The sequence below is a fragment of the Theropithecus gelada genome, chromosome 16, assembly GCF_003255815.1.
Source record: "Theropithecus gelada isolate Dixy chromosome 16, Tgel_1.0, whole genome shotgun sequence".
NCBI classification, from domain to species: Eukaryota; Metazoa; Chordata; class Mammalia; order Primates; family Cercopithecidae; genus Theropithecus; species Theropithecus gelada.
In genome coordinates this window covers 63,950,478-64,019,070 of record NC_037684.1, presented here as the reverse complement: position 1 = coordinate 64,019,070, position 68,593 = coordinate 63,950,478, and the positions used below count along the sequence as shown (strand labels likewise).

Genomic DNA, 68,593 nt, shown 5'->3' with positions numbered 1-68,593 from the left:
GAGAATTGCCTCAGGGAAATGGACAGGTGGTTAGTGCTAATCTAAGGCAGTGAAAAATCTTTGTTAAAACACCTCGGCTCAGGCCGGGTATGGTGGCTCACACCTGTAATCCCAGCACTTTCGGAGGCCAAGGCAGGTGGATCACCTGAGGTCGGGAGTTCCAGACCAGCCTGACCAACATGGAGAAACCCCATCTCTACTAAAATTACAAAATTAGCCTGGTGTGGCGGTGCATGCCTGTGATCCCAGCTACTTGGGAGGCTGAGGCAGGAGAATCGCTTGAACCTAGAAGGCAGAGATTGCAGTGAACCGAGATGGCACCACTGCACTCCAGCCTGGGCAACAAGAGCAAAATTCTGTCTCAAAAAAAAAAACAAAAAAAAAAACAAAAAAAAACCCACCTAGGCTCCTCTTCTCTCTCTCTCTTTTTTTTTTTCTTTTTTTTTGAGATGGAGGTCTTGCTATGTTGCCCAGGATTGATTCGAACTCCTGGGCTCAAGCGATCCTCTGGCTTCAGCCTCCAAAGTAGCTGGGACTAAATGACTAAAGGCACAGGCCTTTCTCTCTATTAAGATTTGATTACACCCTCTCAAGTTCACTCCATGTAGCTGGGGGAGCACCATTCTTTGACTCGGTGCATGTGTTTTTCACTGGTCACCCACTTTTAAAGTGTATTAGATTAAATTTGTTTACTCTCAGGGGTTGTTTTGGTGTGGTTTTTTTGGGTTTTTTGTTTTTTTTTTAAATAGTTTTACTTTTTGCTCATTTTATCAGGTATTCAAGGGTAATAATTTTTTATGGAAGTTTCAACTGGCTTTTTTTTTTTTTTTTTTTTTTTTTTTGAGACAGGGTCTCACTCTGTCACCCAGGCTGGAGTGCAGTGGAGTGATCACACCTCACTGCAACCTCCACCTCCCAGGCTCAAGTGATCCTCCCACCTCAGCCTCCCAAGTAGCTGGGACTATAGGCGTGCACCATCATGCCTGGCTAATTTTTGTATTTTTTGTAGAGATGGGGTTGTACTGTGTTACCCAGGCTGGTCTCAAACTCCTAGGCTCAAGCAATCAGCCTGCCTCAGCCTCCCGAAGTGCTGGGATGACAGGCACAAGCTACCACGCCCAGCTTCAATTGGCCATCTTAGCTCAGGGGAATACAATTAAGTCTGTTATTGGCCAGGCTGGGTGGCTCACACCTGTAATCCCGGCACTCTGGGAGGCTGAGGCAGGTGGATCACCTGAGGTCAGGAATTCGAGACCAGCCTGGCCAACATGGTGAAACTCCGGCTCTACTAATAATACAAAAATTAGCCAGGCATGGTGGCAGGCACCGGTAATCCCAGCTACTCAGGAGGGTGAGGCAGGAAAATGGCTTGAACCTGGGAAGCAGAGGTTACAGTGGGCCAAATATCATGCCATTGCACTCCAGCCTGGGCAACAAGAGTGAAATTCCATCTCCAAAAAAAAAAAAAAAAAAAAAAAAGAATATATTTCAACATGGTAAATAGACTTTTTAATTGAAAAGCTTCATGTTCCATATGTTTCCCAATTCTATTCGTTGAATAATCCATCCTTCCCCACAGATTTTTAAATGCCATTTTCATAGAAAAAAATGTATCTGTTATATATGTTTCTGTACTTTATATTTTTCATATTTCCTATATTTTCTTTCTTTTTTTTTTTTTTTTGAGACAGAGTTTCACTCTTGTCACCCAGGCTGGAATGCGATGGCATGATCTCAGCTCACTGCAACTTCCGCCTCCTGGGTTCAAGGGACTCTTCTGCCTCAGCCTCTGAGTAGCTGGGATTACAGGCTTGCGCCACCACGCACAGTTAATTTCGTATATTTTTAGTAGAGATGGGGTTTCTCCATGTTGGTCAAGCTGGTCTCGAAGTCCTGACCTCAGGTGATCCGCCCACCCCAGCCTCCCAAAGTGCTGGGATTACAGGTGTGAGCCACCACGCCCGGCCTCGTATTTCCTATATTTCTGTACTGTTGCTTATAAAGCATTTTTGTGCTTTCAATGTTTCTTTATTGTTGCTTATGATGTACATAGTCTTGCCCTACTACAACTCTGTTTTAATTACTGTAGTTTAATGATTTTCATATTTACGAGTCTCCCTATTACTTTCCTTTTTCATCATCATCTTTGCCATTTTCATAATTTTTTTAGAGATATTTTAAAATCCTTTACACAAGGAATTTAGCAACTGTGGCATTTGGGCAGTATGACTAGAATTGCATTAAAATTATACTTTTGTGGGTTTTTTTGTTTTTTTTATTTTTTGAGATGGAGTCTTGCTCTGTTGCCCAGGCTGGAGTGCAATGGCGCGATCTCCACTCACTGCAACATCTGCCTCCTGTGTTCAAGTGATACTCCTGCCTCAGCCTCCCAAGTACCTGAGATTACAGGCGCCTGCCACCATGCCCGGCTAATTTTTGTAGTTTTAGTAGAGATGGGGTTTCACCATGTTGGCCAGACTGGTCTCGAACTCCTGACCTTGTGATCCACCCACCTCAGCCTCCCAAAGTGCTGGGATTACAGGCGTGAGCCAAATATGATACTTTTTTATATAAAATAATCTTTATGATACTAAGATTCCTACTCACAAACAAGTTGTGGCTCATCATTTCTTCAAGTCGTTTTACATGGCCTACCACAAAGTTGTTTTCTTTTCATATAAATCCTACTTTTATATTAAAATGTATATTCAGATATAAACATATTTTGCAAATTTTGGTTCCTCTTGCAAATGGAATATTTTTTCATTGTTTTGTGGCTGATTACTGCCAGTGCACGGGGCAAGAGGTCTTCCGCCCGCGTTCAATGCGGAATGCTTCACAAATTGTGTCATTGTTCCACAGAGCCATGTCAATCATCCTCATCCTTTCCGCTTTTGTATATGTGCTGCCAATAAGAGCAAAGCAACAGCCTTTTAACTTTTCCAACATTTTATTTCCAAAATTTTCAAAGATGTATACAAAAAATTCAACAAATTTTACAATGACGACCTGTACGACCACCGCCCAGATTCTACCAGCAATATTTTCCTATCCATGTATCTTTTAACCGTCTCCCTACCCTAGGTCTACCGTTGTCTAACGTATGATCCACATTGTTGAAATAGTTATCTATCTAAACTATAAAAGACTTCAATAGCACTCTCTGGGATAGTGGCCAAATTCTCGAGTGTAACATACAACTAGGCCCTTCACAAGCTGACCCCAAGCCCCTTTCAGTATCACTTCCCACTACTTCTCTTTTCTTTGTACATAGAGTAGGCTTCGCTGATAGCTCTTACCTAGTCTTGATGGAATCCTACTCACCCTTCATCCCAGCTCAAATAGCACCTCCACCATCAAGCCTTCCCAGAATTCCACTGGCTCCATTAGTTGCTCCCATAACGCTCCTATAAAGCTTTGCTCATGATCACAAACTATAGTAAATATTTGCTTATATGTCTGTCTTCCCCACTAGACTATGATAGCATTCTTTTTTTTTTTTTTTTTTTTTGAGAGAGAGTCTCTCTGTCACCAGGCTGGAGTGCAGTGGCATGATCTCGGCTCACTGCAACCTCCGCCTCCCGGGTTCAAGCGATTCTCCTGCCTCAGCCTCCCAAGTAGCTGGGATTACAGGCGCCCGCCACCATGTCCGGCTAATTTTTGTATTTTTAGTAGAGACAGGGTTTCACCGTGTTAGCCAGGGTGGTCTCGGTCTCCTGACCTCACGATCCACCCACCCGCCTCGGCCTCCCAGAGTGTGGGATTACAGACGTGAGCCACCGCGCCCGGCCCATGACAACATTCTTGCGTCATCCTTCTTCCCATTCTTGCCACCAAGTAGGGTGCCTGACACAGTGGGGCTCAATAGGCCGTGGGCACAGCAGATGATAAGACTTAAGGATGACGAAGGAACTGAGAGCCCTCAGCTCTCTGTAGGACCACCTTTGACCTGGGAAAGTAGGGTACGCACCTGTACAGGCATGCCCAGATCTAGCTTCAGCCCAAAACAAGGGTCAATGAAGATGGTGAGGATGGATTCTGTAGGGTCCTGGGCAAAGTGTTCCAGAATGGCATCATGCTCCTGTGTCCACACTGCATCCGCCAGTCCTGTCAGCGCAGCTCGGGAAAGGAAGAGGGGCTTCTATAGAAGGAGAGCAGACAGAGGGCCAAAGTAACTACGACTGCCAGGATGAGTCATTCCTCCCATCCACAATCACAAGTGAGGACATGGGAGATGAGAGAAGCCAGACAGGTTCAGAATGATGAGGAGAAACTGAACGATAGTTTTCAAGCTTTGAAAGAAACAGAACAATAAGATGTCTTGCTTCTAAGCATTTAAAAAAAAAAAAAGAACAGATCGTAGAGGAAGACTGGGATATTATCCTCCCAGTGCAAGAGATTATCCTTATGCCTGTGGTTTTTAAAAATGTCAGCCCTTGATCTCAAAGGTAAAAGTGAATTAAGGGAATGTGTAGGATATTAGCCTACATCAAGCAATTAGGAGCAGCGAGACCACAAGCTGGAAAAGGGAGAGGGTACAGGAGCAATTTCTTCACAATGGATTCCAAAAGAAGTGTAAAATACTGGGTAAAAGTCAGTTGGTTCAGCAGTAAGGAAAAAGTGAGGAGGTGAAAAAGACATGAAAACACCAAAGAAGGCTGGGCGCAGGGGCTCACGCCTGTAATCCCAGCACTTTGGGAGGCTGAGGTGGGTGGATCATCTGAAGTCAGGAGTTCAAGACCAGCCTGGCCAACATGGTGAAACCCTGTCTCTACTAAAAAAAAAAATACAAAATTAGCCGGGCATGGTGGTGCATGCCTGTAATCCCAGCTACTCAGGAGGCTGAGGCAGGAGAATTGCTTGAACCCAGGAGGCGGAGGTTGCAGTGAGCTGAGATCGCGCCACTGTACTCCAGCCTGGGCAACAGAGCAAGACTTTGTCTCAAAAAAATATATATATATACACACACACACACACACACACACACACACACACACACATATATTTAAAAAATATTTTCACTTGAAGTCAAATACAAATAAAAATAACAAAGAAGACCGGGCACGGTGGCTCACGCCTGTAATCCCAGCACTTTGGGAGGCCAAGGTAGGCATATCACCTGAGGTCAGGAGTTCAAGACCAGCCTGGCCAACATGGTGAAACCCCATCTCTACTAAAAATACAAAAATTACCCTGGCATGTTGGCGTGTGCCTATAATCCCAGCTACTCGGGAGGCTGAGGCAGGAGAATCACTTGAACCCAGGTGGCAGAGGTTGCAGTGAGCCGACATTGTGCCACTGCACTGCAGCCTGGGCGACAGAGCAAGACTCTGTCTCAAAAAAAAAAAAAAAGAAATCATTTATTGCCCATCATTTAAAAAAAAAAAAAATCCGGCCAGGCGCGGTGGCTCAAGCCTGTAATCCCAGCACTTTGGGAGGCCGAGGCGGGTGGATCATGAGGTCAGGAGATCGAGACCATCCTGGCTAACATGGTGAAACCCCGTCTCTACTAAAAATACAAAAAACTAGCCGGGCGTGGTGGCGGGCGCCTGTAGTCCCAGCTACTCGGGAGGCTGAGGCAGGAGAATGGCGTGAACCTGGGAGGCGGAGCTTGCAGTGAGCCGAGATCGCGCCACTGCACTCCAGCCTGGGCGACAGAGCGAGACTCCGTCTCAAAAAAAAAAAAAAAAAAAAAAAAAATCCTTGCTAAACAGATAACACCCAGGCCCGGAAAAGGTGTATTGTCGTATTGCTAGCATGAGAGCAAAAAGTATAATGCATTTGGAACGCGTGAGGTATTAAAAGTGATAGAAATGTTCTTTATCCTTTGATTCAGTAACACCACATACAAGAATCTATTTTAAGGAAATATTAAGTATTTCAAGAGTGTTCGTTTTACTTATAATTTTCATGAAAGTATTCCGAGAGCAAAAAATTAGAAATGGCAAAATGTCAAAGAGTAATGGTTTAACTACGGTATCTGCATAGAACATGGAACGCTATATGGCTGTGAAAAGTGGTGGTTGCAAATTGCTGGCCCTGTGGCTTACACATATAATCCCAGCTCTTTTGGAGGCTGAAGCAGGAGGACTGCTTGAGTCTTGGGAGTTCAAGACTAACCGTGGCAACACAGTTAGACCACAATCTTCACAAAAAAAAAAAAAAAAGAATCTTTTTTTTAATTAGCTGGGCATGGTGGCACATGCTTGTAGTCCTAGCTACTCAGGAGGCTGAGGCAAGAAAACCACTTAAGCCTAGGAGTTCAAAGTTACAGTAAGCTATGATTGTTTCACTGCACTCCTGATTGGACAACAGAGAGAAACCCTGTCTCTTAAAAAAAAAAAAAAATGTTTACAAAGAGTATGTAATGTGAATAATAATAGCTGGGCATGGTGGCTCACACCTGTAATCTCAGCACTCTGGGAGGCCAAGGTGGGTGGATCACTTGAGGCCAGGAGTTCAAGACCAGCCTGGCCAACATGGCGAAACCTTGTCTCTACTAAAAATACAAAAATTAGCCAGCTGCCTGGACGTAGTGGTTCACGTCCCTAATCCCAGCACTTTGGGAAGCCAAGGCGGGAGGATCACTTGAGTCCAGGAGTTCAAGACCAGCCTGGACAACACAGCAAGACACTGTCTCAAAAAAAAAAAAAAAAATTAGCCAGGTGTGGTGGCAGGAACCTGTAGTCCCAGCTACTTAGGAGACTGAGGCATGAGAATCGCTTGAGCCTGGGAGGCGGAGATTGAAGTGATCCCAGATCATGCCACTGCACTCCAGCCTGGGCAACAGACCAAGATTCTGTCTCAAACAATAATGATAATAATAAAAATAAAATATTTTGTGAAAAAGTGTAATACAAAATCGTAACATATGGGCTGGGCGCAGTAGCTCACACCTGTAATCCTAGCACTTTGGGAGGCCGAGGCGGGTATATTACCTGAGATCAGGAGTTTGAGGCCAGCCTGGCCAATATGACAAAACCCTGTCTCTACTAAAAATACAAAAATTAGCCGGGTGTGGTGGTGCATTCCTGTAATCCCAGCTACTTGGGAGGCTAAGGAGGGAGAATCGCTTGAACCCCGGAGGTGGAGGTTGCAGTAAGCCGAGATCATGCTCCTGCACTCCAGCCTGCTCGAAGGGAGTGAGACTCCACCTCAAAAAAAAAAAAAAAGTAACATATGATAAAGTTAGGATTATATAAAAACAAACTTATAAGCCTGTGCACAAAAGTAAAATGTATATCAAAATATCATTTGGCGTTTTTTGTTTCTTGTTTTTTTGAGACGGAGTTTAGCTCTTGCTGCCCAGGCTGGAGTGCAATGGCACGATCTCGGCTCACTGCAACCTCTACCTCCTGGGTTCAAGCAATTCTCCTGCCTCAGCCTCCCAAGTGGCTGGGATTACAGGCACCTGCCACCACGCCCTGCTAATTTTTGTATTTTTAGTAGAGATGGGGTTCACCATGTTGGCCAGGCTGGTCTCGAATCCTGACCTCAGGTGATCCACCCACCCTGGCCTCCCAAAGTGCTGGGATTATAGGCTTGAGCCACCGTGCCTGGCCAGACATAGCAAAATATTAATATTAAATGTGTTTGGGCAGTAATACCATGAGTTTTCTCTGTTTTACTTTTCTGTCTCTTGCCATTTTTTTCTTTGATAGTCATTACTTTTTTCTCCCTTTTTGAAAAATGTCAGGGTCGCCACTCTATTCTTCTCACCCAGGTAACTATGGTCATGACTAGGCTTTGATGCAACTTGGAAAAAAAGAAGCAGAGGTCATTTAGTGCCATTTCTCAAGGTGATTGAAGCAGCTTCTGTAAATTCTTCAGCCAAAGAAAAGAACTGAAGGAAAGGTGGAAAGAGAATGTCTTAGAAATTACTGGCCGGGCGCGGTGGCTCAAGCCTGTAATCCCAGCACTTTGGGAGGCCGAGACGGGCGGATCACGAGGTCAGGAGATCGAGACCATCCTGGCTGACACGGTGAAACCCCGTCTCTACTAAAAAATACAAAAAATTAGCTGGGCGAGGTGGTGGGCGCCTGTAGTCCCAGCTACTCGGGAGGCTGAGGCAGGAGAATGGCGGGAACCCGGGGGGCGGAGCTTGCAGTGAGCTGAGATCCGGCCACTGCACTCCAGCCTGGACGGCAGAGCCAGACTCTGTCTCAAAAAAAAAAAAAAAAAAAAGAAATTACTATCCAATTAGGACAATATCTTCCCAGCTCATTCAACTTGTTCGGGTGTTCACCCACATGATGAATAAGCTCATCAAAGTTTGACCCAAGGTGGGGAGAGAAGAGAGACCTGTGCCTTACTTAAAGCCCACCTCTCTCCTGGGGAAGGCCAGATGACTTCGTCTTTTACTCAGTGAACTGGATTTGTGGTGAGTAGGCTAACAGCAGAGAGCAGGTAAAAGAAGTGGCAGACAAGAGAGAATTCCTCATGCGCCAACCACAACTAATCCTTTGATTCACCAGTTATTGGGGAGAATATTTGCTGCAAGGAAGACCCAGGCCTACCACATCTGCCTCAGGCTCCATTGATTCTTCACTCTGTGCTTGAGGTCCCTCCAACCGCGGCTCTGGGAAGAATAAAGATACAAAAAGAAAGGCATTCCTTGAAAAGTTAAACACAGTCAGCCGGGCGCGGTGGCTCACGCCTGTAATCCCAGCACTTTGGGAGGACTAGGCGGGCAGATCACCTGAGGTCAGGAGTTCGAGACCAGTCCGACCAATACAGTGAAACCCCGTCTCTACTAAAAATACAAAATTAGCCAGGCGTGGTGGCGGGTGCCTGTAATTCCAGCTACTCGGGAGACTGAGGCAGGAGAATCACCTGAACCCAGGAGGCAGAGGCTGCAGTGAGCCATAATCGTGCCACTGCCCTCCAGCCTGCGTGACAGAATGAGATCCTATCTCAAAAAAAGAAAAAAAAAGCCGGGCGCGGTGGCTCACGCCTGTAATCCCAGCACTTTGGGAGGCCGAGGCGGGTGGATCACGAGGTCAGGAGATCAAGACCATCCTGGCTAACATGGTGAAACCCCGTCTCTACTAAAAAATACAAAACATTAGCCAGGCGTGGTAGTGGACGCCTGTAGTCCCAGCTACTCGGGAGGCTGAGGCAGGAGAATGGCGTGAACCCGGGAGGCAGAGCTTGCAGTGAGCAGAGATTGTGCCACTGCACTCCAGCCTGGGCGACAGAGTGAAGACTCTGTCTCAAAAAAAAAAAAAAAAAGAAAGAAAGAAAGCTAAATGCAGTCATCCAATGACCCAACAATTCCACTTCTAGGTAGAGACCCGTGAGACCTGAAAGCAAGGACTCAAAGAGTTATTTTCATTACAGCATTCGCAGCAGCATTATTCACAATAGGCAAAAGGTGGCAACAGCCCAGTGTCCTCTAACAGTGGAATGGATAAACGAAATGTGCTGTAAACATGCCATGGGATATTATTCAGCCATCAGAAGACATGGCGGTGCGGTTCATGCTATGACATGGATGAGTCTTGAAAACACAGTACCAAGTGAAAGAAACCCGTCATGAGAGGCCACTAGATGAAATGTCCAGCACAGGCAAATCCACAAAGCCAGAAAATAGATGAGCGGTTCCTGGGATCTGGGGGGTAGGGGGAACCAGGAGTGACTGCTAAAAGACGAGGCTCTGATGCAACTTAGAACTAAAGATACAGGAGTCACCTGGTGCCAATTTCTCAAGGTGCTTAAAGTGGCTTTCTTTTGGCGGGATAAAAATGTTCTAAAATTAGATAGCGGGAACGTTGCACAGCTTTGCGAATATACCAGAAACCACTGAATTGTAGACTTTAAAAGGGTAAATTTTATAGTCAGTAAATTATCTCTCAATTTAATGTAAAAAGCTGACTGGGGGCCAGGCACGATGGCTCACACCTGTAATCCCAGCACTTTGGGAGGCCAAGGCTGGCGGATCGCCTGAAGTTAGGCGTTCGAGACCAGCCTGGCCAAGATGGTGAAACCCCGTGTCTACAAAAATACAAAAAATTAGCCGGGCATGGTGGCGGGTGCCTGTAATTCTAGCTACTTGGGAGGCTGAGGCAGGAGAATTGCTTGAACCCAGGAAGCGGAGGTTGCATGAGCCGAGATTATGCCACTGCACTCCAGCCTGGGTGAAAGAGCGAGATTCTGTCTCCAAAAAATTAAAAATAAAACAAACACTGACTGGGGTAGGGGTGAGGGAATGAAGGTGGTTAGTACTGAGGTTACTCCAGGCACGCAGCTTCTGGCCCTCCATCTTACCCCCACTCCTCTTCCCACATGGAGAAGTTGAGGCTCATAGGAATCAGTCCTTCTCCAAACCACTGGCCTGCTGGGCACTCAGTAATGCCATGCCCACTCTGGACTCCCATAAAACCCAAGGGCTCTCTTTCTCTGCCTCCTGATCTACTGGTCACACAGGAGATTGGGGTAAAACTGGTGGCCTTCCCATCCCCCAGGGACTGAAAGGAAGAAGGAACAAATGAGATATAACCAAAAGGCCATAGGGAACAGGACACTCCACTCTGGCTTCCAGAAAGGAAAACTAAGAGGGGAATGAGGCATAGAGGCCGGGGCAGGAAGGCGTGAAAAGATGGAATAGGCAATTCCGGAGCTTAGCGGTAGGCGAGTGATCCAACTCCCTTGGGAAAACTGCTGGCATTCAGGTTCCAGATAAGAACTAGGCCAGGGGAGGCCAGGTGCGGTAGCCCATGCCTGTAATCCCAGCACTTTGGGAGGTCAAGGCAGGTGGATCATTTGAGAATAGGAGTTCAAGACCAGCCTGGGCAACATGGTGAAACCCCATCTCTACTAAAAATACAAAAATTAGCCGGGTGTGGTGGCGCACGCCTGTAATCTCAGCTACTCAGGAGGCTGATGAAGGAGAATCGCTTGAACCTAGGAGGTGGAGGTTGCAGTGAACTGAGATCGCACCACTGCACTCCAACCTGGGCAACTGAGCGAGACTCTGTCTCAAGAAAAATAAATAAATAAAATAAGCTGGGCATGGTGGTGTATGCCTATAATCCCAGTTACTTGGGAGGCTGAGGCACAAGAATCACTTGAGCCTAGGAGGCAGAGGTTGCAGTGAGCTGAGATTGTGCCACTGCACTCCAGGCTGGGTGACAGAGTAAGACTTTGTCTCAAAAAAAAAAAAAAAAAAGAAAGAAAGAAAGAAAAAAGAAAAGAAAAGAAAAGAAAGTTTAGAGCTGGGAGAGGCAGAAATCTTTGCTATTCGAAGGCCAACACGTTCATTTTAAAGCTCCTTCCCTTCCCTCCTTAGAGGTTTCTCCAAACCGAACCTCACTGCCTTCCCTCCCATCTTCCCCTAGTTCTCCTAGCACCCAGCAGTCCCATTTTAACTGCTTTCACCTGAGCTCTTCAGAACTCAGAAGGATAAATTCTGCACATTTCTAAGATCCTGGAACCTAAGGCAGGTTCTTATGGCCCAGGGACTTTTCTCCCATGCCCATGCTTAATCTCTCAACCTTTAATTTTAGAAGGAGATTCTATTTCTTTTCTTCTTGACAAGCTAGTATCAGTGTAAAGGAGCTCCAGGTAAAGAAGGAGGTCTACACTTAGCTCACAGTCCTGTCTACACTGACCAGTGCTCTCAGGGAGAGCCCAGCAATAGCAACAACTACCAAAAAGCTTCCACTCTTACTGGCTCCGGCTCACCCACAGGAAATGAATCCCTCAGGTCAAAGCCACAAGAGGCAGCCTCTTTAAACACTTTCCTCCCTAGATCTAGACTTCTTTCCTGTTGTCCTGAACCTGAACCTCCGCAGTCTACCAAGTCCCTGCCAAAATGAGGGCGGAGATACAAGAGCCTTAAACAGATGGTAGAAAGCATCAGCCGGGCTTAGGATTCAAAGGGTGGCAAAACAGGCTGAGTCTCCATGGTGATGGGCTTAATGGGAGAAAAACATTATTTGTTTTGCCACCCAGGGTGAAAACGGGAAAAAGGAAGAGATCAAACCCTCTTCAGTGGGGTAGGAGCAACCAGGAACACTTGAAATAAGGAGTAAGAGGCTAGAGAAACGACTGGCTGGTGAACTCCTGGTATATTGTGTGACATTTTAAGACAGAAAGAACAACGACGAGGCTGGCCAGGAGGAAGATACACAAAAAAGGGACCCAGTGGCAGGGCTGCTGAACCTCCATGGCTGGGGGCGTCACTTAGCCCCTGTTTCCTGCCCAGAAGCAACAGTGCCTGCTCCCCAGCCCTAAAATGCCTCCAAGCCCCTGTGACTTTCCCCACCCTCCATTGCTAAGCATCCTGTACCCCAGCAAGTACCCACCAGGCTCCTCCTTGGGGAGCTCAGCCTGCGGCTCTGGCTCACTGACAGACAGGGCGTTCCCCTGCTCCTCTGTGGCCACAACAGCCTGAGCGGCCCGCCCTGACCGGCTTGCCCGGGAGCTTCCTCGGCCACTCGGTCGCTGCTTCTTCTCAGCTTTGCTGGACATCGTGCAGGCAAAACCTACAGGTACACAGGAGTGGAAAGTCCACAACCAGATACCACCCCCAAACCAGCCCCTGATACAAGCAGTCCCTTTTGAATTCATAAATTGACTGAAATTCAGTATGATCATCTTTTCTGGTGGTACCCACACCCTGCTCCATTAACCACAAGGGCTCTGTATTCCACAGAGGCCTGGGAGGCCTTGCTATTCTTCCCTAAGATATCCTACTGTCTTCAGGACACTGGGTTAAAAATCAAAGTCAGTCCCTCAAGGCACTAGGAATAAATGGCAGTTAAAGACGATGACCAGGCTGGGTGTGGTGGCTCACGCCTGGAATCCCAGCACTTTGGGAGGCTGAGGCGGGTGGATCACCTGAGGTCAGGAGTTCGAGACCAGCCTAGCCAACGTGGCAAAACGCCGTCTCTACTAAAAATACAAAAAAAATAGCCAGATGTGGTGGTGTGCACCTGTAATCCCAGCTACTGGGGAGCCTGAGGCAGGAGAATCACTTGAACCCGAGAGGCGGAGGCTGCAGTGAGCCAAGATCGCACTACTGTACTCCAGCCTGGGGGACAGAGTGAGACTCTGTCTCAAAAAAAAAAAAAAGATGGCCAAACAGACACCCCACTAATGAGGATTTAGAACCTCTATCTCTGCCCCAGGGTATGAGAATATAAGATAATCAGGAAAAGATCTATCAAGCTGAAGTGCGGTTGCCCAAACCCTCATCCACTCTAACCTCCAGGACCACGAGTGAGTGAGAGAGGCCCAAGGAAGGGGTGCACATCCCCCACCCTCTGTCACTGTTCAATCATTCAAGCAAACCAAGATGATTTTCCTATGTACCTCTTTTCCTCCCAAGTTAAATGGAAAAATGCTCCTCCCAACCCCACTAAAATCTGTAACATCTGTAAACAAAGAAAAACAGTATTTGCCACCTGGCTCTTTGGCTTTCAGTTCCTGAGGGGCAGGAACACTGTTTTGTGTGTACTGAGGTCTCTCAGCATAGTTGGCTGAGGAACTGTGTGCTAACTGTTAAGATCAGTAAAATGCCCTGAGAACAGATTGGAAGCAAGAAGGACAAAAGTCATCCAATCATAAATTTAAATTGTGTAATGAGGAAAAAGCAATTGGGGCACGAGGAAGGCCACAGTGGTGCCTCTCTCAGAAAGGTAAGATGGCAGGAAGCGGGCATCTCGGGCAGGTGCTCAGAATCCCAAGGGCAAAGTTTGAGGCGCTGGGCACTCTCTTTTCATTCAGCTGCAGCCTAACGCCACCTGTGGCTCTCCTTCCTCATCCCCACAGGCTGCCACAGGCATTGATCTCAGGTTATGAATTTCAAACTTGAAGGATTTGTACTTTGCTCCAAGGAAAAACGTTCTGTTAGGCCAACAAATCAATAAAACCAACCACAGCAAGGAGGCTTCCTCCATCAGTCTCCAGGGAAGCATCAAGCTGCGCTTTCCTGCCTCAAACTGGAGCCTGAGGCGCATGCACTGTGGGATTCACCACGCGTTCCCACACCGCAGGCCCCAGGAGGAGCTGCTCTGCTAACCCGGGGCTCACTCTATTACTAGGAAATACCGCAGGGGCCAGGCTTTCTCCTTAAACTGGTTACCAGCAGGCAAATTTCCCCTCAAAATCGCTTTTCCCCCCAACTGTCACAACTGCCCCTTCTCCTCCCCCTCCCCCACACAACTATTCCTTGCTCCCCCTCCCTCCACAACTGCCTCTTCTTCTCCCCCACAACCGTCCCTTCCTACCCCGACACTACTGTCCCTTCTCCCCAGCACTCCTTCCCTCCTTCCCTCTGCCCCCGACACACACCTCGCCACGCTGACCCTCTCCTCCCTAGACCGACCGATGGGCTACTCCGACTAAGAAGTTGCCCAGCGCGGCCTTCTCGGGCAGGCGTCTGCACGCGTCCCCATGGCAACCCCGGGCAGGGAGAGGCTCGCGGCCGGTGAGCCGCTCCACGGAGCCCGACTCCCCCGCGCAGGCGCCCTGGATCCCTGCTTCCCGGCCCCACCCCGCCCAGGTCTACCCCTCAGGGACCCGGGGCTCGAAGGCTCCGGGACTAAGGGAAAGTAGCCACATCTGGCGAGCCGGAGGTGCAGGGGGCGGGGGCTGGTGTCAGGACCCAGCTGGAAGGGCTGGGGCGAGAGACAGTGAGCTACCGCCCCGCAGGACACTGAAAAAGGCAGGGGGAACCCCAGCGCCCGACCCTGCGCCCAGGTCTGTGCGCCCCAGCCGGAACGGGTCCAGCAGATGGCGCCGGGCGCCCCGCGGGCGAGGTGTATTCGCGATCTAGAAGGCGTTCCAGGATTTCCAGGCAGCCGTGGCTGCAGCTGGATCCGGGGGAAAAACCGGGGCTGGAGCACCCTTGCCCTCCTGCTTCTTCCCCCTTCTTAGTTCGGATTGGGGTCTAGGATTGCGGGGCGGCGCGGGGCGGGGAAAGGGAGGGAAGACTGGAACTGGAGTTTTGGGAATCTGAGGATTGGCTTTCGAAAGCGTCGCTGATTTTTGGGGGGAACGAGAGGCGGGGACTCCCTGGGGAAGGTGACCGGGCCTGGGAGGGGCTTCGCTCTCCATAGGAACAAAGGCTGCGTCGTGAGACAGGAGGCGAGAGGGGAGGGCTATGAGGGCCGGGGCAGATCTCCAAGGATGCCAGGGGGCGCTGCGGGCCGGGGCTGCTAGAAGGCGCCTGGAAGACCGCTATACCTGGGGCCGGGAGGAGCTTTGGGGAGACCTGGGAAATACAGGGAGGAAGCCGAGGCGGGGGATGGGAAGGCGCCCTCCCTGCTTCCATCAATAGTGCCTAATTAAGACAAAGCCAGCAGCGAGCCCACTGATTACATTTCCATGAGGAACGAAATTGATGACATTTTCTTTGCTGGATGAGGAGAAGAGAAGCTGGCACCTCAGTTCCCCCTTTTTCTGTTTGGCGTTCACACCTAACAGATCTCATTATGCCAGTCTGGCACTGCCAGGGGTGGCAGTCCCTGGTACTCCTGAAGAGCAAGTGGATTAACCACACCCTAACCCAGCCCTGACCTCACCCTCCCACCTACCCTATCTTTATTCCCAGAAGGGTCAACCCTTTCCCTCCCCCCGACCCCCAGTGATTCCTCCTGCCCAGCCAGACTCCTGTTGCTGACAGCAGGAATGGAAGGAGAGGAGTCCCGCCCACCCCAAAACCAGCTGCACAGCAAGCACAGCTAAGATGGAACGTGGAGGTGTTCCTCTAGCCAGATAGGCCATGGGTGGCAGACAGAGGTGATGTGATTGGCCAGAACCCCTAGGGAAAAGTCCCAAAGGAGTGAAAATTTGCTGGAGTCGTGGGGTGGGGAGCCTCAGGGGCAACGTTCTTGGATCCCTCTGGGAAAGGAACTTTGCGCAGACCCTATTTATTTTCTTAAACCCCCCTCCCCAACGGTGGCTGTTCCTTCCGAATCCCAGCCCCCCACATTATGCTAAATAGGTAATCAAACATCTCGCTTTGCTAATTACTGCTCAATCCGATTAAACGCTGCTGAAGCTCATCAACAGAGGTGGAGGTAGGGGGAAGGGACGAAGGCGGGGCAACCACAGCTAGCTATGATGGGGGTCTTGTCCCCAGGGGTTCTTAGGGGATAGAGAAACAGCCAGGGTTGCAAGACTGAGTACATCCCAAAGGAAAGGGCAGAAGAGTTGTAACCTCAAGACTCAGCCTTGCTGCACCTCCCAGCCATGGGCCTTTTCCTCCTCCCAGAACCTTCCTTACCCTCCGAACCCAGGCATCCGGCCATTCCCACAGCTCCCCACACACATCCCTGTCCCAGATTTAATAAGTTCTGTTCTCTCATTGTCAATATTTGATTTCTCAGAGCCATCTCCACGGAGAGGGGGTGGGGGGGTCTTTCCTTGCCTCCCCCCTACTTTGGCCCTCTTTTGCTCACCCCCAGTCTCTTTGTGCCCCCAACCTTCTCTGAACTTGCTGACTTAATGAAATGATATTAAAGTCTTAAGCAACTCCAAAAGAATGGTTGTTATGGTGAAGGGAGTGGGCAGAACGCCTGGGTCCCCGAGGGGAGCAAGAGCTGAGGAGGGGGAAAGGGAGCCAGAGGCTAGGGTCTAGAGACCCCAGTCCCTAGTGGGGAGCAGCATATTTGGGGTGAGCTGGGGGCCAGACCTCTGGATCTTGACTGGAAGCAGGGGTTGAGCGGGGACTAGGAGAAGGTGGAAAGAGAGGACATTCCAGGGGTCAGGGTCTCAGCCTGCTGTCCGGATCATCCATCAGAGACAGAGGCCAGGGGGGACAGGGCCTCCATGCCAGCAGCCTCCCTGCCGACTGTGCCCTGGGCTGGTCCCGTGAGAACCAGAGTAGATTCCTCTACAGCCTGACTCATCCTTCTCCCCCAGCAGCCCCCCACAGGTGATTTGTAGCTGATGCGCCCACCATGGTAGGGGCCAGGATAGTCATTCCACGACGTGAAGAACTGTCTCTTCCAGGACAGAAGAGAACAGAGGCCAAGGAAAGGGAAGCCAAGTATCCCCTCCACCTCCCCCACCCAACACCATCTCCCCTGGGGACCCTGGCCCAGCCCCAGTCCCCTTGGGGTGGTGGGAATGCAAGGACATTTGGCTGGGGCTGATTGATGAGGGAGGAGGCAGCCACCGGGCACTGAGGCTGCTGTTTGCTGAGCACACAGATTCCTCCCCACTCACCAGCTGCTGCCCCCTGAGGCTGCTCAGTCTCCCCCCGACATCACCCCACCAGCCACTGGGGTTGCAGTGCCTGAGTTTCTGATGGCAACTGGAGGAAGAGGGAGAACCAGGAAACAGAACGCTTCGAATCCCTGTGGGAATTGGGGGTACCTGGGGCCTGGTCCCCTCAGAACTCCCTTCAGAACTCCACTTTCCCTGCTACCTTTCAAGTAGCTCTCTGGCTGCCCAGTTGTCATTCCCATTCATTGCGTCCCTTTTCATTCCCCCATCCAACTCTCTGAGCCTATGCCAGCCAGCCTCCTGCCTCCAAACCATCCTGTGACATTTCTCCCAGGTCTCAAAACTCTCCCAAGCCCCGCGTCCGCGGTGGCCTACATAGCCCCTTAGGAAGCACCATTTTTCATTCTAATTAAAATTCCAGATGTGATGTTAACCGTTCACCATTAGAAATTCCCACTGCAGGCCGGGCGAGGTGGCTCAAGCCTGTAATCCCAGCACTTTGGGAGGCCGAGACAGGTGGATCACGAGGTCAGGAGATCGAGACCATCCTGGCTAACACGGTAAATCCACCTCTCCACTAAAAATACAAAAAGTTCGAGACCAGCCTGGCCAACATGGTGAAAACCCAACCCTACTAAAAAAAAAAAAAAAAAAAAAAAAAAAATAGCTGGGCGTGGTGGCGGGCACTTGTAATCCCAACTACTTGGAAGGCTGAGGCAGGAGAATCGCTTGAGCGCGGGAGGTGGAAGTTGCAGTGAGCCGAGATCGCGCCACTGCACTCCAGCCTGGGCAACAGAGCGAGATTCCAAGAAAGGGAGGGAGGGAAGAAGGAAGGAAGGAAGGGAGGGAGGGAGGGAGGGAGGGAGGGAGAGAAGGAGGAAGGGAGGGAGGCAGGGAGGGAGGGAAAGAAACTGCAATCAAAGAAAGAAAGAGAAATGAAGAAGGAAGGAAGGAAGGAAAGAAGGAAGGAAGGAAGGAGGGAAGGATGTTACTCTCCATCCTCCTCATCCTGTCATTCTGTTTTGTTTATATCCCTTTTCACACCTGTAATTGTATTATTTCCTTCCCCACCTAAATGTGGGCTTTGTGAAAGCGGGGACTTGGCCTTACTCACCCTGTCCTCCCAGCGCCTGAACCGGTGCCTGAAACAAAGTAGCATTTAACCTGCTGCTGAGCGAGTGAAAAAACAAACCAATGAACAAATGTCTTCCTGTGCCTGTAGTTGTTTGGGTGTAGTTGTTACTCTAAGAATATGTGTATTTGTCCCCACAAAGCAAATAAGATGGCATGTGTTATTCTGCGTGCAGTATAGGTCTAAAGATACCCAAGTCACTACACATGTGAAAGGCCGTTGGTCTTGTGCTGTTCGAGCAGGGCTGCGGGGAGTCTCTGGATGCCAGCGCTCTGAGGGGGGCGTGTCCCAGGCGCTGTGCAGTCTGTGCTGTTCCTCTCCCCGGCTGTGCATCTGTCCCCAGGTGTCTTCCTGTCTCTCAGCATGTTATGATGTCTTAGCTGCTTTGGTGAGGTGCTTGTCTGTCACGGAGACTATTTATCCCCACGTCTCTTCCCTCTTGTCTCTCCACCTGTGCCTCTAGATGTAGGTGGAGGGGGAGTGTCCCTGAGCTCCCTTGCCCCTCACACACCGCCCTGCCCCAGTCTTGGACCCCTCCCTTTCTCAGTGGGCCCTGTTGCTGGGCTCTGGGTTGCCATAGTGACGGTTGCCAAGTCCCTGAGGCTGATAGCCAGCGATGGGGCTGTCGGCTCCATCCACGCGGGAGGCTGAGGGGGGCTTCCCATTGTGTAGAAAAGGGGATGTTGCCATGACAACCAACCCCCACTAAGGGGCAAGGACCAGCCTTTCCACCCCCCACGAGCCTCCCCACCTCGGGCAGCTCCAGTGTGGGCTCAGAAGGCAGGAGTAAATTCCAGACAGCCCAGCACCTGGTCTCCCAGCTTTCAACTCCCCTCCTGCAGTGCCTGCACCTCTCAAGACCCAGGCATCTTGCTCAGACAGGGAGGGGGAGGAGCGGGGGTCCCACAGGACAGAAGAGAGGAAGGGGGACCCCTTGACCTCCAGGCAGATGGGAGACAGCGGGAGGGGACCTAAAGTCAGGGGAGGGGCAGGGAGGGCAGAGGTTGTGACCCCTGCTGACTCGCTCCAGTGATGCTCCTGACGGCTGCTTTTGTGGTTGGAGAATGGGGCTAAGTCTAGGGGGCTGGACACCTGGACTTTTTCGGGGAGAAGAGCCTTGGTTATGGGTATACAGGGAGCCAGGGGATACGCAGCTTGATGCCTGGGTCCCTGAGTCCTTCCTACTTCCTTCTGATCAGCCACATCCCTTCTCCTCATGAGTCCCCAACAGCAAAACTTCTCAAGTGCCTTGGGTAGGGATGGAAGGGAATAGACTTCAACATGTGAGCATGTTTTTACCACTTTGATCCTAATTGCGACTTGCCCTGTCTCTGGTGCTTTGGCTTAGCAAGACACTCAGACTGTCCCCATGGACGAACTAGCAACCCCACTCCTGCCTGCGTTACTCTCTCCCTCTCCTAGAGGTGACACCTTCCTCTGCCTTCTCACCCAGCCCATTTTCGCCTCCCCAAGCACTGCCGACCTCACCACTCCAAATTAGCCCTATCTCTACCCACCCCCCTTGGTTGGTTTCATGCAATCCAACCCTTAGCTAGAAAGCCATTCTAACCAAGCCTTTGTCCCAAATCAAGTCTAGTCATTCTCCAGCCTTCTTGTTAACTTTTGAAGTTTTTTATTTTTATTTTTATTTTTTTGGTTTTTGTTGTTCAAATTTCCCTTTTACAGTAAAACTATTGCGGTGACGGCATACCCCGCCACCATGGCAATATCAACTTCCTGTTTCCCAGAAGGAGCGATTAGAAAAATCAGGAAGGAGCTGGGAACTACAGCACCAGAGAGGTGATTGACCTCTGGTGGACAAAGCAACCATCTTGGCTGGTGATTGAGGTGGCCGACCTGGTGCCCAACAGCAGCTTTGATCTAATAAAACTGAGCTGGGAGGAAACTGAGGCAACACCCAATTGCACACTAGAGGGCAGGAAGTGGTATCAGCTGGTCACTATGGGAACAGTGGCCTTTGCTAAATACCACCACCGTCAGCTAGACCAGCCAGTAGGCCACCATTTTGGTCACTAAGAAGGGAACTATGTTGAGTCTGAAAGGAGTCGGAAATGGAGGATGGAATGAACAAGACAGCCATCTGGGTTACTCGGGAGAACACATGGATTCTTGGGGTAGTACTGTTGATGAACAGAGATTATACTGGGATATGGAAAGGAAAGAACAAGACAAATTGGGCCTGCCACAGCACATGGCAGTCATCTTAGCTGTCCTAAAATCAGCACAGAGCACAAGGGAAGGGAGATCTTGGGAAGTGCCACTGAAGACTGGGAAAAGTCCTTCTCGGTCCACCTCTATCCTCTTACAGTCAGTAAGTTCCAGCTTCCTCCCGTAAGGAAGTTCTTCCCGCCCTTCTTCTCCACAGAGTAAGAACCATCCACCTCCCACCCCCCGATCCCCCAGACTAAGCCACTTGGAGTTCCAGCCAGACCACTTCCTGTTTCAGAAGTGCTACTTCCTGTCCTGGATGAAGGCACTTCCAGTTCCTGCTGCACTGCTTCTGCTACTTCCCAGGCCATTTCTGTCCGGGCCTGGTCACCTCTTGTCTGGAGCAAGTCACTTCCGGTCCCAAGTGGCCCACTCAGCATCAGACCAAGTCCATATATGTCCTGACCGGTTCATATCTTGCTATTGGCCACTGGACAAAACGGGACACTTCTTCTCATGGTAGCTGTCATGACCCAACCGCCCCAAATGGCTGGAGTAAGTATGTAGAGGCCTGGGCCAGGACAGAGAAGGAAGCCCTGCTGCCCATGGCCTGAGCTGGGGTGGAGTGCCAGAGCCTTCCCCATAAGGCCCCCATTTTTGGCAGACTGAGGGGAGTGGTTGGTTTGAGAGGTCAGAAGGGGAGCTGAAAGCTAAGGGGAGAAATGCTTTGATGCCCCCACCCGGGAGATGGGAGAGGCACAGGATAAGAAGCCAAGAGGGTGAAAGGAGATGTGGTGGGGGAGGATGCTAGGGAAGAAGAACAGACCTAGAGAAAGGAGGGAAAGAATAAGAGATAGAGAGAAGAGAAAACCAGTGAGAGGCAGAAAGAAGGCGGTGCCAACCAAAAGGTGGGCTGTTCCCGCCCCTAGCTCTGGGTGGGTAAGGGGGACAAGGATGCCTGGGTCATGGTCAGAGAGGAGGCTGAGCCGGTGCCCCTCCCTAAGGAAATAGGATCCAGGGACACTGAGACAGAGGGGGACACCCACGGCCAAACGGGAGGGCAGGAGGTGGGGCAGTGGGAATCCTAAGGAATCCTAAAAGTGGAGACGAGAACAGCAGCCGGGAGGAGTGAAGGGGCTGGGGGAGCACAGGGGGCCGAGGAGATGTTAGAGGTGTCCCTCAAACCAGGAATTAAACTGGAGGAGCACCCCAAGAAGGGCTGGATTCAGGAGAGTCACGTGACAGGAGCCCTCATACCTTGTAGTAGATGTTTGGAGGGCTCTGGGGGGGCCCATCCTGCACGATATACACAGGATGCCCATAGTCACCACTCACCTTCTCATAGTGGGGACAGAAGGGGGGATCTGCAGCCCCGCCGCCCCGCAGAGCTATCCCTAGCTCCCCGGGCTCAGCCTCCCGAGGTCCCATCCCACCTCCACCCCCCAGGCCCAGAGACCCTCCCCTCCCGAAGGAGCCAGGACCAGGGTGGCGACTCTCCGAAGGCTTGGCCCGCCGTCTCCGCCAACACATGGCACCCCCAGCACCTGCCACGCCCAGCAAGAGCAGCGCCAGCCCCCCTGCTGCCCCAGCCACTGCGGGCATGCTGGGAGGGGGCAGAGGGCCTTCAGCACCCCGGGAGGTTGCATTGCTGGTGGGGTCACCTGGCAGGGAAGGGGTGAAGGAGGAAAGAGGGGGAGGGACTGAAGGAGCCACCTGGGCATCTGGACACCCAACCCTGGGGGTCCCCATGGGCTTCCCTTATAGGGCCCAGGCCCCTTGGGGACCCCACCTCCCCTCCCCCGCCGAACCCCACTCAGAATCCAGGTGTCCAGCCCTTCAGCTTCCTGCCACGGAGTCCTCCCCACTCCTCTGACAGCACTGATTGAAGCACTGACTTGGCTAATTAGTTCTAATTGAGTCTTTTCCTCATTTGGCTTCCATTCCCCTCCCACCCTCCCATCCTCTCTTCTCCTCTTTCCTGTATCACCGCCCCCAAAACTGAAGAGGGAGGGAGGGTGACAGCAGGGCAGCTGGGGTCTGAGAGCAGAGGAAGCTGGGGAAGGCGGGGAGCTAGCCCCTGGTTCCTACCTGGCATGTTCTCCTTCCCAGGCTCCAGGCTGTGGGCTGCCCCTCGGTCTCTTTCCATGGGCATTTCAGACACAGGTTTTCGGGGGGCAGCCCCTCCTCGGGGACCTGGAGATGAGGAAGGCCCAAGAGAGGAGCTGAGACAACTGCCCCTGACCATGATTGTACTGCCCCAACATCCCTTCGCGCCCAGGAGGCGTCCCCCAGCCCCACTCACTTTGTCCCACTCGGAGAAGCACCTTCATGCCTCTGGTTAGGCACACACCTCCCTGCAGGCTCTCCAGGCCCTCCCGGGTCCCATCCGATGTGGCTGGGAGAGAAAAATCAGAGGAAGAGGTTGGCACTCCAGAGTCTAGCCCCAGTTCTGGCCCCACGCCCTGGTGTGAACACCGCCTGAGGGCACTGGGATCTCCCTCTTGGCTGCAGGGGTCCCCCTCCCTCTCTGCTCAGTATCAGGAGCAGCCCCCCACTCAATCGTGCACTCTGCCCAGCAGTACCAATGATGTAGTAATCGTGGTGCGAGCGGAACTCGTGGCCCCAGAGGTTAGGGCTATACTCCTGGAACTTGATGGTGAAGCGGAGATCCAGGTCTGGGCGATCACAAGTAAGAAGGAGGTTTGGGGCAGGGGGTGCCTCACAGCGCCGGCCCTGGGCACCCCCTACCAGGTACAGCTTGTAGAACTCATAATTAGGAGAGGAGTGAGGGCCAGGAGGCCGGGCCCGGGGGCAGAGCAGGTCTAGCCGGTCCCCGATCTGAGGGTACAGCACATAACCACCCTCTGCCTGGAACCTATGGGGAGGAGGGTAAGGTGGACAAGGAAGAGATGTCAGAGGTCTGGCCCCCAGAGCTTTCCTTCCCTCACCCCACAACCTTCCAGGACAGCAATTCTCAGCTCACGCCTGCCCGCCTTTGTCTGAGTGGAAAGTCAGTTCTTATAGAGCAGGCACCAAGAACTCTGTGCGTTCACATTGGAAGCAGCAGGAAGCCAGGCTCAGAGGTCTCCTGCCCCTTGGTGTGCCCAAATGCACTCTTCAGCCCGCCCTCACCACATGCACACTGCCATCTCCCGCTCCATCACCAGCCCCGTTGCCATGGCAACAGGATGCCAGTTACCAAGGAGCTGGCCTCTCTGGAACCACACAGCCCACCCCTCCCAGGTGATTTCACTATTCCATGGCAGCCAACCATGGGGGCAGAGCCTCCCCTCCTCCAGGCCACCACTGAATTTCGGGGCAAAGGGGGCGGGTCAGGGAGGGCCTGTGTGGAGGGTGGTCCAGACCAGTGTCCTAAGTTAGCCAGCTAATAGGACAGAAGGCAAATGCCTGGTTTGGTCATGACCATCAATGGGGCTGATAGGAACCAGGGTCTAGGGAGCTGCTGCCTGAGTCATTCTCCCGCTCAGAATCCCACACTGGGTCTTAGACTTCTGGGGCAAGTGCTTATTGCTTTGGAAAGGAAAGGAGTTGACTTTTCTAACCACAACCAACACACTTCACCATCTCCTTGGCCAGTGCACCCAGGCATCCACTGTCCCAGCACAGCCACAACTTGCCAACCCCTGCAGCCCCTTCCTGAACATTAATAGGTGAGACAGGGTCTCAGGACTGGGTCCCAGGGGGCTGCTACTTGATATCTTCCCAGACTCCCAAGTGTCCCACTCCCACCCCACATCCAAAAGAGCCCCCAGGACACCCTAACTCCCTTTTCTCTACCCTGTGAAAACAAGCTTAGGTTCTCAAGCTACACACCTGATACTCACATTGCAGCTGGGAGTTGGCGGGTAGGTGACTGAGTACAGAAAAGACATTGAGATTATACCCAAAGAGATCCGGGAAAAAGAGAGGGAGGGATGGCAGGGCAAAGAAGTGTGAGGGAGGCTGGGAAGTAAAGAGAGGAACAATAATCCTAGCTCTCCTTTAATGAGCACAGAATACATTCAAACACCTGACCGCTAATACTCATAATAGCTGTAAGGATTGAGGATACAAACTCAGAAAGGTTAAGTGACATGCCCAAGGCCACACAGCTGAAAGCTGCAGAGCTAGGATTAAGAACTAGGATTTGATAAGCTCCAAAGCCCACTTGCTTCCCATAGCCTCACACAGTCTCCCCAGGGAAGTAGGAATTTTTCAAAACACAACTCTTTTACGAGCGGGAAGTGGGATCTGCATGCAGGCAAGGGACCCAGCTGACCTCCCGAAGGTTCTGTCCTACCCAGCGTGGCTTGAAGTTTCATCTGACCCCTGGCCTCTTTTCAGAGCAAAGCAGGCATGCCACGGAACGGAGGGTCTGACAGAAGAGTTTGCAGCAAAGATCGGGGGAGGAGGCAATGGAGTCCTCAGGACTCCAGATGCAAAAGGGAAGGAAGGAGGGCTCGGGGGCTCGAGGCTGCTTCCAGAAAGAGACCCGCAAGCCAGGAAGGCAGGAATATGTTCTGGCTGGGAAATCGTTCAGCCAACAGTTCACCGACCCTCTGGCTGTGGGGAAGAGTTGGGAGACAGACTGTGAAGTGAGTCAAGGAGCCTTGGAGAAGTTGTCCCCAGAGCCCCCAAATGGAACCCCCTTGCCTCCCATCTCGGACGCCCAGTCCCTCTGGGGGAGGGAGGCACCCTGCCCTGCCTTCCCTTCAGCCACTTGCAGCACCTAATCTGCAGCTCTCTCCTGAGAGCTGACAGTAACCAGGCTCCCTCCAAGCCCAGCCCCCGACGCAGGCCTCCCACAGATCCAAATACCCACCTCACTGCCCTCCCGGCTACCCATGAACTTTCTTCTCCTTGCCCCTTTGGGGTCTCCAAACTCCTGACATCCATAGCACCACCCGCATCCAGCTCTGCGTGGGACCCGGAGTCTGGCTCCCAAGATCACCTGTCTAGTAACCCGTCACACATCAGAGCACCAGCACCTTCCCTCCCGCCTCCTCCCTGCCCACAGAAGCCAGCCCCCAAGTCCCCAAAACTTCCCTACCCACTGCCCTAGGATCTGGGGTCTCCCCAGCCGCAGGCCGCTCACCTCTTATTCGCCGAGTTCCAGTAGACAGGCTCCAGGCTGAGCCCAGACACCAGCCCCAAAACCCCCAGCAGCAGTAGGGCCCCGACTCGCACGCCCCCCGGCCCAAAATGGGGGGGCCCCATGACCCCGCCAAGGCCTGGGGGGCGGGGCACCAACTCCCCCAAAGTCGCTCACCCCCCGGGGTGGCTGCCTTGGATGCCTGGCTCTTCAGCCCGGACCACCCCAGTAGCTGATGCCCCCAGCGCCCACGCGGACCTGCTTCCTGCTGTGCCCGCGCCCCCGCGGCAGAACGCTCAGCCCCACCAGAGCCCTTCCAGGGGCCGTCTGCAGGCGCCCTACGCGCCCCCGGCCCACGCGCCAGCACCCCGGGATCTGTGAGCCCGACTAAGTGGGGGACTGGCGGAGCCGGGGGCCGGGCGGGGGCGGCATGGGGCGCCGGACCAGGGAGCGAGGAATGGGGCGCCGAGCCGGAGCCCCAGCCTCGCCGGGATTGAGGGCAGCGGGCTAAGGGAGGAAACCAGTCCCGAGCCCAGGAGGGGGGAGTTAAAGGAGAGGCGGGGATGGGGAGAGGATGGTGGAGGGAAAAACCGGAGCTGGAGCTCGAGGCGGAGCGGGCGGCAGCATCCCGCGGCCCACGCCCCCCACACCTCCCTCACCTCGCGCACCTCCCGCCCGCCGCCCCGCCTCAGCCCCCGGCGCGGACTCTCACGCCCCCTTTGTGTCTCCGAGCCTCTGGCTCCGGCTGAGTTCTGCCCGGCTCCCCTCCTGCCCTCCGATCGCCCAAGCTGCTGGAATCTTCCTCTCTCGAATCCAGAAAGGCTCTCGCCCTCTCCACCCCGAGGAACCCACCCCTTTCGCTCCCGCAGCCTTCTCCACCATCCCAAAACAACACCGCTGCTCCCGGCAGGTCTGGAGAGAAGAATAATAACCTTGAAGGCTTGGCACTTTACAGACTGCGGCGGAGCTGATCGTCACGACTACCTGTGTGAAGTGGGAGGGGCAGAGCTAACGATCCCATTGCAGAGATGAGGAAACTGAGGCTTAGGGAGGCCCCATGACTTGCCCAAGGTCACACAGGAAGTCTGGGATAAAGCTAGAAACCAAACCCAGGCTGCGCAACTCCCACTCTTGGGGTCTCCTTTGTCACCGCTCCATGGACCATGTGCTGTTGTTACCTGGGGGGTAGTGAAAAATAAGAGTTTAAGGGATACACTTGGGCCTTTCCTAGATGGCTGCGGGGAGAAGCGGGGCTGGGAGAAGGGGCGTACCTACAACCCCAAACCGGCCCTGCGCAGGAAGGGCTGTTTCCAATTATCCTGGGGGAAGGGAGGAGTTGCCTTTTCGGGTGTAAGAGCCCTGGCTTTCAGCACCTCTGGGCAGGGGTGACATTCCTCTCCCTCTCAAGCCTCCACAGGCCTTTCGTCCCTTCCCTTTGATTGTGAGGTCCAAAATCACATCCCCTGCTGGCGGTATTTCTTCAAAGTCCCCCCATTGTCAGTGTTTGGGAAGGTGTTGGGGGGAGGAGGGAGGAGTCACTGCTTCAAATGACACACTCGTCCCCCCACCCCCAAAGACAGAGCAGACAAATGGAGAAACAAGCCCAGCGACAGCTGCTGAATGAATAAGACCCTCGCCGCGCCCCGCATGGAACAGCAATACCAAAGGTGACGACTGTATTTTTCAACACCTTTCCTCTTTTAGGTGTGTCCTTGACTCTGGCAACTGGGTTGTCTGCCTCCTGGGGAGCCCCGGGGAGGGGAGGGGAGTGCTCCTGCTCCCCTCAGAGCTGAGTAATGGTCCCCATGCTGCTGGAGAATGGCAGTGTGGAGTGTGGGTGACAGCCACCCTGTCACTGTCTGCACAGTCTCACACGGTCACACCCAACAGTCTGACCCAGCTCCTGCTCAGCCCGGCTCACCCTGACCCCTGCCACCCCCACCTTGGGAGTGAGATTTCAAACAGGTTTCCCCCTTCAGTTTACCAAGTTGCCTAGCAACCAACCAGTCAATGGCATGAAGCCCCACCCCCACCCACTTGACTTCACATCAAGCTCAGCCACCCCATTGGCTCCTGCCTAGTCCCACCTCTCAACCCCTGGTTTCAGGAACAATATGCCATACCCACTGCTGCTGGACCAGGGAGCCCGCCAGTCCCCCTGCCCGACCCCCACCTCACTCATACGCCCCCCCACAAACAGACACGAAGACTCTAGTATCATAAAAACCTTTTTATATAAGCTCACCCACACCTCCCTCCGTTCCTCCCTGCCCTTTCTCGCCCTGGTGATCATCAGGGATGCTGGAGTCTGGGCCCCCCCCACACCACCAGAGCTGAAGCCGACATTCAAGGTGGACATGGCGTGTGGAGAGCAGGGGAAGGCCCAACTCCTCCTCTCCTTCGTCCCCACTCTCTGTGGGCTCGGGAAACACACGCTGACCGGAGGCAGTGGCCAGGAGAGGCAGGCTAGGGTGCAGGCTGAGGGAGAGATGGGGACGGTCTATCAGTGCCTTCAGTGAGGACACTTGCTCCCTCTGGGATTCACTTCCATCCCCAACCCAAGCCCCAACATCTCTGGAATGGAACTGAGGACCTCACGCCATTGGTGCAGTCCTTCTGGGGCAGAAAACTCAACATGGACTCCGGCTTCCCATCATTGCCAGGCCCGCCCGTGTCCCACACAGAGACGGCCCCGCTCGTGCTGCCACTCACTAGAAACTGCCCGGTCCTGGGAGAGAGAAGAGAGATTTGCTGGCAGAGGCCTCACCCCTGGGGCAGAAACCACTCACACCCAGGGGCTAGGACCCTACAGCTGGGCTCTGGCATTCCTAGGCTTCTCAGGGCCCTGTGTAGGAAGGAGCCACGGCCACTCACGGGTCCAGATCGAAGTAGATGCGCTGATTGGTGGTCACCTCTCGACCCAGGGACCATAGTGGGTAACCAGGCTGCCGGAGATCCCAGCACAGGAGCTCAGCATCCTGGAGACATGGAACAGGACCTGGAGTCGCCCCCAAAGCCCTGGATGTCTCTGCCTCCCTCGGGGTCTCCAGGCACTCCTTCAGCTTGGGATTTTTTTCCCCATCCCCATTCCCCTACACTGCAGACTACATCCCCGCTCCTGCCCCACTGCCCAGGTGCTTTGGGCTCTCAGGGTGTGACCCCTACCTTGCGGGCTCCTGAGAAGAAGCGGTTGCCATCGGGATGAAAGCAGAGGTGGGTGATGCCCCCTTGGTGCCCTCCCAGCAAGGCAAGAGGGGAACCATCACCCCAGGCATACAGACCCAGGGAGCGGCCGTAGGAGCCACAGGCATAGAGGGGCTGGGCTGGGCTGAAGGCTATACAGGAGATGATGCCGCTCTGGCCCTGCTTTTTTGCTAGAGAGGGAAGGAACAAAGTGGGGGGAGGGGGCGATGGCTCCTGGCACTAACCAGGCTAAGCAGAGGTCTGTCTCCCATCCCAGCACCAACATGCCTGGACTCAACATCTCCCCCATGCTGTGTGTCACAAGCAGGACAAAGACCTCTGATGCTCCCCACATCTATCCTCCCAAAGGACCTAAATGCCCAAGCCCCACTTCATCCCTCTCAAATCTCAGTTTTTCCTTGGACAGATGCAAGTTGAAGGCCTACAGGAAAATGGAATCAGCTTTATCAAGAATTTTCTAGAAAGATTTCAGAGACCAAAAGCTCCACAGCTGACAGGGTATGGGTTCAGGAAGGAAGCAGTCCTTTGACCAGCTGGTTGACCTTGGGAAGGTTTCCTACCTGCTCTGAGTCTGTTTGCTCCTCTGCCGACTGGGCTGCACCTGCTCCCAGGCCGTACAGAGGACGGCGTGAAACCCCACAGGTGGCCCTCGGCTCACACAGGCCCCTGTGCAGGTGGCAGTGCTCTTCCCTCTCCTCCTCCCTTGGAGGCACAGATGCTTACCAAACGTGGCTCGGACCTCGCAGTCTCGGCCAGGCCGGGCCGTGGAGAAAACACGTACAGTCCGGTTGAAGCCACAGAAGAGCTGGGAGCCATCCGGGGAGAAGCAGAGTGAATGGGCTGCCGTCAGCTCATCCTGGGGGAAGGAAAGGGCTGAAAACAGGTCTTGCAAAGCCTTAGCTGCCTTCCAGGAAGGAGAGCCGGGCCAGTACGAGTGCTGGGGCTGAGCGTGGCGGTCCCTACCAGGTGGTTGTAGGCGCGAAAGGAAGCCCGGAGCTCTCCAGTGAATGCATCCCAGATATGAATCGGGTTCTCCCGGCTGCTGCTGGCCACGCTGAGAGAGACATGGACACTGAAACCCCGGTGCTGTCAAAGGAAGGGGAGGAATGGCCGGGCATGGTGGCTCACACCTGTAATCCCAGCACTTTGGGAGGCCAAGGCAGGTGGATCACTTGAGGTCAGGAGTTTGAGAGCAGCCTGGCCAACATGGTGAAACCCTGTATCTACTACAAATACAAAAATCAGGCTGGGTGTCGTGGCTCACGCCTGTTATCCAAGCACTTTGGGAGGCCAAGGCAGGTGGATTACCTGAGGTCAGTTCGAGACCACCCTGACCAACATGGTGAAACCCCATCTCTATTAAAAATATAAAATTAGGCCAGGCGCGGTGGCTCAAGCCTGTAATCCCAGCACTTTGGGAGGCCGAGGTGGGTGAATCACGAGGTCAGGAGATCGAGACCATCCTGGCTAACACGGTGAAACCCCGTCTCTACTAAAATACAAAAAACTAGCCGGGTGAGGTGATGGGCGCCTGTAGTCCCAGCTACTGGGGAGGCTGAGGCAGAAGAATGGCGTAAACCTGGGAGGTGGAGCTTGCAGTGAGCTGAGATCCGGCCACTACACTCCAGCCCGGGCGACAGAGTAAGACTCCGTCTCAAAAAATATATATATAAAATGAGCTGGGTGTGGTGGTGCACACCTGTAATCCCACCTACGCAGGAGAATCACTTGAAACTGGGAGGCGGAGGTTGCAGTGAGCTGAGACTGCATCACTGCCCTCCAGCTTGGGTGACAGAGCGAGACTCAATCTAAAAAAAAAAAAAAGGAAGGGGAGGAAGCCAACTGACCAGCCCCTCTGATAAGCACACCAAGCCTTCCTCCTCTGAAGACCCCTGGCAGCCCTTGACTCTCCCAAGAGGCCCCGCTTGAAACTGGGTGGTGGGGCGGCGAGCGGGGAGGCAAACATTACTTACTAGGAGGTGTCTGGCTGGGCTGAGGACATCAGAGAATACCAGCAGTAATCATAGATGGTATCACCTTCCACCATTCGAAGGACAGGGACCTAGACAGAGACGTGGGAATGGCTGAGTCACTTGGAGGGAAAGGAGTCTGAGGCGCATGCTTCTAGCAGTGTTGTGGCAGATGGGGTGCATATACAGAGCAGAGACGCTGTCTCAATGTTCAAGGTGAACTCAGACTTAATGTCAAATTTAGCCACCAAAAGCCATATAGATTCATACCTTTTTTTTTTTTTTGAGACGGAGTCTCGCTGTGTCCCCCAGGCTGCAGTGCAGTGGCGCGATCTCGGCTCACCACAAGCTCTGCCTCCTGGGCTCACACCATTCTCCTGCCTCAACCTCCCGAGTAGCTGGCATTACAGGCGCCCGCCACCAAGCTCGGCTCATTTTTTGTATTTTTAGTAGAGACGGAGTTTCACCGTGTTAGCCAGGATGGTCTCGATCTCCTGACCTCGTGATCCTCCTGCCTCGGCCTCCCAAAGTGCTGGGATTACAGGTGTGAGCCACCGCACCCAGCCTTTTTTTTTTTTTTTTTTTTTTTTTTGAGACAGAACAGGCACCACCATGCCTGGCTAATTTTGTATTTTTTTTTTAGTAGAGACGGGGTTTCACCATATTGGCCAGGCTGGTCTCAAACTTCTGACCTCAGGTGATCCCCCCGCCTCGGCCTCCAAAAGTGCTGGGATTACAGGTGTGAACCATCGTGCCCGGCCTCATACTTTTTCTTTATAAACACTTAGAGAGGGCCGGGCGCGGTGGCTCAAGCCTGTAATCCCAGCACTTTGGGAGGCCGAGACGGGCGGATCACGAGGTCAGGAGATCGAGACCATCCTGGCTAACACAGTGAAACCCCGTCTCTACTAAAAAATACAAAAAAAAAAAAACTTAGCCGGGCGAGGTGGCAGGCGCCTGTAGTCCCAGCTACTTGGGAGGCTGAGGCAGGAGAATGGCGTGAACCCGGGAGGCGGAGCTTGCAGTGAGCTGAGATCCGGCCACTGCACTCCAGCCTGGGTGACAGAGCGAGACTCCGTCTCAAAAAAAAAAAATAAATAAAATAAACACTTAGAGAGGAAGAAACAAATAATAATACCCCAACCCAGAGACAAAGAACCAACCAATTATTCAAATACTTACTGAGTACATGCTAGGTGCCATTTGATTCTTTAAAAAAATATTAGTACAAAAATTAGCCGGGCGTGGTGGCGGGTGCCTGTAATCTCAGATACTCTGGAGGCTGAGGCAGGAGAATCCCTTGAACCCAGGAGGCAAAGGTTGCAGTGAGCTGAGATCGCACCACTGCACTCCAGCCTAGGTGACACAGAGAGACACTGCCGGGAAGGGGAGGGGACGGCAGGGGAGGGGAGGGGACATCGGCCGGGCGCAGTGGCTCACACCTGTAATCCTAGCACTTAGGGAGGCTGGGGCAGCCAAATCGCTTGAGCCCAGGAGTTCAAGACCAGCCTGGGCAATATGGTAAAACACTGTCTCTACAAGAAAAAAAAAAATTAGCTGGGCATGGTAGCGCATACCTGTAGTCCCAGCTACTAGGGAGGCTGAGGCATGAGAATTGCTTGAGCCCAGGAGGTAGAGACTGCAGTGTGCTGAAATCGTGCCACTGCACTCCAGCCTGGGTGACAGAGTGAGATGCTATCTCAAAAATACAAAAACAGAAACAAAAAAAAACCTCCCTACAAAAATAAAGAAAAAAAAAGTAAACAGTTCAAACATGCAAAGTACCTTATTAAAAAACAACCCTGTGACCCGTCCATCCAGCTGAAGAAAAAAATATGTTTAAACCCCTTTCCTAACAGAAATTCTCCCTCAGAGGTAAACACTATCCTGAATTTATCACTGTCACACATTTCCTTAGGAATATTTATTTATTTCTTTATTAGGCAGAGTTTCGTTCTGTCACCCAGGCTGAGTGCAGTGGCACAATTTCAGCTCACTGCAACCTCTGCCTCCGGGGTTCAAGCAATTCTTGTGCCTCAGCCTTCTGAGTAGCTGGAATTGCAGGAGTTCACCTCCATGCTCGGCTAATTTTTTGTATTTTTAGTAGAGATGGGGTTTTGCCATGTTGGCCAGGCTGGTCTCAAACTCCTGGCCTCAAGTGATCTCCCTGACTCAGCCTCCCAAGATGCTGGGATTACAGGTGTGAGCCACTGCGCCCAGCCTAGGAGAGATACTATGGGAAAAAAAACAGTATCTAACATTGTCTTACAGGTCTTTAGACTTAATTTTTGTTTTCTTTTTTTTTTTTTTGAGACGGAGTCTTGCTCTGTCGCCCAGGCTGGAGTGCAGTGGCGCGATCTCAGTTCACTGCAAGCTCCGCCTCCCGGGTTTATGCAATTCTCCTGCCTCAGCCTCCCGAGTAGCTGGGACTACAGGCGCCTGCCACCTCGCCCAGCTAGTTTTTTGTATTTTTTAGTAGAGACGGGGTTTCACTGTGTTAGCCAGGATGGTCTCAATCTTCTGACCTCGTGATCTGCCCGTCTCGGCCTCCCAAAGTGCTGGGATTACAGGCTTGAGCCACTGCGCCCGGCCAATTTTTTGTTTTCTTAGAGACCAGGTCTTACTCTGTTGCCTAGTCTGGAGAACAGTGGCGCAATCATCTCACTGAAACCTCAAACTCCTGGGCTCAAGCAAACAATCTGCTGGCCTCAGCATCCATAGTAACTGGGAATATAAGCACAAGCCACTATACCTGGCTTATTTATTTATTTATTTATTTATTTATTTTTTTTTTTTTTTTTTTTTTTTTGACGGAGTCTCGCTCTGTCGCCCAGGCTGGAGTGCAGTGGTGCAGTCTTAGCTCACTGCAACTTCTGCCTCAGCCTCCCAAGTAGCTACGATTACAGGCGCCTGCCATCACGCCCGGCTAATTTTTTTGTATTTTTAGTAGAGACAGGGTTTCACCATCTTCGCCAGCTTGGTCTTGAACTCCTGATCTCGTGATCCCCCCGCCTCAGTCTCCCAAGTGCTAGGCTTACAGGCATGAGGCACCACACCCAGCGTGCCTGGCTAATTTTTTAAATTTTTTTTTGTAGAGACAGGGGTCTGTGTTGCTCAGGCTGGTCTAAAACTCCTGGCTTCGAGCAATCGAACCACCTCAGCCTTTCAATGCACTGGGATTACAAGCATGAGCCACCATGCCCGGCCTAGACTTAATAGGAATGGTATCATATCATATACATCCCTCTGTGATAGGAAGCTTTAACCATGGAAACACAGTTTGCTGTAATTCATGCATTTTCACTGCTGTATAGTACTCCACTCATGAATATAGTCAAACTGATTTACCCTTCTCTTTAGTGTCACTGATGGTTTTTCCATTTTTTGGCTAGTATGCTTTAACATTCTGTACACATGTAGAAGGGTTTCTCTACAGTTTCTGCTGAAGAGTAAAATTACTGGTCTCTATGCTATGCACTTTGTCAACTCTGTAAGATACTATAATGTCAATTTCTTTCCCAAAGCACTTATCCCAACGTCCTCTCCCACCAGCAGCATATAAGAGTCTCTATTCTAGCCTGGGCAATATAGCAAGACCCTAATTCTACAAAAAATTTAACAATCCATCAGGCATGTTGGCATACTTGTAGTCCCATCTGTTTGGGAGAGTGAGGCAGGAGGACTGCTTGACCCCAGGAGTTTGAGGCTGCAGTGCACCATGTTCGCACCACTGCACTCCAGCCTGGGCAACCGAGCAAGATCATGTCTCCAAAAAAAAAAAAAAAAAAAGTATCTATTGTTCTTTATCCTCTTGGTATTACCAGACTGTTACATTTTTCTTAATTTGAAGGTGGTAAAATGGCATTTCATTACAGCATAAATTTGTATTTCCATCATTACTATAAGAGAGGTTAGATTATTTCCTCTATGTTTACTGGCCATTTAGGTACACCTTTTCATAAATTTTACCCATTTTCTTTCTTTCCTTTTCTTTTCTCTTTTTTTTTTTTTTTTTTTGAGACAGTCTTTCTGTGTTCCCCAAGCTGGAGGGCAGTGGCACAATCTCCGCTCACTACAACCTCTGTCTCCTGGGTTCAAGCAACTCTAACAGCCTCCCAAGTAGCTGGGACTACAGGCGTTATTAACCACCAGGCCCGGCTAATTTTTATCCTTTTTAGCAGAGATGGGGTTTCACCATGTTGGCCAGGCTGGTCTCAAACTCCCAGCCTCAAGTGATCTGCCTACCTTGGCCTCCCAAAGTGGGGATTACAGGTGTGAGCCACTGTGCCTGGCCAGTTGTTGTCTTTTTCTTTTTTTTTTTTTTTTTGGAGGCAGAATCTCGCTCTATCTCCCAGGCTGAGTGCCGTGGCGCAATCTCGGCTCACTGCAACCTCCACCTCCCAGGTTCAAGCAATTTTCCTGCCTCAGCCTCCTGAGTAGCTGGAATTACAGGCGCCTGCCACTATGCCCAGCTAATTTTTGTATTTTTAGTAGAGACAGGGTTTCGCCATGTTGGTCAGGCTGGTCTTGAACTCCTGACCTCGGGTGAACAGCCTGCCTTGGCCTCCCAAAGTGCTGGGATTACAGGCGTGAGCCACCGCATCCAGCCCTCTTTTTCTTACTGATTTGTGAGAGATAAATAGTCTGAACACTGTCCTTCGTCAGTTGTCTGAGGGGCCTCAGGCTGATGTCAACCAGCCAGGACTTCAGCGTCCACCTCTATACTCTGAACCCATATATCCAACTGCCACTTGATCATCCCACAGGTTGCTCAAACTCAATTTGTCCATAATGGGCCTAGCATCCGCCACCATCAAACCTGCCGTTCCTCCTGGACTCTACATCAGTGCTCAATCCTGAAATCTGAGCACCAGCCTTGACTGCTACCACTCTTCACTTCCTTTTCACTCCTGGTCCAACCCAATACCAGATCTTGCCAGTTCCTCCTCCTAGCCTTCCATTACCACGCTGCTACCCCCGACCCACCTCTCAAGGCTCATCTCTATCTGCTCATTCCCTTAAAAATCTCTGAGTCCCGGCCAGTCGCAGTGGCTCACGCCCGTAATCCCAACACTTTGGGAGGCCGAGACGGGCGGATCACAAGGTCAGGAGATCGAGACCATCCTGGCTAACGTGGTGAAACCCCGTGTCTACTAAAAATACAAAAAATTAGCCGGGCGTGGTGCCGGGCGCCTGTAGTCCCAGCTACTTGGGAGGCTGAGGCAGGAGAATGGCGTGAACTCGGGAGGCGGAGCTTGCTGTGAGTTGAGATTGCACCGATGCACTCCAGCCTGGGCGACAGAGCGAGACTCCATTTAAAAAAAAAAAAAAAAATCTGGGTCCCGCCATTTTGACTCTCAGGTCCCATAAAGTGCCAACTCGCCACACTTTCAACCCACTGGCTTTCACATGTCCTAGACTCCAAGTCTGGAATATTCTTCCTTCATCTCCCCCAACGACTCCTCCTGGCTGAATCCTAGTCATCCTTCAGGTCTCTTAGATGCTTCTTCCTCTGGGACGCTTCCCTAACCCCTCCAGCTAAGCAAGGCGTCCCTGCTCCACTTTCCTGTAGCCCTGGGTGCTTCTCACTCCCTTTCCGTCAAACCTATCAGAGAAGGAGAGAATCACATCTGCCTTGCTCTCACCACTGCTTCCCCAGCACCTGGTGTAGAATCGGCAGTCAATAAAGATGGTTTTAATGAGCAAAAGGAGGCAGGAGACTGTTTCAGCAATATAGGCCCAAAATAATAAGACCTTGAATTAAAGTAGAGGCAGTGGGATGGACAGATGTGGGTGGATTAGGAAGATTAAGCGGACTTGATGGGATTTGGGAAGTAATTGGATGTGAGGGGTTAGGAAAAGGGAGATTAAAGGATGACAGAGACCCTGGCTTCTGGCTTGGATACCTGAGGTCACCAAAACGGTGGGAGAACTGGAGAGCACAGGAAGGCTGTACAGCGGGAGAGACAGTCAGCATAAGCCTCAAAGGAAAAAGTTTCACCAAGACGAAAGAGCAATTGTGTGGCTACAGCATTTGGGATGAAGAAGCTGCTCCCCGGCCCCACCCTGAGAGATGTAGGGCGCAGAGGATGCAAAGTGTCTCCTGGAGAGGGCGAGACGAGGAGTAGAGGCTTCCCGCAAGAGCCATGGGGCAGGGCAAGTCTCAGGAAAGACGCTGGGGAGTTGGAAATAACACTTACAGAAAGTTCTGTGAAAAGGTAGAAAATAAAGGAGAAAAACCGAGAAACTATATTGGGAAGAAGACTCAGTACACACAAGTATATGGAATTACCCAAATATGCCCTTCCCCAATTTTCTGACCTATAGAAATTTTATCTATTTCAGGCAGAGCGCGGTGGCTCACGCCTGTAATCCCAGCACTATGGGAGGCCGAGGCGGGCAGATCACGAGGTCAGGAGATGGAGACCATCCTGGCTAATGTGGTGAAACCCCATCTCAACTAAAAATACAAAAAACTAGCCGGGCGTGGTGGCGGGCGCCTGTAGTCCCAGCTACTTGGGAGGCTGAGGCAGGAGAATGGCATGAACCCGGGAGGCGGAGCTTGCAGTGAGCCAATCAGGCCACTGCACTCCAGCTGGGAGACAGAGAGAGACTCCGCCTCAAAAAAAAAAAAAAAAAGAAAAGAAAGAAATTTTATCTATTTCAAATGCTAAACTTATAGACACTAAAAATGAAAACACCTACTGAGTAAGGTTGCGATAGAACTGGTACACTAGCAGGAAAAAATAAATAAATAAATAAGGCACAAAAAGTTTTTGGTCAGTTGTTTTGAGACAGTCTTGCTCTGTCATCCAGTACAATGGTACGATCAAAGGTCATGGCAGCCTTACCCTCTCAGGCTCAAGCGATCCTCCCACCTCAGCCTCCCAAGTAGCTGGGACCACAGGCCCAACTTTTTTGACAGGATCTGGCTGTGTTACCAAGGCTGGTCTCAAACTCCTGGGCTCAAGCATTCCTCCCACCTTGGCCTCCCAAAGTGCTGGGATTATAGGCATGAGCCACCACACCAGCCACAAAAATCTTTTGAAAACAAACTCACTGGCCAGGAGCGGTGGCTCACGTCTGTAATCCCAGCACTTTAGGAAGCGGAAGTGGGTGGAACACTTGAGGTCGGGAGTTTGAGACCAGCCTGGCCAACATGGTGAAACCCCATCTCTACTAAAAATACAAAAATTAGCCTGGTGTGGTGGTGCGTGCCTGTAATCCCAGCTACTTGGGAAGCTGAGGCAGGAGAATCGCTTGAACTGGGAGACAGAGGTTGCAGTGAGGCAAGGTCATACCACTGCACTCCAGCCTGGGCCACAGAGCAAGACTCTGTCTCAAAAAAAAAAAGAAAACAAATTGACTATCTGTATTGCAAGATATATTAAAAAAAGCTGATATTGTCCTAGGATATTTCTTATTCATAAAATTTATCTTAAGACTAGGTGTGGTGGCTCACACCTGTAATCCCAACACTCTGGGAGGCAGAGGTGGATGGATCACTTGAGGTCAGGAGTAGAGACCAGCCTGGCCAAAATGGTAAAACCCCGTCTCTACTAAAAATACAAAAATTATCCAGGCATGGTGGCACACGCCTGTAATCCCAGCTACTCAGGAGGCTGAGGAAGGAGAATCGCTTGAACCCGGGAGGAGGAGGTTTCAGTGAGCCAAGATCATGCCACTGCACTCCAGCCTGGGTGACAGAGCAAGACTCTGTCTCAAAAAAAAAAAAAAAAAATTATCTTGACAAAAGAACCTCCCTCAAAATACATGAAGATAATTTGTTCACTGAAGAATCATTTATAATATAATAATCCTGGAAACAACCCAAATGTCCAAAACAGGAGAAGAGGTAAGAAAATTATCATAAGCACTCAATGCAATATCACACACCATTAAACATCATAACAGTGAAGACTACCACAAAAAACATTTAGGATATGATTGTTAAAAGGAAAAAACGAAAGTATAAAACCATGTACTATATGATTACAACCCATAAAAGCTTTCAGTACTCGGACAGAGCTTAGAAAGAAATGTAGAAAAATTCAGAGGGCTAAATTCTGCAGTGGCAGGTAATGACGATTTTTTTCTTTTTTTAACATTCCCATTTCTCTTAAACAAGTTTTCGCAAAACTCAGCACCCCCCTCCCCGCCCCGCCCCACATTTCCAGAGTCTCTTCTAACTATCCCTGCCTTGAAACAACCTCTCACCTCCTGAACTCTTTTAACATGGCTGCACCGGCTGCACCACCACCCCCGGCCCTGAGGAACCAGGGTTTAGGGCTTAGATCACCTTACAGTTTGCACAGAGAACTCCAATGTCTACAGCCTCCAGCCTTAAAGAGTTGCATGCCAGGTAAGCACTCAGGACCAGCCTTGGAACTGAGCACCTTTCTTAACGAGCCAACAAGACTCAGCCCTGCCGCGGATCACTTGAGGACAGGAGTTTGAGAACAGCCTGGGCAACATGGAGAAATCCCGTCTCTACTCAAAATACAAAAATTAAGTTGGGCGTGGTGGCGCACGCCTGTAGCCCCAGCTACTTGGGAGGGTGAGGCATGAGAATCACTTGAAACTGGGAGGCGGAGGTTGTAGTGAGCTGAGATCGCGCCACTGCCCACTGCACTCCAGCCTGAGCAAGAGTGAGACCCTGTCTCAAAAAACAAAACAAAAAGACTCACCTCTGCCCCATCCTCCTATTAACCTCAAGCACTACAGAGAGAAGTCCTGGTCTTCTGGGTCATCTGGCATCACCATGACCTGTATACTGCTCCACACACACCCTAATCGGCCCCAAACCCACTGAAATTCCTACTCAAGGATCTAAAAACCAGCTGGGCACAGTGGCTCATGCCTGTAATCCCAACATTTTGAGAGGCCAAGGCAGGAGAATTGCTTGAAGCCAGGAGTTTGAGACCAGCCTGGACAACACAGCGAGACCTCATTTCTACAGAAAGTACAAAAATTAGCTGAGCATGGTGGCATGGCCTATAGTCTCAGCTACTCGGGAGGAGTTCAAGGCTGTATGAGCTATGATTGCGACTGCACTCTATCCAGCCTGGGCAACAGAGCGAGACTCCATCTCTAATAAAATAAATAAATAATAACACTCTCCCATATTTCTCATCTTCTCCTCAGAATGATCCATTTGCCCCTGCACTTGCCTGGCCCTAGCAATCCCCCCCAGCCCTCTCAAGCTGAGATGGCTTTAATGCTCACGGCCAGCTGTCCCCAGTACACACTTCAAGGACAAGAGGTGGCTGGGTGTCATTATGCCCCCTGCTGTCAAACCCCAGCTCCTCTGCAGTTCTTGTCATCAGGCTAGCTTCCCCTGTTTTATCACCCTCCCTCAACCACTAAGACTCTACCGCCTGGTTCGCCATCTCACTGCCCACAAACAGTCCTGTTATCATTCTTGTTTTTTTGTGGGGGTTCTTGTTTTTGTTTCTGAGATGGAGTCTCGCTCTGTCGCCCAGGCTGGAGTGCAGTGGTGAGATCTCGGCTCACTGCAACCTCCGCCTCCCGGGTTCAAGCAATTCTCCTGCCTCAGTCTCCCAAGTAGCTGAGACTACAGGCAATCACCACCATGCCTGACTAATTTTGTATTTTTTTTTAGTAGAGACAGGGTTTCACCATGTTGGCCAGACTGGTCTCAAACTCTTGACCTTATGGTGATCCACCCGCCTCGGCCTCCCAAAGTGTCGGGATTACAGGCGTGAGCCACCACGCCTGACCCTGCTCTGTTATTTCTACCATGACAATTTATTCAGCTTCATCAAAAACACATTTACAGTCCAGTTCCTTACCCACTTAAGATTCTAGTCCACCATGGCATGCACACCCTTGAAGACACTCTCGAGAAAGACAAGGGTTTGTTTTTCTCTCCTGGTAAACCTCAACCAGACCATCCTCCTATTCTTGGCTTGCATGCAACTGATACCAGGGACTACTAGTGTTTACTGAACACTTACTATATGCCAGGTGCTGTTTTAAGTGCTTTTTTGTTTAATTTTATTATTTTTTTTTGAGACTGGATCTTGCTCTGTTGCCCAGACTGGAGTGCAGTGGTGTCATCGGCTCACTGCAACCTCCGCCTCCTGCGTTCGAGCAATTCTCCTGCCTCAAATCTCCCAAGTAGCTGGGATTACAGGTGCCTGCCACTAAGCCTGGCTAATTTTTGTATTTTTAGTAAAGACAGGGTTTCACTATGTTGGCCAGGTTGGTCTCAAATTCCTGACCTCAGGCTATCCACCTGCCTCGGCCTCCCAAAGTGCTGGGATTACAGGTGTGAGCCACCATGCCCGGCCCTAAGTGCTTTAATTCATTACTGATTCTTTTAATTCTCACAACCCTGTGAGGCAGGTGCTATTATAATTATCCCCATTTTACAAACAGAGAAACTATAGTCATTTAACTTGCCAGGGAAGATGCACAGTCACACTAACCGGTCTCATTTCAAATTAATGGCAACAGACCTCTACTGGGCACTGAGCGAAGAGCAGCACAACTGCCACATACCTTGGTGGGTCTAATTTTCTTTCTTTTGTTGTTTTTTTTTTTTGAGACAGGGTCTCACTCCATCACCTAGGGTGGGGTATAGGGCACAATCATAGCTCACTGCACTGTAGCCTTGAACTTCTGGGTTCAAGCAATCCTTCTGCCTCAGCCTCCCAAGGAACTGGGAGTACAGGCACACACCATCATACCCAACCATTTTTTAAATGCTTTGTAGAGATAGGATCTTGCTGTATTACCCAGGCTGCTGTTGAGCTCCTGACCCGAGGTGATCCTCCTGCTTTAGCCTTTCAAAGTGCTGGGACTACAGGCATGAGCCACTGTGCCCGGCTCTGATTTTCTATTCTCTAGGACAGATCATTTCATATCTTCTCTCTCTGCACAGACCCTCTTCCTTTGGCTGAAAATCTCTCTTTATGTTTCACTGAGAATTCAGAAGCCAAGAGACAGAAACACTCAAATCTGGGCCAGGCACACTCATGCCTATAATCTTAGCACGTTGGGAGGATGAAGTGGAAGGATTGTTTGAGGCCCGGAGTTTGAGACTAGTCTGGGCAACATCACAAGACTCCGTCTCTAAAAATAAAATTTAAAACCTAGCTGGGTATGGTGGCACACACCTGTGATCCCAGCTACTCAGGAGGCTGAGGCAGGAGGATTGCTTAAGCCCAGGAAGTTGAGGCTGAAGTGAGTTGTGATCACACCACTGCATTCCTGTCTGGGAAATGGAGAGAGACCTTGTCTCAGCACAAAAACCACTCAGATCTTCCAACTGCCAAACAGCAGCTTCTGAATGCTCCTCCACCTTTCCTTCTATTGCAAGGAAGGATTCTGTGCCTATCAAAGTCAAGTCCTTTAACGTGCTCTAGCTCCTGTCTTGTCTTCACCCAGCCACTCAGGAGTTTTGTTATCCCCCCTCTCTCCTATAGCATCAATCCCTCCCTCTCTACAGAACTATTCCTGATGTCAGAGAAGCACCCCATAAACCCTTCTTTGGCATCGCTTCCCTTCCGATCACCGATCCATTTCTTGGCTCCCTTTCACAGCAAAACTTTCCCAGAGAATTGCCTAGGCCGGGCACGGTGGCTCACACCTGTACTTCCAGCACTTTGGGAGGCCGAGGCAGGTGGATCACAAGGTCAGGAGTTCGAGACAAGCCTGGCCAAGAGTGAAACCCCATCTCTACTAAAAATACAAAACATTACCTGGGCGTAGTGGTGTGCACTTGTAACCCCAGCTACTCAGGAGGCTGAGGCAGGAGAATCGCTTGAACCCGGGAGGCAGAGGTTCAGTGAGCCGAGATCATGCCATTGTACTCCCACCCAGGCAACAGCACAAGACTCCATCTCAAAAGAAAAAAAAAGATTGGCTATACTTTTCTTCCACCCATCCTGATCAGATTCTGCCTCCATCACTTCCCTGAAAGTGCTCTTGTCAAGGTCACTAATGTCTCTTGGGTCATTCTCTAAATTCGCCTCACTCTATCTCTCAGCAGCATGAATCAGTCTCCACCTCCCTGCGCTGGAGCATTCAGGCACTCAAGGCTCTGCTGGGCCTTCTCCTCTCCTCCTCCATCAGCATTCTTTCTTTCTTTCTTTTTTTTTTTTTTTTTGAGATGGAGTTTCACTCTTGTTACCCAGGCTGGAGTGCAGTGGCACGATCCCGGCTCACCGCAACCTCCGTCTCCTTGGTCCAAGTAATTCTCCTGCCTCAGCCTCCAGAGTAGCTGGGATTACAGGCGCCTGCCACCACGCCCGGCTGACTTTTTGTATTTTTAGTAGAGATGGGGTTTCATCATGTTGGTCAGGCTGGTCTTGAACTCCTGACCTCAGGTGATCCACCCGCCTCAGCCTCCCAAAGTGTTGGGATTACAGGCGTGAGCCACCACGCCCAGCCCCAGCTCATTTTTATATTTTTAGGAGAGACAGGGTTTTACCATGTTGGCCAGGCTGGTCTCAAACTCCTGACCTCAGGTGATCCACCCACCTAAGCCTCCCAAAATGTTGGGATTACAGGCATGAGTCACCATGCCTGGCCCCGGATTTCACTCTTGCCCACCCATAAACCATTCACTCTTCTGTTTTAAAACTCTCGGCCAGGCGTGGTGGCTCATGCCTATAATCCCAGCACTTTGGGAGTCTGAGGTGGGCGGATCACAAGGTCAGGAGCTCAGACCAGCCTGGCCAATACAGTGAAATCCCATCTCTACTAAAAAAATACAAAACAATTAGCCAGGCGTGGTGGCACACGCCTGTAATCCCAGCTACTCGGGAGGCTGAGGCAGGAGAATTGCTTGAACCTGGGAGGCGGAGGTTGTGGTAAGCTGAGATCGTGCCACTGCACTCCAGCATGGCCAACAGAGCGAGACTGTCAAAAAAAAAAAAAAAAACCTCTCTCATGGCCCAGCACGGTGGCTCACCCCTGTAATCCTAGCACTTTGGAAGGCCGAGGTGGGTGGATCACCTGAAGTCAGGAGTTCAAGACCAGCCATGCTAATATGGCAAAACCTGTCTGTACTAAAAATACAAAAAGGCCAGGCACAGTGGCTCACACCTGTTTCCAAACACTTTGGGAGGCCAAGACCAGCGGATCAAAGGTCAGGAGTTCGAGACTAGCCTGGCCAATATGGTAAAACCCCATCTGTGTTAAAAAAAAATACAAAAATTAGCTGGGCCGTGGTGGTGGGCGCCTGTAATCCCAGCTACTTGGGAGGCTGAGGCAGGAGAATCACCTGTATCCAGGAGGCAGAGGTTGCAGTGAGCCAAGATCGCGCCACTGCACTCCAGCCTGGGCAACAGAGTGAGACGCCATCTCAAAAAAAAAAAAAATTAGCCAGGCATGGTGGCACACGCCTATAATCTCTGCTACTCAGGAGGCTGAGACAGGAGAATCACTTGAACCCAGGAGGCAGAGGATGCAGTGAGCCAAGATCGCGCCACTGTATTCCAGCCTGTGCAACAAGAGGAAGACTCATCTCAAAAAAAAAAAAAAAAAAAAAACCCTCTCTCACGACTTCCCAAATAAACTCCAAATGCCTCACCCATAAGACCCAACACAACGTGGCTGCTATTCTCTGTCCTCGCCCCTCTATCTCCCTCACTTGCCTCAGTCTGGCCATACTAGCATTCTGGGTTTTTTATTTTGTGTTTGCTTCTTTTGAGATGGAGTCTCACTCTGTCGCCCAGGATGGAGTGCAGTGGCGTGATCTCGGCTCACTGCAACCTCCACCTCTCGGGTTCAAGTGATTCTCCTGCCTCAGTCTCTCAAGTAGCTGGGATTATAGGCACCCATCATCACATCCAGCTAATTTTTGTATTTTTGTAGAGACGGGGTTTTGCCATGTTGGCCAGCCTGGTCTCGAACTCCTGACCTCAGGTGATCTGTCTGCCTCAGCCTCCCAAAGTGCCGGGATTACAGGTGTGACCCACCGAGCCCAGTCTGTTTTGTTGTTTTTTGAGATGGAGTCTCACTCTGTCACCCAGGCTGAAGTGGTACAATCTTGTCTGACTGCAGCCTCCACCTCCCGAGTTTAAGAGATTCTCCTGCCTCAGCCACACGAGTAGCTGGAATTGCAGGCGTGTGCCACCACATGCAGCTAATTTTTGTATTTTTAGTAGAGATGGGGTTTTGCCATATTGGCCAGGCTGGTCTCGAACTCCTGGCCTCAAGTGATCTGCCCACCTCGGCCTCCCAAGTAGCTGGGATTACAGGTGTGAGCCACCATGCCGGGCCTTTCTGGTCTTTTAACACACAAAGCTATTTCCCAGTTCTGGGTGTTTATACTATCATTGCCAGTTTCTGGAAAGCTCTTTCCAGAAGTGTTCACGTGACTGACCCCTTATCCTCCTTCAGGTCTTAGTTCAAATGCCTCCTTTTCAGAGAGCTTCTTCCTGACCATTTTATGCAATGTGCTTTCCTCTAGTTAGTCTCTCTTCATTCTGTGTATTTCCTTCAGAGCATTTATTATCATCTTGGTCCTGATGCCTGCTGGTTTACGTATTTGTTGTCTATCTCCCACAGAGAAAGCAAACCAGCCTTTCATGTCTTGTCCACCACTTTATCCCAGCACAGTGACTAACATGTATCAGTAGTCAATCAATAAATATCTATAGGCTGGGCACGGTGACTCACGCCTGTAATCCCCACACTTTGGGAGGCCAAGGTGGGCGGATCATCTGAGGTCAGGAATTTGATATCAGCCTGCCCAACATGGCGAAACCCCATCTCTACTAAAAATACAAAAATGAGTCGAGTGTGATGGCATGCACCTGAAGTACCAGCTACTCTGGGGACTGAGGCAGGAGAATCGCTTGAACCCAGAAGGCAGAGGTTGCAGTGAGCTGAGATCGCACTACGGCACTCCAGCCTGGGTTTCAGAGCAAAACCCTGTCTCAAAAAAATAATAAATATAAATACATATATACTGCCACAAGAAATTCACTACTTTTTAGCGAAAAACACAGATTCCTAATTAAAGAAAGGGTAAACGTCTCTCTAAATAACTTCAGAATTCAGGGCAGAAAACGCTACATGTGGAAACATCTTGAAAAACAGTCCCGTTTGTGAACAGGAAGCACTTGGACTACACTTTCTCCATCTCCATGAAGGACTTAAATGTGCAGCACTGATGAAGAGGCAGAGTTAGCCCCAGTCCTTACCATTTCTGCATATTCCACCTGCTCCCCCTCGTGGTACAGCTCTGGGGGCAGGTTATAAATTCGCAAGATGTTATCAGCACTATTGGTCAAGATGCAGGAACCGTCAGGAGCCCTAGAAACAGGAAAGAGTTAGAAAGCTGGCCAGACCTATGCTTTTCAAGTGTAGGTCTAGGGCTGAGCCTACCTCTGGGGTAGGTAAGCCCCCCTGAATCCTTGAGGGAAGGAGAAGACACACACTGCTAGATAAAATGTAAGTTCAGTCTAAAAGGGCTACGTGCTCCTTCTCCCAGCTCTGGGGCATCCCTCTCCTAGATAACCGGACTGTTTTACGGTGAAAATCTCGGCGGTGGTCAGCTCCCTGCCCCGTTGTTATCCTTACCACTTACAGCCTTTCAAGAAGTTCTCAGGTTGGGTGCTAAACTCTGACCAGGAACCACTGAGAAATCGAGGCAGCTGGGAGAAGCTGTAGTTCCAAGCACTGAAAGGAAGATGGGGGACAACAAACCTGGGTCGCCAAGCAAAGGAGGCAGGGGCCTAGAGAAGTGGTTCTGAGGACCAGAGGACAGGTCGACCTCACACTTCATCTCCCCAGACTCCACACTCCACTGCCATCACAACTTACGTGTCTCCCTCGTCCTCTGCAGCGGGTTCCCCAGAGGCATCTTCCATGGCTTCTTCAGACCCCAACTCTGGCCTGTTCGCTTCTTCTTCAGAAAGGCTCCCGTTTGCTTCTTCTGCAGGAAGTCTCGTATTTTCAGAAAGTTCTTGCTCCTCGATTTGAGGACTCAACTCACTAGGAGCACCAAACTCTGTTTCCAGGGGAGTGGAGAGAGAAACTGGGTCCCCCTCCCCTAGCTCCTGGGACACAGCTGAGCCAGCCACAGGATCTGGAGACAACCGGGGCGGATCCTCCCTTTCGAGAGGCGGTGGCATCAGTTCAGTGTCCGCATTTTTATCCATCGGGGAAGCGTGGGGAGAAGGATGGGCCGGAGCTGGATCCTGGTCTGAGGGACAGCAGTCCGGAGCTAACGGTTGAGTCTCCAAAGTTTTCATACTGCAGAGGAAGCACAGCGGACATTAGCCTCAGCCAGGATGGCGTCGAAGTTCTCACGGATCCGATGCAGAGCTAATGAAACCCACCTGTGCTTCCTTCCGCTTCTGGGAGGAGGTAGAAGACTCCCGGGAGGAGAGGCGAACAGCGGACGCCAATTTTGAAAGCACTGCGTTCCTTAGCACCGCAGGTCGCTACGAGCCTCTTGCTGTCGCGGGATTTTGGCCCACCTTCCGATTGGGCCGCTGCATCCCGGATCAGATTTCGCGGGCGACCCACGGAACCCGCGGAGCCGGGACGTGAAAGGTTATAAGGTTTCCCGTTCCCATCAAGCCCTAGGGCTTCTCGTGGCTGCTGGGAGTTGTAGTCTAAACGCTTCTATCTTGGGGAGAAGCGCCTGCGCTCCCCCTACCGAGTCCCGCGGTAATTCTTAAAGCACCTGCACCATCCCCCGCCGCCTGCAGAGGGCGCTGCAGGTCTTGCACCTCTTTTCATCGCGTTCTCCAGGCTCCAGACCTTTCTCTCTTCCTTCATTCAAAAAGTATTTACTTATCGAGCTCTTACTTGCTACCCAGGACTGATATAGGCACTGAGGAATACAACAATAAATAAGATAGTAGAAAAATTCTATATCCTCATAAAGCTTACGTTTCCATGTACTGAAAGCAATTAACAAATATTTTCAGAGTGATAAGTATTGTGAAGATTAAACAAGATGGTGTGATACAAAGTATGTGGGAGAAACGTTAGCGTGAGATATTAAGGAAAGCCTTCCTAAAAAATTACATTTTAGCTGTTGAGAAGAAAGGATCCAGCTGAGAGCAAACGCAAAAACTTTCTTCCTTCCACCCTTCATATTTGACACAGCGCAGGATTCCTCCAAAATGGTTTCCACCAATTCTGCCCTCACAGCTCTGGCTTGTAGAATTTTCCACCCCAAAATGTTAGTATCTACGGCACCAGTTCGGCGAGAATCCTGACTCTCTCTGCATCCTCCTCCCCAGTTCCATTTCCTTTGCTTCCTCCGGCGGGCGGATTACTTGCCCTTACTTGTCATGGCGACTGTCCAGCTTTGTGCCAGGAGCCTCGCAGAGGTTGATGGGATTGGGGTTTTCCCCTCCCATGTGCTCGACTGGCGCTAAAAGTTTTGAGCTTCTCAAAAGTCTAGAGCCACCATCCAGGCAGCAGGTAGCTGCGGGGCTCCGGGGACACTTGGCGTCCGGGCTGGGAGCGTGCTTTCCAAGACGGTGACACGCTTCCCTGAGGATTGGGTAAGCTCCTGACTGAACTTGATGAGTCCTGAGTCACGGGCTATCGGCTCCGTGCATTTTCAGCTCGGGAGAATCGCTGGGGCTGGGGGTGGGGCAGTGGGGACTTAGCGAGTTTGGGGGTGAGTGGGATGGAAGCTTGGCTAGAGGGATCAACATAGGAGTTGCATTGTTGGGAGACCTGGGTGTAGATGGTGGGGATGTTAGGACCATCCGAACTCAAAGTTGAACGCCTAGGCAGAGAAGTGGAGCTTTGGGGAACCTTGAGCCGGCCTAAAGGGTACTCCTTTGCACATCTACCCGGTGCTAGGCGTAGGGAATCCCTGAAATAAAAGATGCACAAAGCATTGAGATCTGAGACTTTTGGATCTCGAAACATTGAGAACTCATGGCTGTATATTTTAGAGCCCATGGCATTCTAGTGAAACCTCGGGCTCCATTCCGAAATGATCATTTGGAGGTGATCCGGGGAGCCCAAGCTGCTAAGGTCCCACAACTTCCGGACCTTTGTCCTTCCTGCAGCGATCTTTCCAGCCAGCCCTTGGCTCCGCTAGATGGAGAAAATCCAATTGAAGGCTGTCAGTCGTGGAAGTGAGAAGTGCTAAACGAGGGGTTTGCCCGCCAGGCCGAGGAGGACCATCTCAACCTGAGAGGGCCAGCAGCCCTGTTATTGTTTGGCTCCACATTTACATTTCTGCTTCTGGCAGCAGCATTTCCGGTTTCTTTTTGCCGGAGCAGCTCACTATTCACCCGATGAGAGGGGAGGAGAGAGAGAAAAAATGTCCTTTAGGCCGGTTCCTTTTACTTGCAGAGGGAGGCTGTTATTCTCCGCCCGCACTTTTTTTTTCTGGATTACTTGGTTATGGCCTTTGCAAAGGCAGGGGTATTTGTTTTGATGCAAACCTCAATCCCTCCCCTTCTTTGAATGGTGTGCCCCACCCCGCGGGTCGCCTGCAACCTAGGCGGACGCTACCATGGCGTGAGACAGGGAGGGAAAGAAGTGTGCAGAAGGCAAGCCCGGGGGTATTTTCAAGAATGAGTATATCTCATCTTTCCAGAGGAAAAAAGAAAAGAATGGGTACGTCTGATAATCAAATTTTGAAAGAGTGCAATAATGGATCGTTTGATAATTTGTCGGAAAAACAATCTACCTGTTATCTGGCTTTGGGCTAGGCCATTCCAGTTCCAGACGCAGGCCGAACGTCGTGAAGCGGAAGGGGCGGGCCTGCAGGCGTCCGTGTGGTCCTCCGTGCAGCCCTCCGGCCCGAGCCGGTTCTTCCCGGTAGGAGGCGGAACTGGAATTCATTTCTGCCGGTTACCCATCTCTTAGCTCGCTGTTGTTTCATTCCGCAGTTTCTCCCCATGCACCTGCCGCGTACCGAGCACTTTGTGCCGTACATACGTCATCTTTTTCCTAAATCGAGGTGGCATTTACACACAGCGCAGTGCACAGACCAAGTGTACAGGAAGATGAGTTTTGGCCCTAACCACTGCGTGATGCCTACCAAGTCAGAGACCCATTTCATCGTCCCAGAAGCGTTTCATCGCCCCTCTTCCCAGTCGATTCCCGACCCCACCTTTATTTTGATCTCCATAACCATTTTGCCTGTTGGAGAACTTCATATAAAATGGAATCAGGCTGGGCGCGGTGGCTCACGCCTGCACTTTGGGAGGCTGAGGCAGGCGGATTACTTGAGGATAGGAGTTCCAGACCATCCTGGCCAACATGGTGAAGCCCCGTCTCTACTAAAAAATACAAAAATTAACTGGGCGTGGTGGGCGCCTGTAATCCCAGCTATTCGGGAGGCTGAGGCAGGAGAATCGCTTGAACCCGGGAGGCAGAAGTTGCAGTAAGCCAAGATCGTGCCACTGCACTCCGGCCTGGGCGACAAGAATGAAACTCTGTCTCAAAAAAAAAAAAAAAAATACATCATGTGCTCCTTTTTGTCGGCTTCTGTCCTTCAATGTACTGTCTGACATTCGTTCATGTAGTTGTATATATCAGTATTTTGTTCCTTTTCATTTAGTATAGCCCATCGATTGTATATCCGTTCTTTTGATGGCCTTTTGAGTTGTTTCCATTTGGGGTTATGAAATAAAGCTGCTATAAACATTCTTGTACAATTGTTTTTGTGATCATATGTTTTCGTGTTTCTTGGAGAAGTACTTAGGAGGGGAATTGCGAGTTTGGAAATAAAAAGTAGATGTATTTTGAACTTTATCAGAAGCTCTGAGTTTTCCAGAGCAGTTGTACCATTTTACACTCCAACTAGCAAGGTATGGGAGTTATTATGGTTGTGCCATAGACTTCCGGACAGTGGGTATTGTCAGTCTTTCTAATGTGGTATATCCTTGTGGTTGTAATTTACAGTTCTCTGTTGACTAAGGATGTTCAGCATTTTTTCATGTGCCTATTGGCCATTTGTATTTTGTTTGTAAAGTAGCTCTTCAAGTCTTGCCTGTTATTTTGGTCTTTTGTTTGTTTTTATGGTTCTGTTGTGGGACTGCTTTATACATTCTGGATACAAGTCCTTTATCAGATACATGTGTCCTGAATGTTTTCTTCTGATCTGTTGCTTGCCTATTTGTTTGCTTTACAGAGTTTACAGTATCTTAAGAGGAGTGGATTTGTCTTTTTTAGGTTCAGTATTTGCCTTGTCCTGTTTAGGACATCTTTTTTTTTTTTTTACCCCAGAGTCATGAAGATACTATCTTATATTTTCTTTTAGGACCTTTATGGTTGTAAGTTTTACACTAACGTCCTTGAGCCATTAATTAATTCTTAAAATGAATTGTTTATGGTGTGAGGTGTAGAAGTCAGTCTCTGGTATGTTTCCTGTATGGAAATCCAGTTATTCTGTCTCCACTTGTTGAAATAGGCTTCCTTTCTCTACTGAATGCTTTTAATTTTAATTATTGTACAGTTGGAGTATGGGGCTACCATTTTAGTGCTATTTTCTTTTTTAATTTTTGAGACAGGGACTCACACTGTTGCCCAAGCTAGAGTACAATGGCACAATCAAGGCTCACTGCAGCCTTGAACCCCTGGGCTCAAGCAGTCCTCTAGCCTCAGCCTCACAAGTAGCTGGGACTACTCCAGCATACCCAGCTAACTGTTTTATTTTTTTGTATTGACAGGATCTCACTATATTGCCCAGGCTGGTCTCAAACTGCTGGCCTCAAGCTTTCATCCCATCTCGGCCTCCCACAGTGCTGGGATTACAGGTGTGAGCCACCATGCCTGACTTCTTAGTGCTATTTTCTATTTATCTCCTCTGTTCTTTGCTCTTTTTAAACGTTTGAGGAAGAAATAGTACCCATCTTACACAAACTCTTCAGAAAATAGAGGAACAGACAGGGCGCAGTGACTCATACCTATAATCCCAGCACTTTGGTACGCCGAGACAGGAATCACTTGAGGTCGGGAGTTCAAGACCAGCCTGGCCAACATGTCGAAACCCCATCTCTACTAAAAATACAAAAATTAGGCCGGGCGCGGTGGCTCAAGCCTGTAATCCCAGCACTTTGGGAGGCCGAGACGGGCAGATCACAAGGTCGGGAGATCGAGACCATCCTGGCTAACACGATGAAACCCTGTCTCTACTAAAAAATACAAAAAACTAGCCGGGCGAGGTGGCAGGCGCCTGTAGTCCCAGCTACTCGGGAGGCTGAGGCAGGAGAATGGCGTAAACCCAGGAGGCGGAGCTTGCAGTGAGCTGAGATCCGGCCACTGCACTCCAGCCTGGGAGACTGAGCAAGACTCCGTCTCAAAAAAAAACAAAAAAACAAAAATTAGCCAGGCGTGGTGGCACGTACCTGTAATCCCAGTTACTCAGGAGGCTGAGGCACAAGAATCACTTGAACCTGGGAAGCGGAGGTTGCAGTGAGCCGAGATTGTGCCACTGTACTCCAGCCTGGGCAACAGAGTGAGACCCTGTCTCAGAAAAAAAAGAAAATGAAAATAGAGAAACATTTCCCAACTTGTTTTGAAGCCAACATAATCCTGGTACCAAAACCAAAGGAGGACATTGCAAGAAAAGAAAATTTAGACCAATATTCCTGTTAGCATATACATGCAAAAGCTAACAAATTTTAGCAAACCAAACCTGGTAATATAGAAAAAAGGATAAATAGGCTGGGCGCGGTGACTCACGGCTGTAATCCCAGTACTTTGGGAGGCTGAGGCCGGCGGATCACTTGAGGTCAGGAGTTTGAGACCAGCCTGACCAACATGGTGAAACGCTGTTTTTAATAAAAATACAAAAATTAGGCTGGGCACGGTGGCTCACGCCTGTAATCCCAGCACTTTGGGAGGCTGAGGTGGGCAGATCACGAGGTCAGGAGTTCGAGACAAGCCTGACAAACATGGTGAAACCCCGTGTCTACTAAAAACACAAAAATTAGCCAGTGTGGTGGCACCTGCCTGTAATCCCAGCTACTCAGGAGGCTGAGGCAGAATTGCTTGAACCCGGGAGGCGGAGGTTGCAGTGAGCCAAGTTCGTGCCGCTGCACTACAGCCTGGGTGACAGAGCAGGACTTTGTCTCAAAAAAAAAAAAAAAAAAATTAGCTGGGCATGGTGGTGGGCACCTGTAATCCCAGCTGCTTGGGAATCTGAGGCAGGAGAATCACTTGAACCCAGGAGGCGGAGGTTGCAGTCAGCTGGGATCACACCATTGCACTCCAGCCTGGGCAACAAAGTGAGACTCCATCTCAAAAAAAGAAAAAGTAAAAGCATAAATACATTCTAACCAAACAAGGTTTATCTCAGGATTGTAGTTGATTTAACATTCAAAAATCAGCCTGGTTCAGTAGCTCACGCCTATAATCCCAGCACTTTGGGAGGCTGAGGCAGGAAGGTCTCTTGAGTCCAGGATTTCAAGACCAGCCTGAGCAACATAGCCAGGCTGGTCTTTACTGGGGGAAAAAAATCAGTCTGTGTAATTCACCACATTAGCAAATTGAAACATAACCCTATGATCATTTCAACAGATGCAGCAAAAGCAGTTAAGGATATTCAACACATATGCATAATTACAAACAAACCAACCTCCTAGCAAACTAGGGAAAGGAAACTTACCTGGTTTGATAACAGGGCATCCACAATCAGAGTTCCACTAGCAGCATACATAATGGTAGAAAACTCAATGCTGCCGGGCGCAGTGGCTCACGCCTGTAATCCCAACACTTTGGGAGGCCGAGGCGGGCAGATCACAAGGTCAGGAGATCGAGACCATCCTGGCTAACATGCTGAAACCCCGTCTCTACTGAAAATACAAAAAAAATTAGCCGGGCGTGGTGGTGGGCGCCTGTAGTCCCAGCTACTTGGGAGGCTGAGGCAGGAGAATAACTTGAACCCAAGAGGCAGAGGTTGCAGTGAGCCGAGATCGTCCCATTGCACTCCAGCCTGGGCGACAAGAGCAAAACTCCATCTCAAAGAAAAAAAAAAAGGAAAGAAAAAAGAAATAACGATTAGAAAGGAAGAAATAAAACTTATATTCACAGCCAGTATGATTCTATACATACATGTCCTAATGGGGCCGGGCGTGGTGGCTCATGCCTGTAATCCTAGCACTTTAAGAGGCTGAGGCAGGTGGCTCATCTGGACCAGCCTGGCCAACATGGTGAAACCCCATCTCTAATAAAAATACAAAACATTAGCCAGGCATGGTGACAGGCACCTCTAATCCCAGGTACTCGGAAGGCTGAGGCAGGAGAATTGCTTGAACCTGGGAATTGGAGGTTGCAGTGAGCCGAGATCATGCCATTGCACTCCAGGCCAGGCAACAGAGTGAGATTCTGTCTCAAAAAAAAAAAAAAAAAAGAGTGAAATTCCATCTCAAAAGAAAAAGCCCTAATGGGAAATCCATAAAAAGCTACCAAAACTAATAAATATAGCAAGGTTGCAGGTTACAGGGCAATATAGTTATCCCTCTATCTGTAGGGGCTTGGTTCTGGGACGCCTCACACACCAAACCCACAGATGTCTAAGTACCATATATAAGATGGTATAGTATTTGCATTTAACCTACACATATCCTCCCATATAGTTTGAACTATCTCTAGATTACTTATATTACCCCCATACAATGAAAATGCTAATGTACATACAAGTGTGTATGTAAGTACTTGTCATACTATGTTGTTTAGGGAATCACCGGGCATATAGGCCTTCAGGGCTGATACCAGCAGCCACTGTTATGATTCTGGTCAGGCCTGCCCCTGTTTGGAGTCTCAGTTGAGCTCATTGCCTTCCCACCCAGCCAAGGGTACCTGCATTTCTTTTGGCTCCCTGGCCATTTGGAAGGCCTAGTTCAGCTTGGCACATTTGTATCCTGGCCCTCTGATGCTGGTACCCCCGGAAAGGCCCTGCTCTGAAAAACACTGAGATTTTAGTTGCTACTGAAGACTTGAGAGGTGAAGACAGAGAGACCTCCTGTGTGTGGAAATGTGTCCCTCCAAGTGGGATTGAGACTTTGGGCCCCCCATTTCAGGACAGCACCTCCTGACCTGTTGACTGAATAGTTCCCTGAAGGAGGTGGACTTGCATTAATGGAGTGGGGGTGGGGGCAGTACCACAGATCCACACTAACAATCACACAGTTCTCTCTAGAATAATAATATAGAACAACTGCAGAAACAGCTAACCTTTATTGAGCTCTTACTGTGTGTCCAGCACTTTCCTCAGCTCTTTACATTTCCCATAATACACAGGGTACTAGGCCACGCTTGGTGGTTCATGCTTGTAATCCCAGCACTTTACGAGGCTGAGGCGGGCAGATCACCTGAGGTCGGGAGTTCAAGACCAGCCTGACCAACATGGTGAAATCCTGTCTCTACTAAAAATACAAAATTAGCCAGGTGTGGTGGCCTGTAATCCCAGCTACTCAGGAGAATCATTTGAATCCGGGAGGCAGAGGTTGCAGTGAGAAGAGGTCGCGCCACTGTACTCCAGCCTGGGCAACAAGAGCTGAGACTCTGTCTCAAAAATAAAATAAAATAAGAGCCTGGCATTAAAGGAGCTGTTTGGTAGGGGGATGTTTTGTCACTGCAAAAAACAGAAAAGTGGGCTGGGCGCGGTGGCTCATGCCTATAATCCCAGCACTTTGGGAGGCCAAGGCGGGCAGATCACCTGAGGTCGGGAGTTCGAGACCAACCTGACCAATATGGAGAAACCCCCTCTCTACTAAAAACACAAAATTAGCTGGGCGTGGTGTCACATGCCTGTAATCCCAGCTACTAGGGAGGCTGAGGCAGGAGAATCACTTGAACCCGGGAGGCGGAGGTTGCAGTTAGCCGAGATCATGCCAGTGCACTCCAGCCTGGGCAACAAGAGTGAAACTCTGTCTCAAAAATAAATAAATAAATAAATAAATAAATAAACAGAAAAGTGTAATGAACACTTTCAGTGGGCATGTTTCTTAGCAAATCTGATGACAAATTTGACATAAAGAGAGCATCCCTGGGGGGAAAAAAAAAACTCAACTAAAAAAAAAAAGAAAGAGAGCATCCTGCCTGGGCAACATAGTGAAACCCTGCCTCTACAAAAAAACTCAAAAATTGGCTGGGCGCGGTGGCTCACGCCTGTAATCCCAGCACTTTGGGAGGCGGAGGTGGGAGGATCACCTGAGGTCAGGAGTTCGAAACCAGCCTGGCCAACATGGCAAAACCCCATCTCTGCTAAAAATACAAAAAATTAGTCGGGCGCAGTGGTGGGCGCCTGTAATCTCAGCTACTCAGGAAGCTGAGGCAAGAGGATCTATTGAACCTGGGAGGTGGAGGTTGCAGTGAGTCGAGATCGCACCACTATACTCCAGCCTGGGCGACAGAGCGAGACTCCATCTCCAAAAAAGAAAAAGAAAGAAAAAAACTAAAAAATTAGCCAGGCAGTCCTCTGTGGTCCCAGCTACTTGGGAGGCTGAGGCGGGAGAATCACTGAGCCCAGGAGTCTGAGGCTGTAGTAAGCCATGATTGCACTACTGCATCGTAGCCTGGGCAACAAAGCAAGACCCTGCCTCAAAAAAAAAAAGAAAGAAAGAAAGAAAGAACATGGCGGGCCGGGCGCGGTGACTCACACCTGTAATCCTAACGCTTTGGAAGGCCGAGGCAGGTGAATCACAAGGTCAGGAGTTTGACACCAGCCGGGCCAACATGGTGAAACCCTATCTCTAATAAAAATACAAAAAATTTAGCCAGGTGTGGTGGCAGGCGCCTGTAATCCCAGCTACTCGGTAGGCTGAGGCAGGAGAATCGCTTGAAACCAGAAGGCAGAGGTTGCAGTGAGCCTAGATTGCACCACTGCAGCCTGGGTGAAAAGAGCGAAACTCTGTCTCATTAAAAAAAAAAGAGAGAGAAAGAACATGGCAAAGCCTTTGAAAGCTTGTCAGGGAGAAGGTGAGATGATAGTTGCATAACTTCGTGCAAGATGCTGGTCCACACAGGGGCTGCCCCTTGCTCCTTCTTGCTCCCTTGACCTCTCATATAACAGGCTCGTGTGTTACTCACATTTATTGAGCCCAAACAGGTGCAAGGCATTGTGATCTAATACTTTGGTCAGCAAGAAAACGAGATAGATCACTGCCCTGCCCTTAGGAAGTGTATATGCTATTAGAGGAAACAGATGAAATAAATAAGGAAAAGTATTAGACAATGTAAGTGCTATGAGAATGCAAATAAGGTGATGTGAATTAAAGTAGGATGACTTGAAGTCTGCGTGGGAAGGAGCCTACCCCTGTGTTCCGGCTGGCCAGGACCACCAGTTGATTAGCAGAAGGGCAGCCGGTCTAGCTAGAGCTTTTGGGGAAGAGGGAGTGGTTGGTAAGAGATGAGATTAGGGCCGGGCGCGGTGGCTCAAGCCTGTAATCCCAGCACTTTGGGAGGCCGAGATGGGCGGATCACGAGGTCAGGAGATCGAGACCATCCTGGCTAACACGGTGAAACCCCGTCTCTACTAAAAAATACAAAAAACTAGCCGGGCGAGGTGGCGGGCGCCTGTAGTCCCAGCTACCGGGGAGGCTGAGGCAGGAGAATGGCGTAAACCCAGGAGGCGGAGCTTGCAGTGAGCTGAGATCCGGCCACTGCACTCCAGCCTGGGCGACAGAGCGAGACTCCGTCTCAAAAAAAAAAAAAAAAAAAAAAGAGAGATGAGATTAAAGAAGCCGAGAAGGGGCATTCGGGAGGGGTTTGTAAACGCAGGGCTGAGGAGTGTCCCAAGAGAATGGCCAGGTGAATGGTGAGACAGTTGTTCTTCCAGAAGCTTTGCAGTGAAAGGAATCAAAGAAGCGGAGCCAGGTATCAGGTGGGGAAGGGTGGGAGCCGAGGGGGTGTCTTTTCCCACACAGAGATTGCAGGCTGGGAATGACTGCATCCTTGTTAACAGGAAGTGGGAGCAGGGCGCGGTAGCTCACGCCTGTAATCCTGGCACTTTAGGAGGCCGAGGCGGGTGGATCACCTGAGGTCAGGAGTTCGAGACCAGCCTGGCCAACATGGCGAAACCCTGTCTCTACTAAAAAATACAAAAGTTAGCTGGGTGTGGTGGCACTTGACTGTAATCCCAGCTACTCGGGAGACTGAGGCAGGAGAATGGCTTGAACCTGGAGGGTAGAGGTTGCAGGGAGCTGAGATCATGCCATTGCACTCCAGCCTAGGTGACAGAGCGAGACTCCATCTCAAAAAAATAAATAAATAATAAATACAGGAAGGGAGTTGGGAACAGGGTGCACATTTAGGTAGTCTTGGGGATTTCGTGGTGGGAAGGTTGGAAGTCCCTCTCATGATTATCTTTTCCTCAAAGAAGTGCACGGCTGGTAGGGGTGGGGCAGGAGCGCTTGGGTTGTGGTGAAAGACTGGAAGAGAGGATGTGAAGCAGCCATTCTTTTCCTACTCCACGGGAAGCTATGCTGCCTCAGACTCTGGCATGGTGTTGAGGGAAGGGATTCCTTCTCCGCAGGCCCAGGTGACCCAGGGTTGGAAGTGTCTCATGCTGGACCCCCACTTTTCCCCTTGTAGCAGCCAGACTGCCTTACGGGTCACTGCCATGGAGGAGCCGCAGTCAGATCCTAGCATCGAACCCCCTCTGAGTCAGGAAACATTTTCAGACCTATGGAAACTGTGAGTAGATCCATGGGAAGGGCAGACCCACTGTCCCCACCCCAACCCCAGCCCCCTAGCAGAGGCCTGTGGGAAGCAAAAAATCCGTGGGACTGACTTTTTGCTCTTGTCTTTCAGACTTCCTGAAAACAACGTTCTGGTAAGGACAAGGGTTGGGCTGGGGACCTGGCGGGCTGGGGGGCTGGGGACCTGGTCCTCTGACTACTCCTTTCACCCATCTACAGTCCCCCTTGCCGTCCCAAGCAGTGGATGATTTGATGCTGTCTCCAGACGATCTTGCACAATGGTTAACTGAAGACCCAGGTCCAGATGAAGCTCCGAGAATGTCAGAGGCTACTCCCCCCATGGCCCCCACACCAGCAGCTCCTACACCGGCGGCCCCTGCACCAGCCCCCTCCTGGCCCCTGTCATCCTCTGTCCCTTCCCAGAAAACCTACCATGGCAGCTACGGTTTCCGTCTGGGCTTCCTGCATTCTGGAACAGCCAAGTCTGTGACTTGCACGGTCAGTGGCCTTGAGGGGCTGGCTTCCATGAGACTTCAATGCCTGGCCCTATACCCCTGCATGTCTTCTGTTCGGAACTTTGGGATTCCTCTTCACCCTTTGGCTTCCTGTCAGTGTTTTTTATCGTTTACCCACTTAACCTATGATCTCTGACCCCTGTCCCAAAGTTGAATATTCCCCCTTGAATTTGGGCTTTTATCCATCCCATCACACCCTCAGCATCTCTCCTGGGGATGCAGAACTTTCCTTTTCTTCACCCACATTTATTCCTTGGCTTTTGAAAATAACCTCCTGACCAGGCTTGGTGGCTCACACCTGCAATCCCGGCACTCTCAAAGAGGCCAAGGCGGGCAGATCACCTGAGCCCAGGAGTTCAAGACCAGCCTGGGTAACATGGTGAAACCTCGTCTCTACAAAAAAATACAAAAAATTAGCCAGGCATGGTGGTGCATACCTATAGTCCCAGCCACTCAGGAGGCTGAGGTGGGAAGATCACTTGAGCCTAGGAGATGGAGGCTGCAGTGAGCCATGATCATGCCACTGTGCTCTAGCCTGGGTGACAGAGCAAGATCCTATCTCAAAAAAAAAAACAGAAAAGCTCCTGAGGTGTAGACACCAACTCTCTCTAGCTGCCTAGTGGGTTGCAGGAGGTGCTTACGCATATTTGTTTCTTTGCTGCCCTCTTCCGGTTGCTTTATTTGTTCACTTGTGCCCTGACTTTCAACTCTGTGTCTTTCCTCTTCCTACAGTACTCCCCTGACCTCAACAAGATGTTTTGCCAGCTGGCCAAGACCTGCCCCGTGCAGCTATGGGTTGATTCCACACCCCCACCCGGCAGCCGCGTCCGCGCCATGGCCATCTACAAGCAGTCACAGCACATGACGGAGGTCGTGAGGCGCTGCCCCCACCATGAGCGCTGCTCAGACAGCGATGGTGAGCAGCTGGGACTAGAGAGACGACAGGGCTGGTTGCCCAGGGTCCCCAGACCTCTGATTCCTCACTGATTTCTCTTAGGACTGGCCCCTCCTCAGCACCTTATCCGAGTGGAAGGAAATTTGCGTGTGGAGTATTCGGATGACAGAAACACTTTTCGACATAGTGTGGTGGTGCCCTATGAGCCGCCTGAGGTCTGGTTTGCAACTGGGGTCTCCGGGAGGAGGGGGTAAGGGCGGTTGTCAGTGGCCCTCCGGGTGAGCAGTAGGGGGGCTTTCTCCTGCTTATTTGACCTCCCCATAACCCCACGAGATGTGCAGAGTAAATGGGTTCACCCATTGCACAGTTGAAAAGACTGAAGCTTACAGAGGCTAAGGGCCTCCCCTGCTCGGTCGGGCGCGGTGGCTCGTGCCTGTAATCCCAGCACTCTGGGAGGCCGAGGCGGGCGGATCACGAGGTCAGGAGATCAAGACCATCCTGGCTAACACGGTGAAACCCCGTCTCTACTAAAAAATACAAAACAAAAATTAGCCAGGCGTGGTGGCGGGTGCCTGTAGTCCCAGCTACTTGGGAGGCTGAGGCAGGAGAATGGCGTGAACCCGGGAGGCGGAGCTTGCAGTGAGCTGAGATCGTGCCACTACACTCCAGCCTGGGCGACGCAGCGAGACCCTGTCTCAAAAAAAAAAAAAAGGCCTCCCCTGCTTGCCACAGGTCTCCCCAGGGCCCACTGGCCTCATCTTGGGCCTATGTTCTCTCCTAGGTTGGCTCTGACTGTACCACCATCCACTACAACTACATGTGTAACAGTTCCTGCATGGGCGGCATGAACCGGAGGCCCATCCTCACAATCATCACACTGGAAGACTCCAGGTCAGGAGCCACGTGCCGCCCTGCACACTGGCCTGCTGTGCCCCAGCCTCTGCTTGCCTCTGACCCCTGGGCCCACCTCTTACTGATTTCTTCCATACTACTACCCATCCGCCTCTCATCACATCCCCAGTGGGGAATCTCCTTACTGTTCCCACTCGGTTTCCTTTTCTCTGGCTTTGGGATCCATTACCTGTGACTTCTCCTCCACCTACCTAGAGCTGGAGCTTAGGCTCCAGAAAGGACAAGGGTGGTTGGGAGTAGATGGAGCCTGTTTTTTTAAACGCAACAGGTAGGACGTGATTTCCTTACTGCCTCCTGCTTCTCTCTTCCTATCCTGAGTAGTGGTAATCTACTGGGACGGAACAGCTTTGAGGTGCGAGTTTGTGCCTGTCCTGGGAGAGACCGGCGCACAGAGGAAGAGAATTTCCGTAAGAAAGGGGAGCCTTGCCACGAGCTGCCCCCTGGGAGCACTAAGCGAGGTAAGCAAGCAGGACCAGAAGCGGTGGAAGAGACCAAGGGTGCAGTTATACCCCAGATTCACTGTTATCACCTTTCCTTGCCTCTTTCCTAGCACTGCCCAACAACACCAGCTCCTCTCCCCAGCCAAAGAAGAAACCACTGGATGGAGAATATTTCACCCTTCAGGTACTAAAGCCTTGGGACCTCTTATCAAGTGGAAAGTTTCTAGTCTAACACTCAAAATGCCATTTTCTTCTTGACTGCTTTACCTGCAATTGGGGCATTTGCCATCAGGGGGCAGTGATGCCTCAAAGACAATGGGTCCTGGTTGTATCTAACTAACTTCAGAACACCAACTTATACCATAATATATATTTTAAAGGACCAGACCACCTTTCAAAAAGAAAATTGTTAAAGAGAGCATGAAAATGGTTCTATGACTTTGCCTGATACAGATGCTACTTGACTTACGATGGTGTTACTTCCTGATAAACTCATCGTAAGTTGAAAATATTGTAAGTTGAAAATGGATTTAATACACCTGATCTAAGGAACATCACAGCTTAGCCTAGCCTACATTTTTTTTTTTTTTTTTTTTTTTTTTGAGACGAAGTCTCAGTCGCCTGGGCTGGAGTGCAGTGGCGGGATCTCGGCTCACTGCAACCTCTGCCTCCTGGGTTCAAGTGATTCTCCTGCCTCAGCCTACTGAGTAGCTGGGATTACAGGCACCCGCCACCACGCCCAGCTGATTTTTGGGGGTTTTTTTGTTTTTTGTTTTAGTAGAGATGAAGTTTCACCATGTTGGCCAGGCTGGTCTCGAACTCTTGACCTTGTGATCCACCCACCTTGGCCTCCCAAAGTGCTGGGATTACAGGCGTGAGCCACTACACCCGGCCTGCTTTTTTTAGTCTACTTTTACTTTATTTTTAATGGAGACAGCATCTTGCTCTGTTGCCCAGGCTGGATTACAGTGATGTGATTATAGCTCATTATACCCTCGAACTCCTGGGCTCAAGCAATCCCGCCACCTCTGCCTCCCCAGTAGCTAGGACCACAGGTGTACACCACCACACCCAGCTAATTTTTTAAATTTTTTGTAGAGATAGGGTCTCACTATAGTGCCCAGGCTGGTCTCTAGCCTACTTTTTTGAGACAAGGTCTTGCTCTTGTCACCCAGACTGGATAGAGTGCAGTAGTGCAGTCACAGCTCACTGTAGCCTCTACCTCCCAGGCTCCATCCATCCTCCCAGCTCAGCCTCCCAAGTCGCTGGAACTACAGGCCCACACCACCATGCCTGCCTAATTTTTATTTTTATTTTATTTTATTTTATTTTATTTTATTTTATTTTATTTTATTTTATTTTTTGAGACGGAGTCTCGCTCTGTCACCCAGGCTGGAGTGCAGTGGCACGATCTTGGCTCACTGCAACCTCTGCCTCCCGGGTTCAAGCAATTCTCGTGCCTCAGCCTACTGAGTAGCTGGGACTACAAGCGCCTGCCACCACACCCGGCTAATTTTTGTATTTTTAGTAGAGATGGGGTTTCACCATGTTGGCCAGGCTGGTCTCAAACTCCTGACCATGTGATCCGCCCGCCTTGGCCTCCCAAAGTGCTGGGATTACAGGTGTGAGCCACCATACCCAGCTAATTTTTATTATTTATTTATTTATTTATTTTAAGACAGAGTCTGTCTCTCTCACTCAGGCTAGAGTGCAGTGGCACGATCTCAGCTCACTGCAGCCTTGACCTCCCCGGGCTCCGGTGATTTCAGCCCCCCAGGTAGCTAGGACTACAGGCACATGCCACGACACCCGGCTAATTTTTTATTTTCTGTGAAAAGGTCTTGCTATGTTGCCCATGCTGGTATCAAACCCCTGGGCTCAATCAATCCTTCCACCTCAGCCTCCCCAAGTACTGGGATTACAGGCACGAGCTACCACACTCAGCCCTAGCTTAGTTGAAACGTGTTCAGAACATTTAAGTTACCCTACGGTTGGGCAAAGTCATCTAACACAAAGCCTATTTTATAGTAGTGTTGTATATCTCGTGTGATTTATTGAATATTGTTACTGAAAGTGGGAAACAGCATGGTTGCATGAAAGGAGGCACAGTCGGGCCGGGCACAGCCTGGGCGCAGAGCGAGACTCAGAAAAGGCCAGGCACGGTGGCTCACACCTGTAATCCTAGCACTTTGGGAGGCCGAGGCGGGTGGATCACGAGGTCAGGAGATCGAGACCAGTCTGGCCAACATGGTGAAACCCCGTCTCTACTAAAATACAAAAATTAACCAGGCATGATGGCGGGTGCCTGTAATCTCAGCTACTTGAGAGGCTGAGGTAGGAGAATCGCTTGAACCAGGAGGTGGAGTAGCAGTGAGCTGAGATGGCTCCACTGCACTCCAGCCTAGGCAATAGAGTGAGACTCCGTCTCAAAAAAAAAAAAGAAAAGAAACGAGGCACAGTTGCTTGCACCTCTAGTCCCAGTTACTTGAGAGGCTAAGGCAGGAGGATCACTTGAGCCCAAGAGTTTGAGTCCAGCCTGAACAACATAGCAAGACATCATCTCTAAAATCTAAAAAGGGGCCAGGCACGGTGGCTCCCATCTGTAATCCCACCACTCTGGGAGGTGGAGGTGGGTGGATCACCTGACATCAGGAGTTGGAAACCAGCCTGGCTAACATGGTGAAGCCCCGTCTACTAAAAACACAAAAATTAGCCGGGTGCGGGTGTGGTGGCACACACCTGTAGTCCCAGCTACTCGGGAGGCTGAGGTACAAGAATCACTTGAACCCAGGAGGCGGAGATTGCAAGGAGCCGAGATTGCATCATTGCACTCCAGCCTGGGCGGCAGAGCAAGACTCCATCTCAAAAATAAATAAATAAGTAAATAAATAAAGTTTTTAAAAGTCAGCTGTATAGATACTTGAAGTACAGTTTCTACTAAATGCATGTTGCTTTTGTACCATCATAAAGTCAAACAATTGTAGGTTGAACCATCTTTTAGCTCAGGTACTGTGTGTATATTTATTTCTCCCCCTCCTCTCTGGCTGCAGATCCGTGGGCGTGAGCGCTTCGAGATGTTCCGAGAGCTGAATGAGGCCTTGGAACTCAAGGATGCCCAGGCTGGGAAAGAGCCAGCAGGGAGCAGGGCTCACTCCAGGTGAGTGACCTCAGCCCGTTCCTGGCCCTACTCCCCTGCCCCCCTATGTTGGAAGCCATAGGATTCCATTCTCATCCTGCCTTCATGGTCAAAGGCAGCTGACCCCATCTCACTGGGTCCCAGCCCTGCACGGTGTTTTAGTCTTCCTCCAGTTGAATCCTATAACCACATTCTTGCTTCAGTGTATCCACAGAACCTCCAAACCCAGGGACAAGTGTGGATGTGTGGATGGTTCTTTGCCATTCTCAGCATCTCCGAGCCCAGAGCTGGAGGGTCTCAAGGAGGGGCCTCATAATTGTGTAATGTTGAGTAGAGCCAGAGTTTCAGGTCATATACTCAGCCCTGCCATGCACCGGCAGGTCCTAGGTGACCCCCGTCAGACTCAGTTTCCTTATCTATAAAAGGGGGTAAAGGGCCCAGACGCAGTGACTCACGCCTGTAATCCCAGCTCTCTGGGAGGCCGAGGCGGGTGGATCACCTGAGGTCTGGAGTTTGAGCCCAGCCTGACCAACATGGAGAAACCCCGTCTCTACTAAAAATACAAAATTAGTCGAGCGTGGTGGCGCATGCTTGTAATCCCAGCTACTCGGGAGGCTGAGGCAGGAGAATCACTTGAACCCGGGAGGCGGAGGTTGCGGTGAGCCGAGACCCCGCCATTGCACTCCAGCCTGGGCAACAAGAGTGAAACTCCGTCTCAAAAAAACTAAAAAAATAAAATAAAATGGGGTAAGGGAAGATGATGAGTCTAATACACGCCAATACTCTGAGGTGCTCAGTAAACATTTGCCTGGGGTGTGGCCATCATCTTGATTTGAATTCCCCTTGTCCCAGCCTTAGGCCCTTCAACGCATTGGTCAGGGAAAAGGGGCACAGACCCTCTCACTCATGTAATGTCGTCTCTTCTCCCTGCTTCTGTCTCCTACAGCCACCTGAAGTCCAAGAAGGGGCAATCTACCTCCCGCCATAAAAAATTCATGTTCAAGACAGAGGGGCCTGACTCAGACTGACATTCTCAGCTTCTTGTTCCCCCACTGAGCCTCCCACCCCCATCTCTCCCTCCCCTGCCATTTTGAGTTCTGGGTCTTTAAACCCTTGCTTGCAATAGGTGTGCGTCAGAAGCACCCAGGAGTTCCGTTTGCTTTGTCCCGGGGCTCGACTGAACAAGTTGGCCTGCACTGGTGTTTTGTTGCGGGGAGGAGGATGGGGGGTAGGACATAACCAGCTTAGATTTTAAGGTTTTTACTGTGAGGGATGTTTGGGAGATGTAAGAAATGTTCTTGCAGGTAAGGGTTAGTTTACAATCAGCCACATTCTAGGTGGCACCCCACTTCACCGTACTAACCAGGGAAGCTGTCCCTCACTATTGAATTTCCTCTAACTTCAAGGCCCATATCTATGAAATGCTGGCATTTGCACCTACCTCACAGAGTGCGTTGTGAGGGTTAATGAAATAATGTACGTTTGGCCTTGAAACCACCTTTTATTACATGGGGTCTAGAACTTGACCCCCTTGAGGGTGCTCGTTCCCTCTCCCTGTTGGTCGGTGGGTTGGTAGTTTCTACAGCTGGGCAGCTGTTAGGTAGAGGAAGTTGCCAAGTCCCTGCTGGCCCGGCCAAACCCTTGTCTGAGAACCTGTTGGTGAACCTTAGCACCTAAAAGGAAATCTCACCCCATCCCACACCCTGGAGGATTTCATCTCTTGTCTATGATGATCTGGATCCACCAAGACTTGTTTTATGCTCAGGGTCAATTTCTTTTCTTTTTTTTTTTTTTTTTTTTTTTGACTGGGTCTCACTCTGTTGCCCAGGCTGGAGTGGAGTGGCGTGATCTTGGCTCACTGCAGCCTTTGCCTCCCCGGCTCAAGCAGTCCTGCCTCAGCCTCCGGAGTAGCTGGGACCACAGGTTCATGCCACCACGGCCAGCCAATTTTTGCATATTTGGTAGAGATGGGGTCTCACAATGTTGCCCAGGCTGGTCTCAAACTCCTGGGCTCAGGTGATCCGCCTGCCTCAGCCTCCCAGAGTTCTGAGATTACAAGTGTGAGCCACCACGTCCAGCCAGAAGGGTCAACCTCTTTTACATTCTGCAAGCACGTCTGCATTTTCACCCCACCCTTCCCCTCCTCCCTTTTTATATCCCATTTTTATACCGATCTCTTATTTTACAATAAAAGTTTGCTGCCACCTGTGTGTCTGAGGGGTGAATGCCAGTGCAGGCTACCAGGGTCAGCAGGTGCAGGGGTGAGTGACGAGGTGCTGGGAAGCAGCAACCTGAGTCTGCAATGAGTGTGGGCTGGGGGGCCCAGGGCCCGGGTTCCGGGAGGGGAACAAAGGCTGGAGACTGGGTCAGTCTGCGGGCTGCATGACAACAAGGGAGGGGGGTGGCTCCATTCATAACTCAGGAACCAACTGTCCCTCCTCCCCTCCGGCCACGGCTGGCACAAGGTTCTCTCCCTCCCCTGCTTCTAGGATTGGACTACCTCCCCCCTCGGCAGCCTCTCACCAAGGATTACGGGATTTAAATGTCTGATTTAGCAAGCCTGAGCCTCCAGGGTGGCCATCTGCTCCACTAGAAAGTGGCAGGATACCTGGGTTCCCAAGGGGAATGGGGGTGGGTGCTACTGGATAGAGAGAGGCCAGTAGGAGGCCTGCTAGCCAGGGTCCCAGGAAAGTGGGGGCAGCTAAGGTAAGAGTAGGGGTGTGGGGCTAGGGCCTTCCCAGCATCCCCTCATCCTGGGCCTCATGCCAGGTGGTTGAATGAATTGAAGCTTTAAACTCTGCCAGGAAAACCTTTCAAAGGGCTTCTTGGGATAGGGAGGAGAGTCGGGTTGAGGAGCTCAGTATCGCCTGCCCATGCTCGTCAGGGCTGCTGGCTCCCAGGGAGGGGGGCTGGAGGCAGGCAGGCTCTTCCCCATCACCCACTGCTGTCTGAGCCAGTGCTTGGAGGGGCGGTCAGACATGGCTTGTCCTTCCTCCTCCCTGGTGGTGGAGACGGGTGCTAGGGTCCAGAGGGTGCTACTGTCCAGGGGTGCTTCTGGGGCCACTAGCCTCTCAGCTCATCAACCAGCTGAAGGTGCCAGCCCCTTGCCTTGCCCCAAGGATCCCAGACAGCTATGAAGTGACCAGCCTTCCTGACCTCGAGACCACCTTTTTTTTTCTCTTTCTTAGCAGGGAATGTCAAACACTGTCCCCAGGAGATCCACATCTGCCTCTTTCAGAGACTTTTAACTTAAACATCTGTCCCTACCCAGCAGGCAAACTAGAGTTCCTGAAGCTCAGTCCCTCCGCTTGCCTCTGTAGACAGGTCACCTTGATGAGCTTCCTTTTTCTTTTTTTTTTTTTTAGGCTTTATTGGGGCATAATTGACCCCCCAAAATTGCATACATTCAAGGTATGCAGTATGATAATTTGATATCGGGGTATATTGTGGTATATATTGTGATATCGGGGTATAATCATTACCACAATCAAATTAATTAGCATGTCCATCATCACACATAGTTACCATTTGTGTGTGCGCACATGTGTTCACCTATGACTACACTTGGATCTACTCTGCAGATTTCAAGTAAACAGAAAATCTCCGTTTTTGACAACTGTCCTCCACCCTTTCAGTCCCAGCCTTTTCCTAGATTATGTCCCTAGCTCTGTTTTCATTTCTGCTGTGCTGCTTCAGATCCATTCTGACTCTGCCAAACTCTTCGTGAGCTGATAGATTGCCAGATTGAGAATTACGGCTGGGCGCGGTGGCTCACGCCTGTAATCCCAACACTGTGGGAGGCCAAGGCAGGCCTCCGGATCACCTGAGGTCAGGAGCGGGGAGACCAGCCTGACCAACATGATGAAACCCCGTCTCTACTAAAAGTACAAAATTAGCTGGGCACGGTGGTGCACGCCTGTCATCTCATCTACTCGGGAGGCTGAAGCAGGAGAATTGCTTGAACTCGGAGGTGAAGGTTGCAGTGAGCCGAGATCCTGCCATTGCCTCCAGCCTGGGCAACAAGAGTAGTGGAGGTTGCAGTGAGCCGAGATCCTGCCATTGCACTCCAGCCTGGGCAACAAGAGTGAAACTCCATCTCAAAACACACAAAAAAAGAAGTACAAAGTCTGAGACTTCAGGCCAGCTCTGCTACACTATATATATACTCTACCCTATCTGGTCCTACTTGCTGACTTCTTACCCTCTGGTCATGTTCAAGTTCCTGTCCCATCCAGTCAAGCAGGTACTCATTGGTACCTTACCCTGTGCCAGGAGCTGTTTTAGGCCCTGAAACGTATGGCAGACGTGGTCCCTACCCTCCCACTCAAAGAGCCCAGGCCTT

At 50.8% G+C, this 68,593-nt stretch overlaps 4 protein-coding genes across 11 annotated transcripts in view; 1 reads left to right on the top strand and 3 right to left on the bottom strand.

Annotated features, from left to right (window-relative positions):
* DNAH2 (dynein axonemal heavy chain 2) overlaps positions 1–14,365 on the bottom strand; it is a 123,379-nt gene extending 109,014 nt beyond the window's left edge. Inside the window, exons 1-4 of the mRNA XM_025362511.1 lie at positions 14,296–14,365; positions 12,306–12,485; positions 8,517–8,578; positions 3,971–4,141 (exon numbers count right to left, since the gene is read on the bottom strand). Of these exons, the coding sequence (XP_025218296.1) occupies positions 3,971–4,141; positions 8,517–8,578; positions 12,306–12,471 (399 nt within the window). The 5' untranslated portion in view covers positions 12,472–12,485; positions 14,296–14,365. The remainder of the gene's footprint in view (positions 1–3,970; positions 4,142–8,516; positions 8,579–12,305; positions 12,486–14,295) is intronic.
* Positions 14,366–19,923: 5,558 nt separating this feature from the next.
* Positions 19,924–26,484, bottom strand: EFNB3 (ephrin B3). The gene is made up of 5 exons (XM_025362287.1): positions 25,572–26,484; positions 23,059–23,351; positions 22,779–22,871; positions 22,565–22,669; positions 19,924–22,137 (listed from the first exon to the last, which is right to left on the bottom strand). The coding sequence occupies exons 1-5, from the start codon at positions 25,691–25,693 to the stop codon at positions 21,728–21,730; spliced, it is 1,023 nt and encodes a 340-aa protein (XP_025218072.1). The 5' UTR covers positions 25,694–26,484; the 3' UTR covers positions 19,924–21,727.
* Positions 26,485–27,783: 1,299 nt separating this feature from the next.
* On the bottom strand, positions 27,784–49,624 carry WRAP53 (WD repeat containing antisense to TP53). Of its 4 annotated transcripts, none has more exons than XM_025363511.1 (11): positions 49,392–49,624; positions 46,544–46,975; positions 46,301–46,399; positions 45,922–46,033; positions 30,746–30,834; positions 29,736–29,826; positions 29,496–29,628; positions 28,734–28,942; positions 28,443–28,546; positions 28,162–28,296; positions 27,784–28,046 (listed from the first exon to the last, which is right to left on the bottom strand). In XM_025363511.1, exons 1-11 carry the CDS (start codon positions 49,544–49,546, stop codon positions 27,800–27,802), a joined length of 1,806 nt encoding a protein of 601 aa, XP_025219296.1. In that variant the 5' UTR covers positions 49,547–49,624; the 3' UTR covers positions 27,784–27,799. The 4 variants fall into 4 exon arrangements, with proteins under 4 accessions (XP_025219296.1, XP_025219298.1, XP_025219297.1 ...); XM_025363513.1 differs by lacking the exon at positions 49,392–49,624 and adding an exon at positions 48,017–48,178; XM_025363512.1 differs by lacking the exon at positions 49,392–49,624 and adding an exon at positions 47,062–47,352.
* On the top strand, positions 48,070–66,455 carry TP53 (tumor protein p53). 5 transcript variants are annotated; one of them, XM_025363518.1, is made up of 12 exons: positions 48,173–48,243; positions 58,247–58,348; positions 58,466–58,487; positions 58,573–58,651; positions 58,712–58,851; positions 59,601–59,784; positions 59,866–59,978; positions 60,545–60,654; positions 60,997–61,133; positions 61,226–61,299; positions 64,166–64,272; positions 65,198–66,455. In XM_025363518.1, the coding sequence occupies exons 2-12, from the start codon at positions 58,275–58,277 to the stop codon at positions 65,277–65,279; spliced, it is 1,122 nt and encodes a 373-aa protein (XP_025219303.1). In that variant the 5' UTR covers positions 48,173–48,243; positions 58,247–58,274; the 3' UTR covers positions 65,280–66,455. The 5 variants fall into 5 exon arrangements, with proteins under 5 accessions (XP_025219302.1, XP_025219301.1, XP_025219300.1 ...); XM_025363517.1 differs by having other exon boundaries at positions 48,070–48,243; positions 58,250–58,348; positions 58,573–58,851; XM_025363516.1 differs by having other exon boundaries at positions 48,070–48,243; positions 58,573–58,851.
* The last annotated feature ends 2,138 nt before the right edge of the window (positions 66,456–68,593 follow it).

What these genes read in the sequence shown, in the direction of transcription:
- EFNB3 (XM_025362287.1), bottom strand. Translation starts at nt 25,693, where the DNA reads ATGGGGCCCCCCCATTTTGGGCCGGGGGGCGTGCGAGTCGGGGCCCTA. An exon ending in TGGAACTCGGCGAATAAGAG is followed by an intron (nt 23,352 to 25,571) that starts GTGAGCGGCCTG and finishes TCCTCCCCATAG; the next exon opens with GTTCCAGGCAGAGGGTGGTT. An exon ending in GCTTCTCCGAGTGGGACAAA is followed by an intron (nt 22,670 to 22,778) that starts GTGAGTGGGGCT and finishes CCTCATCTCCAG; the next exon opens with GTCCCCGAGGAGGGGCTGCC.
- WRAP53 (XM_025363511.1), bottom strand. Translation starts at nt 49,546, where the DNA reads ATGAATTCCAGTTCCGCCTCCTACCGGGAAGAACCGGCTCGGGCCGGA. An exon ending in AGCCCAAAGCCAGATAACAG is followed by an intron (nt 46,976 to 49,391) that starts GTAGATTGTTTT and finishes CTTCCTCTGCAG; the next exon opens with TATGAAAACTTTGGAGACTC. An exon ending in GCCCAGCCAGACACCTCCTA is followed by an intron (nt 29,827 to 30,745) that starts GTAAGTAATGTT and finishes TGTCTCTCTCAG; the next exon opens with CGTGGCCAGCAGCAGCCGGG.
- TP53 (XM_025363515.1), top strand. Translation starts at nt 58,275, where the DNA reads ATGGAGGAGCCGCAGTCAGATCCTAGCATCGAACCCCCTCTGAGTCAG. An exon ending in CCCTGGGAGCACTAAGCGAG is followed by an intron (nt 61,134 to 61,225) that starts GTAAGCAAGCAG and finishes CCTCTTTCCTAG; the next exon opens with CACTGCCCAACAACACCAGC. An exon ending in GGGAGCAGGGCTCACTCCAG is followed by an intron (nt 64,273 to 65,197) that starts GTGAGTGACCTC and finishes TGTCTCCTACAG; the next exon opens with CCACCTGAAGTCCAAGAAGG.